General features: G+C 42.7%; 4 protein-coding genes and 1 pseudogene across 13 annotated transcripts; 2 read left to right on the top strand and 3 right to left on the bottom strand.

The window, feature by feature from the left end:
- Positions 1-13,229: 13,229 nt before the first annotated feature.
- Positions 13,230-14,497, top strand: LOC118356497 (protein ARMCX6-like). Its single transcript, XM_035725436.1, has 2 exons — positions 13,230-13,236; positions 13,334-14,497. The coding sequence occupies exons 1-2, from the start codon at positions 13,230-13,232 to the stop codon at positions 13,888-13,890; spliced, it is 564 nt and encodes a 187-aa protein (XP_035581329.1). The 3' UTR covers positions 13,891-14,497.
- A 4,656-nt stretch (positions 14,498-19,153) lies between these two features.
- Positions 19,154-20,808, bottom strand: LOC113930456 (annotated as a pseudogene).
- A 3,812-nt stretch (positions 20,809-24,620) lies between these two features.
- Positions 24,621-26,178, bottom strand: LOC113930871 (guanine nucleotide-binding protein G(I)/G(S)/G(T) subunit beta-2-like). The gene has a single exon (XM_035725619.1). It carries the CDS (start codon positions 26,012-26,014, stop codon positions 24,992-24,994), a length of 1,023 nt encoding a protein of 340 aa, XP_035581512.1. The 5' UTR covers positions 26,015-26,178; the 3' UTR covers positions 24,621-24,991.
- Positions 26,179-36,906: 10,728 nt separating this feature from the next.
- On the bottom strand, positions 36,907-39,816 carry ARMCX6 (armadillo repeat containing X-linked 6). 6 transcript variants are annotated; one of them, XM_035725589.1, is made up of 4 exons: positions 39,702-39,816; positions 39,310-39,400; positions 38,872-38,989; positions 36,907-38,562 (listed from the first exon to the last, which is right to left on the bottom strand). In XM_035725589.1, exon 4 carries the CDS (start codon positions 38,414-38,416, stop codon positions 37,514-37,516), a length of 903 nt encoding a protein of 300 aa, XP_035581482.1. In that variant the 5' UTR covers positions 38,417-38,562; positions 38,872-38,989; positions 39,310-39,400; positions 39,702-39,816; the 3' UTR covers positions 36,907-37,513. The 6 variants fall into 6 exon arrangements, with proteins under 6 accessions (XP_035581482.1, XP_035581486.1, XP_035581485.1 ...); XM_035725593.1 differs by having other exon boundaries at positions 38,878-38,989; XM_035725592.1 differs by having other exon boundaries at positions 39,322-39,400.
- A 5,144-nt stretch (positions 39,817-44,960) lies between these two features.
- Positions 44,961-50,256, top strand: ARMCX3 (armadillo repeat containing X-linked 3). Of its 5 annotated transcripts, none has more exons than XM_027607994.2 (6): positions 44,977-45,116; positions 45,220-45,269; positions 45,662-45,741; positions 46,048-46,106; positions 46,352-46,422; positions 46,700-50,256. In XM_027607994.2, the coding sequence occupies exon 6, from the start codon at positions 46,848-46,850 to the stop codon at positions 47,985-47,987; it is 1,140 nt and encodes a 379-aa protein (XP_027463795.1). In that variant the 5' UTR covers positions 44,977-45,116; positions 45,220-45,269; positions 45,662-45,741; positions 46,048-46,106; positions 46,352-46,422; positions 46,700-46,847; the 3' UTR covers positions 47,988-50,256. The 5 variants fall into 5 exon arrangements, with proteins under 5 accessions (XP_027463792.1, XP_027463796.1, XP_027463793.1 ...); XM_027607993.2 differs by having other exon boundaries at positions 45,620-45,741; XM_027607991.2 differs by lacking the exon at positions 45,220-45,269 and having other exon boundaries at positions 44,961-45,116; positions 45,620-45,741.
- Positions 50,257-70,428: the final 20,172 nt, after the last annotated feature.

Genomic DNA, 70,428 nt, shown 5'->3' with positions numbered 1-70,428 from the left:
TTTTTCCCTCTAATTACAGTAATGTGGCAAATTATATTGATTGATTTTTTAAAATGGGTTTTTATTTTATTTTTTTAAGAGCGAGATTATGCAAGTGGGGGGAGGGCAGGGGCAGAGGGAAAGAGAATCTTAAGCAGGCTCCATGCTCAGTGAGGAACCCCATGCAGGGCTCCATCTCACAAACCTAAGATCATGACTTGAGCCGAAATTAAGAGTTGGATGCTTAACTGACTGAGCCACCCAGGTGCCCCTATATTGATTGATTTTTAAATGTTGATTTAAGCTTGCATTTTTAGAAGAAACTCAACTTGATTATTATGTATTATCTGTTTTGTATATCACTCAATTTGGTTTGCTCTTATTTGGTTTGAATTTTTGCATCTATGTTCATAAGAAGGATTAGCCTGTAATTTTATTTTTTGTAATATTCTTTTTTTTAAAAATTTTATTTATTTGAGAGAGAGAGAGAGAGCACAAGTGGAGGGAGGTAGGGGAAGGGGCAAAGGGAGAGGGAGAAGCAGACTCCCTGCTAGGCAGGGAGCCCGATGCAGGGCTTGATCCCAGGACCCTGAGATCATGGCCTGAGCCAGAGGCAGCTGCTTTAACCCGCTGAGCCACCCATATTTTTTGTAATATTTTTCAGGTTTGGTATCATACATTTGTGTTTGAATCATAAAACAAGGTGGGTAGTAAGATAGATAATTTTATGTGTCAACTTGGCTAGGCCACAGTACCCAGATACTTGGCCAAACACCAGTCTGGATGTTGCTGTGAAATTATTTTTTAGATAAGATTATCATTTAAATCAGTAGACTTTGAATGAAGCAGATCATTCTCCATCATGTGAGTGGGCCTAATCCAATGAGTTGCAGGCTTTGAGAGAAAATGACTGAGGTGCTTTGAGGAAGAGGGAATTCTGTTTCCGGATTGTCTTCAGACTCATTCTGGGACATCAACTCTTTCCTGAGTCTCTAGCCTTCTGGCCCACACTATAGATTTTAGATTTGGCAACTTCCACAATTGCATGAGCCAATTCCTACGAGTAAACTCTCTCTCTTTCTCTGTATATATTTCTCTATTTCATCTATATCTATATCCATATCTATTTATCTATATATACCTCCTATTGATTTTGTTCTGAGGAGAATCCTGATTCTTTTTCTTTTCTTCAGAAGAGTTTCTATAAAATATGATTTTTTCTTTAAATATTTGGATAAATTTATCTGCTTGCTCCATAAATTACTAAGCTAGGTATATTAAATCCTCTATGATTGTGAATTTGTCTTTTTCACCTTTAAGTCTATTCATTTTGCTTCATATATTTGAATTTATGTTATGGTTACATCAAAATTTAGAATTGTTGTATCTCCTTGGTTGATTGACCCTTTTATCACTATAAAATTCTCTCCTCCATCCCAAGTAACTCCTCTTGTCTTTCTTTTGGTTAAAATTTGTATAGTGTGTTTGTTTCCATTTGTTTACTTTAGATATTTAAGTGTTCCTATACTTAAGTTGCATCTCTTATAAGCAGAATGCAATTGGATTTTGGTTTTTGTCCCGTGTGACACTCTTATTTTTCCAATTGGAGTATTTGTTTTATTTATATATATATATTTATTTACTCCTCACTTTATTTACTACATTTATGTTCAGTTTAATTACTGCAATGTTTGTGTTTAAGTCTACCAACTTAAAAAAATTTTGAATACAAGTTCCTTATAAGATATGTGTTTGGCAAATATTTTCTCCTAGTCTGTCTGTGGTCTGTCTTTTCATCCTCTTTTGCAGAGCAGAAGTTTTAATTTTAGTAAATAACTCCAACTTACCAATTTTTCTTTTGTGAGTCATGTTTTTGGTGTTGTCTCTAAAAATTCATCTTTGAACCCAAGGTTACCTGAATTTTCTCCTATGTTATCTTCTAGAAGTTTCATAGTTTTGCATTTTCATTTGCATATATGGTCCATTTGGGTTTAATTTTGTGAAAAGGGTAATAATATCTGTGTCTAGATTCTTTTTTCTTTTTGTCCTTGATCCATTTGAATATTCTGTCACAATACTATGCTGTGTTGATTACTGTACCTTCGTAGTAAATCTTGAGGTAAGGTAGTGTCAACCTCTGACTTTGTTCTTCTTCTTCAGTATTGTGTTGGCTACTCTTTTGCATTTCCATATAAATTTTAGAATCAGTTTCTTGATAACCACAAAATAACTTGCTAGGATTTTGATTGGGATTATATTGAATGTATAGGTCAAATTGGGAAGAACCAACATCTTAACAATTCTGAGTCTTCTTATCCACAATCATGGAATATCTCTTCGGTTACTTACATCTTGTTTGATTTCCTTCTACAAAGTTTTCTAGTTTTCCTCATATAGACCCTGTACAAATTTCATTAGATTTATGCCTAAATATTTCTTATTTTTGGTGTTAACGTAAACACTGTTGCATTTTTAATTTAGCTTTCTAATTGTCCATTGCCAGTATATAGGAAAACAGTTGAGTTATGTATATAAACTTTGTATCCTTCAACCTTGCTATAATTGCCTGTTAGTTTCAGTTTTTGGGTTGATTCCTAGGAATTTTTTTATATAGACAGTCCTATTAACTGCAAAACAAAGAGAAGGCATTTGCTTCTCTCCAATCTGTGTGCATTTTATTTCTTTTTCTTGTATTATTATAGTTCAAGTACAGTGTTGAATAGGAGTGGTGGTGGGGGGGGTGTCCTTGTTTTGCTCCCAATCAGGACGGAAGCATGTAGTTTTTTACCATTAAGTATAATGTTCAAGGTGTAGTTTTTCTGTAGATTTATAAAGTTGAAATTGTTTTCTATTCCTAGTTTTCTGAAAGTTTTTAAAATCACTAATGGGTGTTGGATTTTGTCAAATGCTCTTTCTACATCTATTGATATGATCATATGAATGTTCTTTAGCTTGTAGATGTGATGGATTACATTATTTTCTGATGTTGAATGAGCCTTCATACTTGTAATAAGTAACCACTTGTTTATTCTTTTTATATGTTGCTGCATTTGATTTGCTAATATCTTGTTGAAGATTTTTGCATCAATGTTTATGGAAAATATTGGTTTATAGATTTTCTTTTTTGTAATGCCGTTAGTTTTTACATTAGGGTAATGCTGGCTTCATAGAGTGAGTTAAGAAGTGTTCCCTCTGAAGGTGCCTGGGTGGCTCAGTTGGTTGACTCTTGATTTGGGCTCAGGTCATGATGTCAGTGTTGTGAGATCGAGCCCTGTGTTGGGCTCTGAGCTCAGTGCAGAATCTGCTTGAGAGTCTCTCTCCCCTTCTCCCTCTGTCCCTCTCCCCACTGGTGTGCTTTCTCTGAAATAAATAAATAAATAAATAAATAAATAAATAAATAAAATCTTTTTTTTTTTTAAATAAAGAAGTGTTCCATTTGCATCTATTTTCTGGAAGAGATTATAAAGAATTGGTATAATTTCTTTTTTAAATATTTGGTATAATTCACCAATGAAACCATTGATACCTAGTCCTTTCTTTTTTGGAAGGGTATTAATTATTGATTCTGTTACTTTAATATATAAATAGGCCTATTTAGATTATCTATTTTTCCTTGTGTGAATTTTTGGTAATTTGTGTCCTTTGAGGAATTAGTCCACTTTATTTATGTTATCCGATTTGTGGGTATAGAATTTTTCATAATATTCCTTTATTATCCATTTAATGTCTACAGAATCAATAGAGATGACCTGTCTTTCATTTCCAATATTAATAATTTGTATCTTCTCTCTTTTTTTCTTGGTTAGCCTGGCTAGAGGTTATTCAATTTCATTGATCATCTCAAAGAACCAGCTTTTGGTTTCAATGATTTACTCTATTGTTTTCTATTTTCCAATTTCATTAATTTCTACTCAAATTGTGATTATTTCTTCTCTTCTGCTTGCCTTATGCTCTTATTGCTCTTCTTTTCCTAGTTTTTGAAGGTGGTAGTTTATAGATTTTATATCTTTCTTGTTTTCTAAATAGATGCATGCATTAAATTCCACAAATTTCTTCTAAGCACTGTTTTCATTGCGTACCACAATTTTTGATAAATTGCATTTTCACTTTTATTTAGTTAAAAATATTTTAAAATTGGGTGTCTGGGTGGTTCATGTCCTGGGATCAAATCCCATGTCAGGCTCCCTGCTCAGCAGGGAAGTCTGCTTCTCCCTCTCCCTCTGCTGCTCTCTCTCTCTCTCTGTCAAATAGATAAATAAAATCTTTAAAAAATGTTTTAAAATTTCTCTTGAGACTTCTTCTTTGACCCAGGTTTATTTAGTAGTGTGTTGTTTTATCTCCAAATATTTTGAGATTTTGCAGCTATCTTTCTGTTATTGATTCTTAGTTTAATTCCAGATGATCTGAGAGGATACTTTGTATGTTTTCTACTCTTTTAAACTTGTTAAGATGTGTTTTATGGCCTAAAATGTGATCTATCTTGGTGAATATTTCATGTGAGCCTAAGAAATATGATCCGGTTGATTAATGGTACTTTTTCTCCGCCTTTACATGAAACAGGATGTCTAGAATGGGGCTGGAGCTGGCCTGTTGTTTGTCCCTTGGGTCAGATAAGAAAAAGTAGCTTCTCTTTCAGGACAGCCCTGTTATGAAAAACACTCTGGACATATTTCAGAATGATTACTTTTCCCCTGACCTCAATTTAAAATGGTTATTTTCTCCTTCCCCTGCCAGAAACAAGAGGGGATTTTTCTCTAATCTTTGTCGTGATAACTTGTTGGGGTTTCTTGAGGTAAAATCAGTGAAAGTGTGGCACTCCCCCTTTAAAACGCTCCCCCATGAATTTTCACTGTTAAGTTAGTACACACTCAGCCTCTAGCAATTCATCAAAGTTACCACTTACATGTTCTAACCAGTTATTTGCTCCAGAGGCTTCTGCTTCAAGTAAGCTCGTCTCACCTGTGATTCTGCCTATATCTCCAGATTTTGGGGGTGTTGGTTTGTCCTGTCACCTCAGTTCTCTGACAAATCTTACAAAAGTTGTTGATTTTCTATTTGTTCAGCATTTTTTCTTATTGTGGGGAGGGTGGTGAGGACTTCCAAGCTCTTTATATGTTGGAGCTGAAAGTAAAAGTCACTATTATATTTTTTAGTTTTAGAATTTCCATTTGATTCCCCCCGCTCCCATTTCAGTTCATTGATGAAATTGTCCATCTTGTCACCTATTTTCTTGAACATATTAATTATGATTATTTTAAAGTCTATGCCTGATATATCCAATAGCTTAATCTCGTATAGGCCCATTTCTTTTGTCTATTTTTTCTTCTCTTGTTTTCTTTTTCTCCTTTTAAAAATAATTTCCATTTGTCATGTCTCTCAGTGTGCTTTTGCTCCAATGTTGAACATTATGAGAGAAAAATTCTAGAAAATTGAGATGACATTTTCTTAATTTGTAGAGGATTTTATTTCGCTTTGCAAAGGCAGTATAGAAGTAAATTAGCTTAAGCGAACCAACAATTGAACTATTTTGAGGTTGGATTTCAATTTTTGTCAGAATTATTCTATTTCCAGTTCACCCTTACTTCTAGGGTGTAATCTTTCAGGGGTACTAACTGACAGCCTGGGGTATTTATCATTTTCTCCAACCTTGGAAGTCCCCAAACTCCAATTTTTATATTTCCCCTGTACTTTGAAGGTGCCAATAACTCTGTTTATCTTCCCAGCCTCTTAACTGCCTATTTCTACTTGGCTTCTTGGCTTCTAGCTCTACACCTATTAAGAATTGGTGAATGCATCAAGGAGAAAATTAACTCAGATGGCCCATTTCATTTCTTTGTAATTTCCTTTTCTCCAGGATATTAACCCATCAAACCCTGGCTGTCTAGCTGGCTTTGAGTTCTAGATTTTGAATCTACATTTAGCTCTGTGTAACTGCTGAAAGCTCTATTCAGGTTTCTGCCTCTTCACAGCTCCTTTTCAGCCTCTTCACCTATGTTGATAATGAACTGATCAATGCCTCAAGGGGAAAATAGATGTAAAATGTCAGTTTTGCCTCATTAAGTTTCCCTTCTCTCCAGGATTTTGATACCTCAATCCTGGCTGCTTTGGAAGCTCTCTGATGTCTTTCAATAATTTGATCTGTTTAAATACCATAACTATTTTTCAGCTTTTTTTGTCCTAAGTGGGAGGATTAGTCTTCTATTAGTAGGTCATTATAGACAGGAGCAGAGTATCTTTCACAACTTCAAGCATAATATTTTCATTACCATCCCATGCAAAATGTTTTCTAATTTTAATTATAATTTCTTCTTTGACCCATGGGTTATTTAGAAATGTATTTCCTAATCCCAAAAAATATGTGGACTTTTAGTTGCATTTTTATTATTGATTTCTAGTTTACTGCGCCATGGTTGAAGAACATACTCTGTATGATTTTAATCTTTTTGAAATGTTAAAACTTGATGTATGGCCCAGGATATGGTCAATTTTTATATATGTTCCATATGTTTTTTAGTTGTTGAGTGTAGCTTTATACCAACCAAAGTTTGAACTAACTAGGTCAAGTTTGCTAATCATGTTCAAGTCTTGTATAGCTCTGCTATTTTTATTTGCTTATTCTGTCAGCTATGAAAAGAGATATGTTAAAATTTCCCACTCTATTATTTTTTGTAGTTCTTTCCATTTCTGTTTTATATATTTTGAAACTATGTTATTAGCTGCATACAAATTTAGATTTGTTACATCTTTCTGGCGAATTATACATTTTTTTCCTCATGAAGTATCCCTTTTTATCTGTAGTAATGCTTTTTGATGTAAAGCACATTTTATTTGATGTTAGCATATCTTTACTTACTTTTAGTTAGTGTTTTCATAGTATATATTTTCCATTTTTACACTTTCAAACTTTCTGTATGTTAAAGTTTTTTTTTTCTAAAGATTTTATTTATTTATTTGTCAGAAAGAGAAGAAGCACGAGCAGGGCGTCGGCAGGCAGAGGGAGAAGCAGGCTCCCTGCTGAGCAAGGAGCCTGATGCTGGACTCCATCCCAGGACCCCGGGATCATGACCTGAGCCAAAGGCAGACACTTAACTGACTGAGTCACCCAAGTGTCCCTCTGTATGTTAAAGTTTTTAGGTGTATCTTTTGTGAACACCTAGCTGGGTTTTGTTATTTTTATCCAATATTAAATATTTGTGTTTGAATGGAAGCATTTAGTCTGTTTTTATTTAATGTAATTTCTGATACATTTAGGGTTTAATTTCTCATTTTATTCAGTGATTTCTATTTGACCTGCCTACTCTATGTCCCAATTTCTTTCTTATCTTCTTTTCGAATTATTGAATTTTTTTATTATTCTTTTTTCCTCTATTACCTTGATAGTTGCACTAATTTACTATTATTTAGTAATTACTCTATGTATTACAGAATACATTCTTGTATTAAAGTATTCAGCAATTGCACTACTGAGCATAATCCCCTCCAGTTCCATCCATGTATAAAGTTTACTATGAATTGGCCCTTTTACCTTTTTCCTAGACAACTCACAGGATTTAAAATGCTAACTCCACTTACCCTCATCTCAATATTTATGCCATTGTTGTCATGCATTCCAACTTTCTATATGTTTTCAACCTAATTCTCTTTATATTTCAAAATTTTAAGAATTCTTACAATTGTTTCACATAGTCAAGACTCACATATTTACACTTTCCTTTGTGCTTGTTTTCCTGCTTTGAAGGAAGAAGTTTTCATTATACCTGAAGAACAACTTTTAGTATTTCTTCTAGTATGAATTTGCTACTGATATATATATGTTTTTGTCTGAGAATGCCTTTATTTCACTGATACAGGTAAAGGATATTGTCTATGGGAATATAAATCTGAGTTGGCATTAATTTACTTTCAGCACTTTAATAATATTCTTCCATTGTCTGGCTGTATTTTTCCTGTTGAGAAGTTAGCTATCAGTCTAATTGTTGCTCCTTTGAAGGTAATCTAAGGTTTTTATTTTATGGCTACTTTATTTATGTATTTATGTATGTATTTATTTATTTTTATTATGTTCAGTTAGCCAGCATATGGTACATCATAAGTTTTTGATGTAGTGTTCAACAATTCATTAGTTTCATATAACATCCAGTGCTCATCACAATGCGTGCCCTCCTTAATACTCATCACGTGGCTACCCCATCCCCTTCCCCTCTGTAACCCTCAGTTTGTTTCCCAGAGTCCAGAGTCTCTCATGGTTTGTCTCCCACTCTGATTTCTTCCCATTCAGTTTTCCTTCCCTTCCCCTGTGGTCCTCCTCTCTCTTCTTTATATTTCACATATGAGTGAAACCATATGATAATTGTCTTTCTCTGCTTGACTCATTTCACTTAGCATAATCCCCTCCAGTTCCATCCATGTCGATGCAAATGGTAGGTATTCATACTTTCTGATGGCTGAGTAATATTCCATTGTATATATGGACCACATCTTCTTTTTTTTAATAAAGATTTTATTTATTTGACACAGAGACAGAGAGATCACAAGTAGGCTAAGAGGCAGGCAGAGGGAGAGGGAGAAGCAGACTCCCCACTGAGCAAGGAGCCCGATGTGGGGCTCAATCCCAGGACCCTGGGATCATGACCTGAGCTGAAGGCAGATGCTTAACCGACTGAGCCACCCAGGTGCCCCTGTACCTGTACCATCTTCTTTATCCATTCATCTGTTGAAAAACATCTCAGCTCGTTCCACAGTTTGGCTATTGTGGACATCGCTGATATGAACATTGGGGTGCATGTGCCCCTTCTTTTTACTACATCTGTATCTTTGGGGTAAATACCTAGTAGTGCAATTGCTGAATACTTTAAGGTATTTTCCTTGTCTTTGGTTTTCAGGAGTTTAACTATAATATGAATAGGTGTGATTCTCTAAAATTTATCTTGTTTCAGATTTGAAGGACTTCTTATATGTGGCTTCATGTTTTGCAAAGTTCAGAAAATTCTCAACCATTATTTCTTCAGATATTACTTCTGTCTCATTCATTCTCTCCTCTCTTCTTAAATTTCTTTTTTCCTCTTTTCCTAAATTTCAAGTACACATATGTTAAACCTACTCTCTGTATTCTCTGTCTCTTACCCATTCTTAATTTTTTCATTCTTTTGTTACTCTGGGGTTTATTCTAGATCATTTCTTTCAACCTACCTTCTTGTTCAATAATTTTCTTTTCGTCTATATGTACTTTGTTGTTAAATCCATCTATTCAGGTTTTTTCCCCACTTGGTCATGGAGCCCAACGCAGGGCTTGAACTCATGACCCTGAGATTAAGACCTGAGATGAGATCAAGGATTGGATGCTTAACGGACTGAGCCATCCAGGTGCCCCCCATCTATTCAGTTCTTAATTAAGATTTTTTAATTTTTCATTTCTAGAATTTCTGTTCTATACTTTTTTATAGTTCTCATTTATCTGCAGAAATCCTCTATATCTCCTTAAACATACTAAGCATATTTATTTAAAGTCTATGTCTGAAAACTCTAATATCTGAGGCCCCAATGAGTCTTTCTCTATTGTCTATCATTTCTGATGATTCCTGTTAATTTTGTCTTGTTTTCTTGTGTACATGGTTGTTTTCTATTTTGTGTCATATACTGTATTTTATAAAACTTCAGAAATAATTTGAGGATGACACTCTTTCCCTCCAAAGAAAATTTATATTTGTGCTGCTAGGCACCTAGGAGCATTAGAACTCTGGGATTACCTTATTCTACTTTCCAGTGATTGAGATTATTAAAAATTAAACTGATATCCTTGTGACAGTCTGTCTACCTCTTCTTATTCTGACTCTGAGGTGCAGCTTTTTCAGCATCATGATCTGAAAGACATTGAACTTCATCAGGTACATTTTTTGGCAAGATTTTGATCTTGATCTTGATCAATATCTGAACTTTGATCTTGATCAATATCTGTCTTCCTAGCCTCCATAGGCCATCCAAAATTCTGCATAACCTCTCAGCAGTCCCCTCAATAACTGTATATGCTCCATTGGGAAAAGTGGCCTAACATTAAGCTCAACTTCCCCCAATCCTGTTCTGAGCCAGTTAGTCTTAACTATCTTGTTAGCCCTCTAGTGCCCTCAGGGAAGTTAAAAACTATGTTTGGTCCTATTTACCCAGATTAGCAGAAGGCTTGGTTTCATTCACTCATCTCCCATTTTTGTAATTCACCATTAAGGACTTTTGGTAAATTTTTGTTAAAGTATACCATATATACAACAAAGTGTACAAATCCTAAGTGTTCATCTCAATAAATTTTCATGAAATGAGCAAGAAACAAAACATTAACAGCATAGTGGAAGGTTCCTCCATCCCCCTACCTAGTCAATAATGCATCCCAAGGGTAACCACTATTCAGATTTCTAACACCATAAATTAATTTTGTGTGTGTTCTTTAAACTTTATGTAAATACAATCACATGATACATATTCTTTTGTATTTTTTTGTTAACATAGTCTGTGAGATTAGTCCATATTGTTGCATGTATGATATTCATTGCCATTTATGAATATAAACTCCATTTGTGAATATACTATATTTTATTTATCCATTCTACTGTTGATGGATATTTAGAATGTTTCCAGTTTGGGGTATTATGAATAGTGTTACTATAAACATCCTTATATGTGTCTTTTGGTGAACATATGCATGCATTTCTGTTGTGTGTAAGATCATCAGTTGTGCATATTTTTGGACTGAAGCCAAAATTAAGATTTGGAGCCTGGAGTGTAGCAAACTAAGCAAGGTAAATGCTGCCTTGTGTGGGCCTGTCTGGAAAGCCAGATGACCTTGCTCAAGAGGCAGATTTGTTCATCTCCTTGTCCCATTGACCTTAACAGTTGGTGCTGCAGCTAGAATGTGTTTTGTCTTAAATCCTATCCTCAGAAATAACATTTTAGCAAAAGCTACTGCAGAAAACTCCCTAAACACATAAAATCATGCACTTTTTTAAATCTAGTATTTCCAAGACACAGGAGCAGAAACATTAAATAAATATTTAAAATTTCCCTTTCATGCCTTATTTCATGAAATCTGCTTTCTCCTGGATTCAAGAGAGAAGATGGATATTAGTGGCTGAGCAGAGGGGGAGTGAAGAGATGGGCTATTGCCCCCAGGATTCTAGAAGACAAAAAGTATAAAGAGAAATAGTTGCTCCATGAGAAGATAAATTCCTTCCCTGGAAATTAGAGAAGGACAAATTTTAACAAATAGAAATTAATTTTCTATTAATTTATAAAATTAATTAAATTTTCTTTTGGCTTTTAAGAGTGGCAAATAAATGGGTGACAGGTCTGGTGTGCTAGGGGAAGGGAGAGAAGTGGGCACACTCTTGAATCACTGCTGGTGGAAGGGGGAACTTGGGGACCATGGCTCATTGGTGATATGTATCTCAGGTGACCAAGAATTGTGAAGAGGTGATCTTCTTGGTCTTGCTATCAGCTTCCTGTTGAACTTAGAGAGATGTGTTTGTATCTGAGTGAGGAAGGAAGAAAACTTCCCTGGTTGGGTGCAGGTTGGTGTGAAAGTGAGCATTACCTGGGGAGACTTGGGGTCAGGGTAGGGTTGGGGGCAGAGACATGAAGGGGTAGAGTCAGATTTCCCTACACCTCCAGGCTACCCACCAGCTCATTTTAGTTCTCTAAATGATGAATGGGGTCAGGGGAAGAGTTGTTGCTGGGAAACAGGAGTGAAAGGTGAGAATCATTTGACAGAGTCCTGAATCAGTGAAGGGTAAGAATTGTGGTTTATGGGGCGCCTGGGTGGCTTAGTCGTTAAGCATCTGCCTTCGGCTCAGGTCATGATCCCGGGGTCCTGGGATCGAGCTCCACATCGGGCTCCCTGCTCCGCCGGAAGCCTGCTTCTCCCTCTCCCACTCCCCCTGCTTGTGTTCCTTCTCTCACTGTGTCTCTCTGTCAAATAAATAAATAAAATCTTAAAAAAAAAAGAATTGTGGTTTATCACCCAGACCTTAAATCTTCAACGACGATCTTTTGGTTTCCTTGTTTGTCTGTAGGGGGCGGCACAACTCAAGGGAAAGGAAGAGAAACAGTATATGATATTTAGTAGAAACTGAAGTGTTTCTTCAAGGAAATGTGGGGCTTGAACTGGCCACAGGGGGGTGGTAGGAGCAAACTTGAAACCAGAGCCCACTCTGACACTCCCATCCTGTCTGTCTTCAAAAAAGAAAGAAAAAAGCAGTACTTAATCCCAATCCTTTTTGGCTCTGGGGGAAGCAGCGACAAAAATCAATGGGGCAGAATTGAGGGTAGGTGGGTGTTTGAGGGGAGAAAGTGAGGTCAAGAGAGTACCTGGAGGGCAAGGAAATGGAAAAAGTAAGCATTTGGTGGTGCTGGTTGGGGGGTGATGAAAGTGTTTGGAGCACAGGGTGGAGGTTGTGCCTGAGACCTATATGGGAGAGATTTGAAAGCTAGATTTCTCACTCTGGAGAGAGGGCATTTATGTGCCAGTACATCTACCAATCCCCATTCTTTCTTGCCTACCTGTAGACATAAATTTAGGCAAGGAAGGAAGGAAATTGCTCCAAACAGTATGATATCCTGGAGATAAGGGGTGGGGATAGAGATGTCAGCGTCAGAATACAGGGTCCAGAGGCAACTTAGATTCTTCCTCTCCCAAACTTTGGTCTCCTTCCTTTTTACTTTGATGCCGGAAAAGTCAAATGTTGTACCACTGAGGAAATAGGGGAATGAGTTTAAAAGAGGTAAAAGCCAGAGAAGAAACATTTGAAAATTAAGACCCTCAGTGAAGAAAGAAAGATATTGATATCCTTGTGTCCTGAGTGTTGACATGTCCATCCGATGAAACTCAGATAAAATATCTATGTATTTGCATTGCCCCTAGTCCCAGGTTGGATGGCAGTTAGTGCAATTTGTGTCCAGGAAAAGAATGTCCAGCAATCACCACAACTAGGTAGCTTTTAGAAGAGGGTGAACCTTCTGTGACCTGTGTAAGTGTAGAATGTACTCAAATAGGTGCTTTAGTGAAAACAGGACTGGAGGTCAGGGGTAGAATTTACTACAGTGTTTACCCACTAATCAGAGGAGGTTGCAACCACATTAAGCTTCAGACAAGGTGAGGACAGTTAAGGGTTCTGAACTTTAGTCAAAGATCTAAAAAGAACACACACACACACACACACACAAAGATCTAAGAAAAGCAAAGTCCATAGTATGAGGCTGAATGAACCATGAGCAGTAAGAACACAGGGACTCCCAAAGAGGACACTGTCCTAATAATAAAAGAAAATCACCCTTTCCCCAAATAAAATCACATTTTTTTGTGATGCTTAAGGTATTACAACTTTCAGGTGTGTACTTGACCTCTCTAAGTGTCCTTTCATTCAGGGAAAAATGGGGTTTGCTCAGCCCAAGGATGCTGGTTTTTCATTTAGCCATGGTATCAATCGTCATTCGACCAGCCTCTGCGTTGTTGGAAGCACAATCCCCACTCCCGACCCCGCTATTAAGGAGAAGGCTTTCTGTGCTCTGGATAACTTAAATGCAAGGGTTGAAAACCAGGGCCAGATTAAGATGTCCATCAGTGGAGTGTGTCGGGAGACTGTGTCACATTGCTGCAACTCATTTCTGCAGCGGGCCGGATTGAATTTGTTAATAAGCATGACAGTTATTAATCACATGCTTGCCGAGTCCGTTTCAGACTTGAAGTTCCCTTTGATATCCGAGGGAAGTGGATGTGCCAAGGTTCAGGTCTTGAAACTGTCGATGGGTTTGTCTGAAAAGCCAGTCTTGGCAGGGGAATCGCTGGGTGCCCAAACGCTGCTCTCATTCGTGTCCCTCTTGATCAGGAACGGAAACACACAGGCTCTCCCCGACACCCTGGCCTCTTAGATGGCCGCCTCGAGCGGAGCGGAACGGAACGGGACGGAATCCACCCAAAAGCCTGCTGGTGAACACACCCTCGTGTTCTCATTCAAAGAGTCTGCAGTGGGTGCTGTTGGAGATCCAGCCTTAGCCAGTCACCGCATCACGGGGTGCAAGTTACACTTGCTACGTGGAGGACCACACTCTTCTGGGCCAGGCAGGGGTCCCCCCAGAGCTCGGAGTAACTTCTTGGTTTTGCAGTCTGCAGGCCGTGTGCGCTGTCGGTTACTCCCTTGCGGCCTTCCTCCTGCGGCAAAGGGATCCTTTCAGCCGCCAGCCGTGGCTACGGAACATCCTCTAAGAGCATGGCGAGGGAGGCCTTGCCCGTGGCGGTCTCCCTGTCCAAGCTGGGCCGCTTTGTGGAGACCAGGCACGTGTCGGGGCTCGTGCTGGAAACGCATCTGTTGCCGCTTAGGTCGAATTCTTTCCCATTTACTCCTTCTTCTATGCGAGCTGATGGATGGAGAACCTGTGCGTCCACGAAGGACACGCCCCTTGTCTGTGCTGTACTGACTTAACCTCATCCACCCAGGCCTACGTTTGTATGTATCATCAATAAAGTTGTGCGCTTTGATTGGCGAAAACGAGACGTGGAACTTGTCCCTGAGTTTACAGTCTGCATGCAGAGGAAGACGGAAGTAGGCGACCAACGCTGACTCCCTGGGGCCTATGCTCCCTGACAGGGGCGCGCTTATGGGCGCTCACAGGAGGCGGGGGTGGAGGTGGGCGGGAGTGCTCAGGATCAGCCTAGAGAAGGGGCTGGGGGCCAGGGGCGGAAGCCAGGGAGCAGAGGTGGGGCTGGTGGCATCAGGACTGCAGGACACAGCACCCGGGAAGCCGGCGGCACAGTGCCTGGCACCTGGAGCAGGGAAATCCCTCGAGGAAGGGGTTTCTCCTGGACTGCTAGCCTGGGCAGGAAGGGCAGTATCCTTGGGGTCTGCCTACACATCCCCGGGGACCACCTGGCAACCCATCGCCGGGCATTCAGTGCCCAAGTCTAGCAACGATGGCTGCCGCTCGCTGTGTGGCCCCTTGGTGTCCTTCTCTCTCTCTCTCTCCTGTGAAGCGGCTGTTAAACCCACTTCTGGGCCCACTCCCTTCCTTGGGACCCCAAACCCCAATTCCTGGCAGAAGGAGAAAGGTTGGCCCCCACTTCCTTCGGAGGAACCTCCTTTTGGCCCTCTCCCCGGTCCCTTCGGTGACCTCCGAGAAGGGGCCCGTGGAGCCCTCCGTGAACTCCCGGTCAGGGTGGTAGGGCAGACGCTGGGGTGCCTGGCAGGGCTATGGCCGGTCCATCGGGAGAGACGTCTCCGTCACCCCCATCCAAGCTCCCGGCCCCCCTGGGAGGAAAGGAGGAACCCAGCCCTGTGCACGGAACCACTCCGTGGACCTGGGGGACTCAGGCAGCCTCCCCGCTGAGCGCTGCCAGAGCCCTCCCAGCAGCCCTTGGCCCCTGCATCACCAAAGCCAGCTTCCCTGAGTGGTTGTGACGTGTCAAGCGATGGTCCTCTTCCCCTAAGCCCTGGCCCACAACACAGGCCACAAGAAGCTTCCCTTGGGCAGGGCTGCCTCTGTGCCTGGTTCCCTCTCCTGGTCTCCCTGGGATGCTGCTCCGGGCCACGGTGCCCTGGGCATCAGCACTCTGCCTTCTGCATGCTCTCCTCCACACACACCATAGTCGTATTTGTTCCTCCCTCCTCCCGGGCTTTGGGTGGCAGGTGGATTACAACTCTTCAGCTTGTACCCGACCCCTCACCCTTCGGGCTGACTAGCAGGTACGGGAGCTGGCCGGGTCCCAGGACCATCTCTGGGGAATCTTCCAACCTGCAACGGGGACACCGCCTCTCCCCAGGCACTGGCACCTTGGATGGCCAGCATGTGACTTGTGGTTACTGTGACAACACACCCCCAGCAGGGCTCACACACACACACACACACACACACACACACACACACACAGCACCCCCGCCCCCCCACCCCCGGGGGCTTCCTCTGCTGGCTGCAGGGCCCTGTCATGTTTCCTAAGAGTTGCTAATGTGACCAACACTTTCTCCCAAGCCAGCCTCACGGGGACTGGGCAATGTTTCCCAAGTAGGGGTGCCCTGCAGACAGCTCCCACACCCACTTGTCCCAGGGGAGCCTGTTTGGCCAATGCTGTCTTCAGCGACACCCCTTCACGCTCAGCCTCCTGAAGCACAGCACAAAGTCAGAAGATCTCCTTCCTCCTGGCTCGGGGTCCCAAATTAACAGGCACCTCCCCACTCCTCTGCGCTCTGCCAAATCCCCATTCGAGTGCTGCCACAGGCAGTTGTCCCCCCTCTCCAAGGCAGGCCTTTGGCCCTTTGGGGCCACAGCTGACTTCTAACACAGGGAGGACCGTGGAGACTGTCTGCTCATCTCCTGAGCAACTGTCTGTCACAGGGAAGCCCATTGGCGTCCAAGGGTCTCCAGGGTGGGACCCTGGCCCAAGGCAAGAGCTTCCGGTGCCTCTGCTGGCACTGCCCTCCCCCAAACACTCCCCCCGTGTCATGTAGCTCAGGCCCCTGGTCTGCCCTTTATGCCTTGGTTGCTTGCTGTGCCAGGCAGGAGCCCTAGGGGCGGCGGAGGGGGTTCGGGAGCATGCCTGCCAGTCAGGGCCCAATGGAGACATTCAGAGGCTGTCAGCCCCAGGAAGACTGTGGTGCATCGCTCCCACACACACACCTAATCCAGAATGGAACGGCGTGGGGCCACCAACACTGAACGTGCCCACCTGCCTGGTACAGTGAACAGATTCTTTCTGGGCTTCCCCGTGGTAAATGTTCGACAAGGGCATCAAAGCTGCAGCTTGTCACACTCCATGGGGAAGTGCCCCGCCTTGAGGGGGCCCACCCCAGCCTAGCCTGCCTCTTGGGTAAATCTGGGGGGCCCGTCCCCGTGGACTGCCTTCCAGCTCCACAAAAGGCTTGGTCTTGCTTCTTACGCATCTCCTGAGGACGTCCACTTTGGGTACCTGTAGGTACCGGCTGCACACCAACTCCCGGTGCCCTCCCCAGCTTGCTACCTCTCCTGGGGGTCTTGGGATTTGCCCTCCCCGCTCCCCGCCCCCATGAAGGGCACACACAGGAGGTTGCACACACCTGGCTTCCAGGCCCATACAGCCAGTCTCAGACTCTGCCTCCTCACCGGGACCCCATGCGCCGGTCTCAAAGCCGTTTCCACCACCAACCCCTCACTTTGAAGTGCCACCCACGGACAGGCACGGCCCTCACCAGGTCAATCTCTCAGCTGCCACAGCGCCATTCCGCTTCGAGTTTGACAACTGTGGCCAGGGCTGGCCCCAGGCTCCCTTAGGGACCCCCCACCCCCAGTTGTTCTAAGATGCAGATGGGCGCGTCACCACAGTCCAGCACAGTCCCGCAGAGGGTTGGCCAATTCCTTGTCTGCTACACATGCCGCAGGCGTCACCTCACACTCTGTCACTTGCCTCCTCTCTTTGCTCAGGGCCTCCAGTTCCCCCTGAGGGCAGGCTCCTTCTCCCTTAGAGACTCTTGTTTCTATGTGTGGCTTAGGCTGCCCTCCCTCATGCCCTGATTACAGAGAGAGTCTCCTGTATGGTTTCCTAATTCCTTCACACTCTTCCCCTGAAAGGGTTGTCTCACAGATCTCCTTGGAGTTTACCTTTGTGCAAGGTGGGAAGGGTGACCCAACCTCACTTCTTTCCCCCAGCGGGGAACAGGGTAACCCAGCACCACTTATCACTCCGTTCTCCTGCTGCAGTGTGGCACATCTGGGAACCTCATGCACCCTGCGGAGCATCCCCTCTGTGGCTCCCTGGTGTCAAGTCTCCCCGGGACACACCTTTCTCCCAGGAAGCTCTAACTGACTCGGGGACCCTCAGCTCACTGGGGGGCCCTATGGCAAGGGGTGTGTGTGTTAGCAGGGAGGTGGGTGTTGGTGCTTGTGAGCAGGCCTCTGCCCCAGGTTCCTTCTCAGGACATATTCTGGCCCAGAGGAAACTTAGGAACGCTGTCCCCTGACTTACTTTAACAACATGGGAAAGTGGGGACTGGTTTCTTCCCTCACCAAAGTAAGTTGATTTGTGTGAGAGTAGAGCAAGTTCATTTTCTATGTATAGAGTTGCTCTCCTTGGCTCATCGTTGTTATTAGCTGCACTTGAAATATGGCTGTTGGCACATGTTGAACTCATGTGTTGCGATCGTTTCCCTCAGCCCTTTCCTTGATTTTTTTTTTTTTTTTTTTTTTGGTGTGGTACTTTCAATCAATCTGGAATTTAAGTTTTCTGTTTTTGTCAATGTTTTCTATTGAACTTTTGTGTTTTCATTTATTTAGGACAGTCTTCACATCCCACGTTTACTAGAATACTTTTGCCTATATTTCCTTCTAATAGAAATACAGTTTTCTTTTTAGAATTAGCTCCTTTTTTAACCTACTAGTGGTGTGTATGTGTAATGTGTGTGTGTTCGTGTACCTTTGCTTTGAGGTAGACTTTGTATCTTAATTTTCTCTAAAGGTATAATTAGTTAATACTAATGCCATTTACTACAGAACCCAATTTTTCCCCATAATTAGGCTCCCAGTTTCCATGTCTAGAACAGGAACACAGATTTACATGCATTTTCTCATTTAGTGGATCCAACATGCATGTAGTCTTCAGTCACTGAGCTTTTTTTTTTTTTTAAGATTTTATTTATTTATTTGACAGAGAGAGAGAGAGACAGCGAGAGCAGAAACACAAGCAGGAGGAGTGGGAGAGGGAGAAGCAGGCCTCCCACAGAGCAGGGAGCCCAATGTGGGGCTCGATCCCAGGACCCTGGGATCACGACCTGAGCCGAAGGCAGACGCTTAACGACTGAGCCACCCAGGTGCCCAGTCACTGAGCTTTTGATTCTACTTATCAGTAATTTACAGTTAGCTTAATGTGAGAAAATGACAAACACAGACTGATACGTAAGCCATAGTAATAAATCCCACCCAATACCATTTACTTTTTTTCCAAAATCTTAGCTCAACTCTCTCTTGTAAAAAATAAATTTCAAAACAAACATTTAATTCACTTTAATGAGGAAAATAAAGAAGATTTTATCATTTTGGAGCAATGAACGTCCAACTATGGCTGAAAGGTACACCCTGAGAATTAAGTGATTTTAATGAACCCATTGAGGTTTATTAAAACTGTGTTAACCTAACATCAGGAAGGGACACAAGATACAGGCACAAATGTCCCTGTTCATTTTGCAGTGTAATTGTCCCGGGATGCTGCGTTATAAACATTCTCATCGTCTTCAATGCTTGAAGCATCTGTGGAATTGGGATTGCTCATCCCAGTTCCCACAGAAGATAGACTGTGGTGAAGACATGCATCCGGTGTGCACAAATATCTCTAATGTTAAAGCAAGATAGCTCATGACACTTCCCTGGTGGGTCCTCACTGCGCTGGTCCACATCAGTGTCTTTCTGCTTCTGGAAAACTTGTTGGAGATAATGTGGAGACACCCATCCAGTCACCAAGATGCTGCAGATGATGCATGTGCTGGTAATTAGCTTCCCGACCAAGGTGACCGAGTGGGTGTCCCCATAGTCCACAGTAGTCGAGCTGATGGTGGCCCACCACTAGCAGATAGGGATGCTGGTGAGGCTGGGCATGTGGTCGTCTTTCTCCACAGAGTAGATAAGCACAGAAAAGATGGAAATGCCCACAAACAGAAAGAGAAGGAGCAGCCCAACCTCATGGTAGCTGTGTCTCAGTGTGGCACCTAGAGACCAAAGTCCTACATAGTGCCAGGCAAGCCTGAGAATTTGGAAAATCCTCATAAGCCTGAGGATCTCAACCACCTTGCCCGTGTTCTCAATGTCTTCACTCTCTTCCTCCTTGGTGTCTACAGCCAAAGTGGCATAGAAGGGAATAATGAAGGCAAGGTCAATTTATGTTCAGAGCATTCTTCCAGAATTTCTTTTGACAGGGAGCAGCACCCAACAGGCTGGCAAAGTCGCAGGCGAACCAGGTGCTGCACGCAGTCTCCAAACCTTCCAGCATGGCATCATCCACTTCTCCATCTTCCTTCTGGAACTCTGATATACTCTGGACACACACGGCCACAATGGAGGCCAGCATCACGCTCACGGAGGAGATGGCAATGAGCTTGGTGGACAGGCAGGCAGTAGGATGGGTTTTCCATTCGAATCCAGATCTTCTTCAGGAACTGACCAAATCACCCCTTGTCAAACTTCTCCAGCTCCTTCTCAGAGAAGACTCTTCAGAGGAGGAACTGGTATTCGCGCCATTGCTCTCCTGGTCCCAGTCCTCCTCCGTGGTTTTCTTCCTTGCGTTCCTGGTAACACTTACTGCAGCCGAAACTGATGAAGAGCTCTTCAATGCCCTGGTACTCCATCTCCTGGCAGAACAAAAACACGCACAGTTCCTCCAATGACACTGCAGATTTCCTGTGTAATAAAAATGCAAAACACATCTGAATAAGTTCCGATCAAAATAGCACACTCTTTATTGGCCTCATTGTGGTAATTGCCCGGCTCCAGAATGGCCTCTTTTGAGTGGCAGGTGAGCAGCTTTCTGAGTCTGGTGTGAGGAAACTGCACAAGGGTGCTTTGGTCAACGCACTGCTTAAAGCTCCCCCCCCCCCCCCGCCCCACGTTAAAATTGACAAGTTCCTCCTCTTGTCCAGGGCAACGGAAAAAACTCACCAAACACCGCGGTGGATAGAGGTGGCAGGGAGCTGGACGGGAAGGGAGATGAGGAAGTTCACACTGCACCCTTGTGGTGTAGATATCACACTCTCTGCCCTCATTCTGTCCAGTGGAATGTCCATCATCATCCAAGAAGCTCCGCCCTTCTTCCCTCATGGAATGTGTGGTGCACGTAGGCATTTCGTGGCCAAAAAGAAGAGAAGAATCCTGTTCTTTTGTTGTATCACCCAGAGCAGTTGCTGGGAAATCGCTCTCCCAGATTTGGGTGAGATAAGATCCTCCACCGACGGGCTCCTTTGTCATCTGTAGAACATCTGTAGAACCCTAAGCTTCTCCTGTTGACTGCGTATGCTTTGTGGCACGCACTCTGCCAGGAACTGCAAGAGTCCGGGCGACTCAGGCTCGCTGAGCTCTACGATGCCGTCTGCCCACCTGCCCGCTCTGCAGGGATCAGGCCTCGCCACGCAGCCCCGCGCCCGCCAAGGTGGCGGCGTCAGAGCCAGGTGGCCCGCCCGGGGTCTGTCTGTCCGCCTGTCCTTGCAGAATCCAATATGTAATGTTTTCATTGTAATTGACCTGAGTTTATGGGTTAATTGGCAAGCATTGGCATCTTTATAATTTTCCCATCTAGGCACCCTTATCTAAATCCTTCTTTCATTTAGTGAAGCTTGCTTTTTAATGATCTTCCCCATTTCTTTTGTGGTTTTATTCCCATGTATTTGTCTGGGTTTGTTCGCTTATGAATAGGCACGGTCTTTATACCTTCCCTTGCAATGCTATTCTACTTCGATTCCACTGTACCTAGGCATATGTCAACACACTAGGCGTATCTGTGGTTTCTGCTGCTTTTGGAACAGCAATAAAAAAAAGGTGGGGGGAATGATCAAGTGCTTCACCATAGTCACTCCTAAAGAGGAGGGAAAAGGAAAATGACAAGAATTAAGTCCTATTGTTCCACAAATGCTTTCCCCGCCCCCAACTGTCCCTATAGACCCTTTCTTTCTTTTTTTTTTTCATTTTACTTTTATATTCTCTTGCTCCCTCTCCCCTAGCAGTGGAGTAGCTCAAACTGGTTCTTCTGGTTTATTCGATCATGTTTTTTTTAACCCTGGCAAGGTCTCCATTAAGTTTAGCCGTTAGTATTCTATTGTTCTTTGTTCTTGGATGTATGGATATTGGGTGATTTTGAAGGTACTTTGATGGCTCAAGTTATGACCACAAATAAGTACTTCAAATAAGGGGCGCCAGGGTGGCTCAGTTGTTAAGCATCTGCCTTCAGCTCAGGTCATGATCCCAGGGTCCTGGGATGGAGCCCTGCCTGCTCAGCGGGAAGCCTGCTTTTCCTTCTCCCACTCCCCCTGCTTGTGTTCCCTCTCTCGCTGTCTCTCTGTCAGATAAATAAATAAAATCTTAAAAAAAAGTACTTCAAATAACCATGTCATGTATCTCCCTTTGAATAAATATTTGCATCTCACAAGGACTAATTGTCAATGTGTAAATATGTATCTAGAGTTCTATATTTTTCACTCTCCAGACTTTTAAACTGGGTAGTAGATGGATTTGGTGACTTTCTAAACAGGATGGGGGGCCGGGGGGGGGTGGAGGTAAAGGAAGTGATGGGGGGGTATGTTCCCACCAACCTTCTCTCTCAGCCTTTTCTAACCTCCCACTTGGGCTGCCCCATGCCAGACCCCACACTTTTTGAAGCTTGTGCCTGGGGAAGTGAGAAACTCACCCTAATGCTTTGAGATTTTCTGATATCAGATCTGGTCATTTCTAATCCCCACCCCCTCTAGGGTTTCGATATAGGGATTGATTTGAGCCAGGAGACGGGGCTGGTTGTGATTCCTTCTTCTCTCTCCCTCCACAAAATTCCTCTCCAATGGATACTTCCTTTAGGTCCCAAGTTCTCACTACCTATAGCATCTAGCAAAGATCTATAGTCAGTCTTCCAGGCCTGCTTCCTGATATGTAATGAGAGCTTTTGGAATTTAGCAAAACTCTAAATTGATGGCTATGAGGTTTTTTTTCTTTTTTTTAATTTAAATTCAATTAGCCAACATGTAGTACATCATTAGTCCCAGATGTGGTGTTCAACAATTTATCAATTGCACATAACACCCAGTGTTCATCACATCATGTACCCTTCTTTTTTTTTTAAAGATTTTATTTATTTATTTGACAGAGAGCGACAGCGAGAGAGGGAACCCAAGCAGGGGGAGTGGGAGAGGGAGAAGCAGACTTTCTGCTGAACAGGAAGCCTGATGCAGGGCTCGATCCCAGGATCGTGGGATCATGACCTGAGCCAATGCAGACGCTTAATGACTGAGCCACCCAGGCGCCCCTCACGTGCCCTTCTTAATGCCCATCACCCAACTACCCCACCCACCTCCCCTCCAGAAACCCTCAGTTTGTTTTCTATAGTTAAAAGTCTCTCATGGTTTTTCTCCCTCTTTCATGACTTCCCACTCAGTTTTCCCTCCCTTTCCCTATGATCCTCTGTGCTGTTTCTTATATTCTACAGATGAGTGAAACCATACGATAGTTGTCTTTCTCTGATTGGCTTATTTCACTCAGCATAAGCCCCTCCAGTATCCACATTGATACAAATGGTAAATATTCATCCTTTCTGATGGCTAATATCCGATGGCTATGAGTTTTAAAAATTAGCTTTGAGAACTCTAAGTTTCTTGAGCAAGGTACAGGCAGTAGCTTGCTTCTCTTTGTGTAAGGCTATAATCCTAAGTAGTTTTTTTTTAAATTTTTAATTGTTATGTTAATCACCATACATTACATCATTAGTTTTTGATGTAGTGTTCCATGATTCATTGTTTGCCTATAACACCCAGTGCTCCATGCAGTACGTGCCCTCTTTAATACCCATCACCAGGCTAACCCATCCCCCTACCCCCACCCCTCTAGAACACTCAGTTTGTTTCACAGAATCCATAGTCTCTCATGGTTCATCTCCCCCTCCGATTTTCCCCCCTTCATTCTTCCCCTCCTGCTATCTTCTTCTTCTTCTTCTTCTTTTTTTTTTTTTTTTAACATATCTGTACCTCTGAAACAAATAATCCTAAGTAGTTTTAATGGTGAATGGGCTACATGAGAACATTATACAGGGGGAATTATATTTAGTTTAGTTAAATATTTTTATAACATTATCATTTTTACTTGCTGAAGGGACTGCACCAGACCAAGGTTAAGAATGGGCAGGGACACAGGGGGCCAAGTGGGCAACCAGGACACTGCCCTCCCATATGTTTGCCTCAGTCCTTGGGGGTTAGAACAAGAAACATTGTATGAAGAGTTAGGAAGCTCTACAAAGCATGTATCAGGCATCTCACATAAAATGATATCCACAAGGCTGTGCAAAGACAGATCAACCAATTCTTTACATTTCATCTTAAATTTATTTTAAAAAATTAGTTACATCCTAATGGTTCAAAGTTCAAAAGATAACAAAGGGTATACGTTAAAAATCTCCTTCCCACCTTTCTGTCACCACTACCCAATACTCCCCCACCACAGGCAATGTTACCAGTTTCTTGTGCACAATTCTAGAGAATTATATATATATGTATATATTCACACACATATAATAATCTTGTCAATCATTTGATATCACTACATAAAAATGTTTTTTAGTTTATAGCCGAATAGTATTTTGTTGCATGAATATGTCATAATTATTTAGTCAGTCCCTTATGTGTGGATATTTAGCTTTTTATTCCCCATTTTTTTCTTGATATTGCAAATAATTATTCAATGCTTATACATATTTCCTTTTCTTCCCTTCTCCTTTTCCTCTTTTTATACACCCAATTTTCATTGATCAAGTTATATTTTTTAGTGTTTCCCTTTGTGCTACTGAATATACTTAGACCCTTATTGCTACGTTTGCCTGCTTTAGATGGTATCTTTTTTTTTAATTTTTATTTTTTTATTGTTATGTTAATCACTGTATATTACATCATTAGTTTTTTTTTTTTACAGAGTTGAAATTGGTTCCTTTATGGAAAAACTGAAAATATAATAAAAATTAAAATAAAACCAGTTTTAAAAAAGCCATCCCCTGGAGTTTCTACCTCCTGCTTCTGGCCCTCCAGAGGGACAAGGCCCCAACCCCAGGGCAGCAAAAGGATGAGGGCTTTCTGCCCCTCCTCTTCCCCCATTCTATCCCCATCTTTATCTCCACAGTGGGGGCCCCCGGGAGGAACCAAACCTGGGTAGGGGAGCAGGGACCCAAGGCCCCGTGGCCCAGGGAGGGAGGCTTGGTGTGCACCCAGCCCCAAAGCTCCCGGCCTGTAGTGTGGGCATGGGCAGGGCCCCTCTTGGCCTGGGCCCAGCGGGGTGGTAGCTGTTAGTTCCAGATCTTGAGGAAGGAGTCCCAGGAGCCTGTGGCCACAGCCATGCCATCATCAGTGACCCCGAGGCAGCTCACACGGTTGTCATGGCCAGCGAGGACACCTGCGCGGTCGCCCTTCATGGCGTCCCAGATACTGCAGTTGAAGTCGTCGTAGCCGGCAAGCAGCAGCCGGCCGCTGCGGGAGAAGGCCACGGAGGTGATGCCGCAGATGATGTTGTCGTGGGAGTACATAAGCAGCTCCTGGTCAGCCCGCAGGTCGAAGAGGCGGCACGTGGCGTCGTCCGAGCCAGTGGTGAAGGCGTAGCCATTGGGGAAGAACGCCACGGCATTGATGTCTGACTCGTGGCCAATGAAGGTCTGTCGGCACATGGAATCCCGCACGTCCCACAGCTTGATGGAGGCGTCACAGGCCCCAGACACAAAGGTGCGGCCATCAGGGGCCAGTGACAGGGACATCACATCGCCACTGTGCCCAGCAAAACCCACCGTCTGCTGGCCTGTCTCAATGTCCCACAGGGCACAGGTGGTGCCCCCGGAGCTGGTGATAATTTGGTTGTCATCCAGGAAGCGGCAGCACGACAGGTACCCGGTGTGGCCGGGCAGCTCCCGGCTGACCCGGACATTGCCCTCGCGGGTCTTGAGGCTGTAGATGGAGCAGATGTTGTCCAGCCCTCCACAGGCCACAAAGTTCCCTGAGGGCGCATAGGCACAGGTCATGACCCAGGAGGAGCGCAGAGGGATGGCATGGACCTTGTTGGTGGTATAGCTGTCCCAAATGATGAGCTTCCCATCCTGGGAGGCGCTGACCAGCAGCCTGGAGTCTGTCCCCCAGTGCATGGCATAGATTTTTGCCAGGTGCCCACGGAGGGTCCTCCGTGTCCTCATCTGGATTCTCCCCACTGGGTCCAGCCCAGCTGTGATCTGGGTCAGTGTTGAATCCCCACATGCTTTTCCAGCATCCCGGATCTGGTTCCGGAGCTGCTCAGCCTCCTGTCTCAGTTGCTCCAGCTCACTCATGGCGCCGGGCCCGTGGGGCGGGGTTGGGGGCGGCTGGGGGCCGCGGGACGGGGGCTGGGGGAGACAGCTCCTCGCCGCTGGCCCGAGGCCTGTGGCGGTGGGATTCTGCGAAGGGTCGCTAGAGGAGCGCGAGAGGTCCTGTCTTCCTCCGCGGCGGAGGCGGCAGCGGCCTACATCATTAGTTTTTGATGAAGTGTTCCATGTTCATTGTTTGTGCATAACACCCAGTGCTCCATGCAGAACGTGCCCTCCTTGAATACCCATCACCAGGCTAACCCATCCCCCCACCCTCCTCCCCTCTAGAACCCTCAGTTTGTTTTTCAGAGTCCATCTTCTCTCATGGTTCGTCTCCCCCTATGACTTGCTCCCCCTCATTCTTCCCCTCCTGCTATTTTCTTCTTTTTCTTTTTTCTTAACATATGTTGCATTATTTGTCGCAGAAGTACAGATCTGTGACTCAACAGTCTTGCACAATTCACAGCGCTCACCTTAGCACATACCCTCCCCAATGTCTATCACCCAGCCACCCCATCCCTCCCACCCCCCACCACTCCAGCAACACTCAGTTTGTTTCCTGAGATTAAGAATTCCTCATATCAGTGAGGTCATAGGATACATGTCTTTCTCTGATTGACTTATTTCACTCAGCATAACACCCTCCAGTTCCATCCACGTCGTTGCAAATGGCAAGATCTCATTCCTTTTGTTGGCTGCATAATATTCCATTGTGTATATATACCACTAGATGGTATCTTTTGACTGCAGCTACTAAGGATAAGAAAATCAACATATTTATATTACCTCCCACCTTTTTCTTTCCTCTCCCAATTGCTGTTAATTATATCATTTCTATTTCATCTGGGTTATCACCATTACATTTGTTCCATAACCATAATTACCACATTTGCTTTGGTCTTTGTCCTAAATTTACATAGACTTGACATCAGTTGCTAGAGTTTTGCTACAGTTTCTTTCTTCCCTGTGTTTCTGTCACTTCTGCTTTCTTCTTTGTGATTCTCTTACATTTTCCCTGAGGCCTGACAGCTCATATTGTAGTTCATTCTTATCTTGCCATCCCTTTCTTGAGCTCTTGCTTAATTGCTTCATTAAAACTTTCTAATTCGTGGTGAAATATTTGGTGACAATTTTCATCTACTTTTTTTCAGATGAGTTTCCTTTATCTGCCATGCATTTTTCAGGTCCTTTATCTCTCTCTGTCTCTCTCACCTGTCTTTACCATTTTGATTCCCCATCTTTGAGGGATATCAGGTTTTATTGAACCAGTTTTTTTTTTTTTTTTTTTAGAAAATCCATCAAAGACAAGGGTCAGAGTTGTTTTCCCTGATACCAAGAATTTTCCTTATGTCCCAAGTCATTAGACAGAGGTAGCTAAGGGTTCAGTCTCTCCTCTTCCTTGCTGCTTGGGGGAAGACTTATCTCCAATGCTACCTTGGGGACAGATTACTTCTTGCAAATTGACTTGTCTCTGTTATTCCTTATTTTGCCCATTTGTCTATGCTTCTTATTATGAATCTTCTGCTCTGTGGTGGCTCTTGTTGTCAATTTGTTCATGCTTCTTACCTTTAAGAAATATACAAATTCATTAACAGGATATTTCTCACATTAAATGTTTTTACTACAATACAAAAAGAAAGAAATACACAAACCATCTCTCCCCTTTCTGAAATTCAGTATTATCTAGCGGCTGACTTGAGGATGTAGAAATGCAACTAGAGAGTTCCTGGAAAATTAACTGAACAGACTGTCAAGCATAAAACCAATTTAAATTAATGGAGATGCTGTCTGTGAAGGAGTTAGAGCTCAGTGTACTCCCAGGCTTGGTTTTGACAGAGTCTCTAGTCAGGCCAAGAAAGGCAAACAACTCCATGTTTTCTGCCAGCCTTTCTGAGCTTTCTTACTACACGGCACAGGGGGCAAAGAAACATACAACACAGTTTCTTCCTGTCCTGGCAACTGAGCTCATGCCTATTAAGAGAAAAATGGGTAACACAAAAGATGCTTAAATCACATCCTATTGCATCTTTAGTTGAAGTGGCTTTTCATCACTAATTTTCCAGGCATTCATCACTCTCCATTGTATTTTCTGTTTTCTTTGCCTGTATTCCCCAGTACATGGTAAGCTCTATGAACACAAGAATGGTGACTGTTTTGTTTACTATTGAATCTCCATCTGCCTCACACATAATTCGTGCTCAGTGCCCACTCAATTTGATTGTCTAGCATTAAAGATGCCATTCTGATTCTGGACAGGAGTTTGTGCTTATCTATTTATTTTTGAAATATTTTCAATAAATATGCATTATGTTTGCAAAGAGAAATTTGTTTTAAAAATGAATTAAACTACATTTACAGTACGGTCCTAATTAATTTTTAAAATGCAGAAGCATGAAAAAAACACCAGGATGTAACACACTCTATCTTGAGGTCTTGCTCTCAGGTCTCTTCTCTTTTCATGAAACTCATCCACTGCTATGGCTTCAGTTATCATCTATATGTTAATGACTCAAAAGTCAATATATCTTGAGTTTCGAGATGAATTTATTTAGTGCCTACAGATTGCATATCCTGCAGCTTTTTCATGTTCAACATGTTCGAAATTGGAGCCATCATTCTCCAGTCCCACACCCAAATGTTTCCCCCTCTGGTCTTCCCTGTCTCCGTGGACACAACCACCAACTACCCAGTTGTCCCTGCCAGAAACCTAGTTATTACTGACTTCTTCCTTCTCCCTCATCCTATATTGCTAGCTTGTCTCAAAGTCTCATTGATTCCACTTCATTACTGTTTTTCTATAAACATTAATATTTCTCAGACCAATACATATATATGATAACAGTGCAATTAGAGAATTTATGATGAAAGTGAATAATTTCCCTTCCTGCTCTTCCCTAGACATAGTACCACTCTCTAGAGTCCAGTGGCAACCTTTCTTAATTTTTCTGATTTTAGCTCCTTCTGTCACTCTGGTTTTCAACCAGGGTAATTTTGCACCCCCCCCCCCAGGGGAAATTTGTCAGTGTCTGGAGACATTTTTTGTTGTCACAACGGAGGACAAGGGCACTACTGACATCTTATGGATAAAGGCTAGGGATCCTGCAATGCACAGGACAGTCTCCAGCCCAAAATGTTAGTAGTGCCAAGGCTGAGAACTATTCCTGTGGTTATCTTTAAAATGCCAAAAATACACTTGTACCTCTAATGACCTTCTGCTATGAAAATAGGACACTGAAGCTCATTTATTTCATAATTCGTCCTCCCCCTCTCTTACTCCTAATGTTTATAGTATTATTAGTAATCATAGTTTAATCACACAATCAACAACTATTTATTGAGCACTACATGTGCCAGGCACTATTCAAAACATTTGGAATTTGGTAGCAAGCAAGACAGAGATAGCCTTTATGAAGCTTGCTTTCTTAAGGAGGAAATAGGCCATGAAATCAATTAAAATAAAGAAAGTAGCTAAATGTAACTTTAAATGATATACATAAGCATTTATTTTTTCCTAAACTTTCACCAGGATTTGTTTACTTCTCGCTTTATAGAATGAGGATACCAGCTCTACTGGTATCTACTCTCTTTTCTTCTTTTATCATCTTTTTTTTTAAAGATTTTATTTATTTATTCATGAGAGACAGGGGGAGAGAGAGAGCGAGAGAGAGGCAGAGGGAGAAGCAGGCTCCCAAGGAGCAGGGAGCCGGATGCGGGACTCGATCCCAGGACTCTGGGATTACAACCTGAGCCGAAGGCAGACGCTCAACCATCTGAGCCACCCAGGCGCCCTTATCATCTTCTACATAGCAAGTTCTGCCAGCTGTATTTTATTAAGTCTTTTGCCAACTTGAAATATCATCCCCAAAGTGATATGTGAGTCATTTTCCAAAACTATACCAAATAGATTTGAGTATTAGGACACAGCATGGCTCAGCAACTAGCATCATTTTATATAGTTATAATCATCTAAATTCTGTTCATGATTTTCAACTTCCAGAGTTGAAAGCAGAAAACTTTACTGGGAGACTCAGTTGTTACAGAATATAATATAAAAGTAAACTGGCACTTTCTATATAGATATGGATGATATAGATGTAGATGTAGATATAGATATGGTATATAAAGAAGAAATATCAGCAGCATTCTCTCCATTAGAAGCTGAAGCTCCTTTTGCTTTCAAGACTCCATGAAGGCATCATAGCTTTGATGATGACACCAACTGACTCCTTCAGCTGCTTTCACAAGTTCAACCTAGGTCTTTTGTGGGATGTTGGAGTGTTGCCTTTATATCCATTTGGTCACTTCAGATGGTTCTGAGAGCCATGCAGCCATGGTCTACTTATCGCCTGTCTTCTGGTGTGGTAGAGCTAGGTGTTAAGTTTTATCAGGCTACGAATGCATCTTACCCTGGGGATATTTACTTAATAACTTAGGCGCTAGTTCAAACATGCCCCATCTTATCTGGAATGGTCACATCCCAGAGACATCTGGGATTAGCTTCCGATTTAATGTAGCCCACTATAGTTTCTTAGAAATGTTCTGGAATCCAAGGTCAAGGCTCTTGAGTCATTTGAGTGATACTGTTCTTAGACTCGAGATTCCATAGGTTCTTTTTCCTTATACATCATCAAATGCTGAACTCTGTCTTAATTTGTTGCCTATTTGAAGCAAGTACACATTTTCTTTTGTTTGTATATCTATCGTTATGTAAAAAACCACTCCAAAATTCAGTAGCTTAAAACAGCCATTTTATGTGCTCCTTGTTTTGTGGATCAGGAATTTGCACTGGACTTGACTGGTTGGTTCTTCTGCTATTCTTGCCTGAGGTTATTCATGTGGCTGAAGCCAGCTGGCAGATTAGCTGGGGGCTGATTTTCCTGTAGCTAAGGTAGCTAGATAGAGCAATAAAAATAGAAGATGCCCAGTTCAATTTGAATTTCAAAAAAATAATTAATAATTGTTTTAGTATAAGTTTGTCCCATGCAAAGTTTGGGGCACACTTATATCGAAAAATGTTTTGTGTTCATCTGAAATTCAAATTTAACTGGGAGTCCTATATTTTATCTCTTTCTAGGGGTTATCAGTCGGAACGGTTCATGTCTATTCTACGTTTTTTTCCTTCAGCAGGTTAGCTTGGGCTCCCACACATGGTGGTTTCAGATTAGGAAGGGTGCAAGCCCCATGGAAAATGCACTGTTCAAGCCTCTTCATGGGTTATGTTTGTTTATGTTGAAACTGCCCCCAAAATTTCAAATGGCTGGGTCCAGAGTCAATGTGGGAAGGGACTACACAATGGTATAGATACAAGAAGGCATGGTTCATTAGGAACCATCACTGTAATATTTTCTTAGAGGTTCTGCTAATTGCTTTTCCTCCCTTATTTGCCTCTAATTTTTCTAACCTCTCAACTGATTTTACAAGTCCCCTTTTATTCATGAGTTCACCCACTACTTCAAATCCTCTGCCATTTTGTTCCACTTTGGTCTGGTCAACCAAGTGTGCTGTTTAGCTATTATCTTAACACTAACCTTTATTGCTTTCCCAAGTTTGGATCACCATTTCCTTGATTCTGTATTTCCTTTTGACTTGAGTACTACCTTGTTTAGTTGGAGGACATGTTCAAATGACTCCTAAGAGAAGGTCCACAGGAGATAAATTTTCTGAGTACTTTCAGTCTTAAAAACATCTTTATTGTCACCACATAACTACTTGATAGTGTGTTTAGAGATAGAATAATAGAGAAAAGCATATTTTCTAAGTATTTAAAGGCATTTATTCATTGACATTGACCATCCAGTGTTATGAATAAGAAGTCTGATGTCAATATGATCTGTAGATGACTTTTCCCCTACCCTCGAAAGATTTTAGGGTCTCCTTTTAATCTTTATTATTCTAAAACTTACTTCAGAATGTGTCTAGGTGAGGGTCTTTTTTTAAGATTTTACTTATTTATTTGAGAGGAGAGAGCATGAATGGGGGAAGGGCAGAGGAAGAGGGAGAAGCAGACTCCCAGTTGAGCAGGGAACCCCACATAGGGCTCCACCGGGGGCTTGATCCCAGTACCCTGGGATCATGACCTGAGCCAAAGGCAGATGCTTGACCTAAAGAGCCACCCAGGCGCCCCGTGAAGGTCTTTTTTTATTGGTTGTATTGGGTGAACAACGCATCTTTCTTTGTAATTAAAAAAAGAGACATACAAACAAAAATGAGATTATATGTATATATCATCCATAATTAATAAACATTAACACTTTCTTGTATTTGTTTAATATCTTTGTATTAACAGATCAAATTAAACTACATATACTGTTAGAGTCACACTTTCTTCCATCCCTTCCCAGAGGTAATTGATATTGTAAAATTGATGTGCAACTTTCAGTACCCATTTTAAATTGTTCTAGAAATATATCTATCCAAAATAATATATAGCATTGTTTTGTATGCTTAAAATTATATAAATGGCATTATCCATATCTTTCTACAAATTGCTTATTTCACACATCATTAGGTTTCTGAGAATTGTCTAGACTGATATATAGAGATCTAGCTCACTCAATTTTACTGCTTTATAAATTCTATTATATAAATATATGATAGATTACCTATTCAAAAACCTACACAGCAAACATCAACCTTACTGCAGAAACATCGACCATTAAAATGGGAAACAAGACAAGTATGCACTGTATCATCAATACTGTTGTTCTGGAGGTCTTTGACAGCGCAATGAGATAAGAAAAAGAAATGAGCTATAAAATATTGAACAAGAAGAGATAAAACTGTCATAATTTGTAAACTATGTATATCTACTTAAAAGTCAGAAAGTAAAAAGCAGCAAAATAATAAAACTAATAATAGAGTTCACAAAAATGTAGAATGACAATGCTACATCAAGAACTTTTATACAAATCAACAGTAATTGTTTTTTTTCAAAGATTTTATTCAAATATTTGACAGAGAGAGAGAGATAGCGAGAAAGGGAACACAAGCAGGGGGAGTGGGAGAGGAAGAAGCAGGCTTCCCGTGGAGCAGGAAGCCTGATGCGGGGCTCGATCCCAGGACCCCGGGATCATGACCTGACCTGAAGGCAGATGCTTAATGACTGAGCCACCCAGGCACCCCACAGTAATTGTTATTTTAGAATGAAAAAATATATATGTACAAAATTATGAGTCTCTTACTGACTTTTCCCATACAAGCCCAATATATCTGTCAGGAGGTAGAAACTGCTATGCCATTCTTTGTGTATCATTAAAAGAAAATTTATACAATCTTAGAAAATGTAAAATTACATATATGATGCAATAACATAGATAATATTTATGAAAATATACACAGCACTGTTTATTCAACTTGCTTTTCTCTCACACAAATAAAGTAATTTTGGTGAGGGAAGAAACCAGTCCCCACTTTCCCATGTTGTTAAAGTAAGTCAGGGGACAGCGTTCCTAAGTTTCCTCTGGGCCAGAATATGTCCTGAGAAGGAACCTGGGGCAGAGGCCTGCTCACAAGCACCAACACCCACCTCCCTGCTAACACACACACCCCTTGCCATAGGGCCCCCCAGTGAGCTGAGGGTCCCCGAGTCAGTTAGAGCTTCCTGGGAGAAAGGTGTGTCCCGGGGAGACTTGACACCAGGGAGCCACAGAGGGGATGCTCCGCAGGGTGCATGAGGTTCCCAGATGTGCCACACTGCAGCAGGAGAACGGAGTGATAAGTGGTGCTGGGTTACCCTGTTCCCCGCTGGGGGAAAGAAGTGAGGTTGGGTCACCCTTCCCACCTTGCACAAAGGTAAACTCCAAGGAGATCTGTGAGACAACCCTTTCAGGGGAAGAGTGTGAAGGAATTAGGAAACCATACAGGAGACTCTCTCTGTAATCAGGGCATGAGGGAGGGCAGCCTAAGCCACACATAGAAACAAGAGTCTCTAAGGGAGAAGGAGCCTGCCCTCAGGGGGAACTGGAGGCCCTGAGCAAAGAGAGGAGGCAAGTGACAGAGTGTGAGGTGACGCCTGCGGCATGTGTAGCAGACAAGGAATTGGCCAACCCTCTGCGGGACTGTGCTGGACTGTGGTGACGCGCCCATCTGCATCTTAGAACAACTGGGGGTGGGGGGTCCCTAAGGGAGCCTGGGGCCAGCCCTGGCCACAGTTGTCAAACTCGAAGCGGAATGGCGCTGTGGCAGCTGAGAGATTGACCTGGTGAGGGCCGTGCCTGTCCGTGGGTGGCACTTCAAAGTGAGGGGTTGGTGGTGGAAACGGCTTTGAGACCGGCGCATGGGGTCCCGGTGAGGAGGCAGAGTCTGAGACTGGCTGTATGGGCCTGGAAGCCAGGTGTGTGCAACCTCCTGTGTGTGCCCTTCATGGGGGCGGGGAGCGGGGAGGGCAAATCCCAAGACCCCCAGGAGAGGTAGCAAGCTGGGGAGGGCACCGGGAGTTGGTGTGCAGCCGGTACCTACAGGTACCCAAAGTGGACGTCCTCAGGAGATGCGTAAGAAGCAAGACCAAGCCTTTTGTGGAGCTGGAAGGCAGTCCACGGGGACGGGCCCCCCAGATTTACCCAAGAGGCAGGCTAGGCTGGGGTGGGCCCCCTCAAGGCGGGGCACTTCCCCATGGAGTGTGACAAGCTGCAGCTTTGATGCCCTTGTCGAACATTTACCACGGGGAAGCCCAGAAAGAATCTGTTCACTGTACCAGGCAGGTGGGCACGTTCAGTGTTGGTGGCCCCACGCCGTTCCATTCTGGATTAGGTGTGTGTGTGGGAGCGATGCACCACAGTCTTCCTGGGGCTGACAGCCTCTGAATGTCTCCATTGGGCCCTGACTGGCAGGCATGCTCCCGAACCCCCTCCGCCGCCCCTAGGGCTCCTGCCTGGCACAGCAAGCAACCAAGGCATAAAGGGCAGACCAGGGGCCTGAGCTACATGACACGGGGGGAGTGTTTGGGGGAGGGCAGTGCCAGCAGAGGCACCGGAAGCTCTTGCCTTGGGCCAGGGTCCCACCCTGGAGACCCTTGGACGCCAATGGGCTTCCCTGTGACAGACAGTTGCTCAGGAGATGAGCAGACAGTCTCCACGGTCCTCCCTGTGTTAGAAGTCAGCTGTGGCCCCAAAGGGCCAAAGGCCTGCCTTGGAGAGGGGGGACAACTGCCTGTGGCAGCACTCGAATGGGGATTTGGCAGAGCGCAGAGGAGTGGGGAGGTGCCTGTTAATTTGGGACCCCGAGCCAGGAGGAAGGAGATCTTCTGACTTTGTGCTGTGCTTCAGGAGGCTGAGCGTGAAGGGGTGTCGCTGAAGACAGCATTGGCCAAACAGGCTCCCCTGGGACAAGTGGGTGTGGGAGCTGTCTGCAGGGCACCCCTACTTGGGAAACATTGCCCAGTCCCCGTGAGGCTGGCTTGGGAGAAAGTGTTGGTCACATTAGCAACTCTTAGGAAACATGACAGGGCCCTGCAGCCAGCAGAGGAAGCCCCCGGGGGTGGGGGGGCGGGGGTGCTGTGTGTGTGTGTGTGTGTGTGTGTGTGTGTGTGTGTGTGAGCCCTGCTGGGGGTGTGTTGTCACAGTAACCACAAGTCACATGCTGGCCATCCAAGGTGCCAGTGCCTGGGGAGAGGCGGTGTCCCCGTTGCAGGTTGGAAGATTCCCCAGAGATGGTCCTGGGACCCGGCCAGCTCCCGTACCTGCTAGTCAGCCCGAAGGGTGAGGGGTCGGGTACAAGCTGAAGAGTTGTAATCCACCTGCCACCCAAAGCCCGGGAGGAGGGAGGAACAAATACGACTATGGTGTGTGTGGAGGAGAGCATGCAGAAGGCAGAGTGCTGATGCCCAGGGCACCGTGGCCCGGAGCAGCATCCCAGGGAGACCAGGAGAGGGAACCAGGCACAGAGGCAGCCCTGCCCAAGGGAAGCTTCTTGTGGCCTGTGTTGTGGGCCAGGGCTTAGGGGAAGAGGACCATCGCTTGACACGTCACAACCACTCAGGGAAGCTGGCTTTGGTGATGCAGGGGCCAAGGGCTGCTGGGAGGGCTCTGGCAGCGCTCAGCGGGGAGGCTGCCTGAGTCCCCCAGGTCCACGGAGTGGTTCCGTGCACAGGGCTGGGTTCCTCCTTTCCTCCCAGGGGGGCCGGGAGCTTGGATGGGGGTGACGGAGACGTCTCTCCCGATGGACCGGCCATAGCCCTGCCAGGCACCCCAGCGTCTGCCCTACCACCCTGACCGGGAGTTCACGGAGGGCTCCACGGGCCCCTTCTCGGAGGTCACCGAAGGGACCGGGGAGAGGGCCAAAAGGAGGTTCCTCCGAAGGAAGTGGGGGCCAACCTTTCTCCTTCTGCCAGGAATTGGGGTTTGGGGTCCCAAGGAAGGGAGTGGGCCCAGAAGTGGGTTTAACAGCCGCTTCACAGGAGAGAGAGAGAGAGAAGGACACCAAGGGGCCACACAGCGAGCGGCAGCCATCGTTGCTAGACTTGGGCACTGAATGCCCGGCGATGGGTTGCCAGGTGGTCCCCGGGGATGTGTAGGCAGACCCCAAGGATACTGCCCTTCCTGCCCAGGCTAGCAGTCCAGGAGAAACCCCTTCCTCGAGGGATTTCCCTGCTCCAGGTGCCAGGCACTGTGCCGCCGGCTTCCCGGGTGCTGTGTCCTGCAGTCCTGATGCCACCAGCCCCACCTCTGCTCCCTGGCTTCCGCCCCTGGCCCCCAGCCCCTTCTCTAGGCTGATCCTGAGCACTCCCGCCCACCTCCACCCCCGCCTCCTGTGAGCGCCCATAAGCGCGCCCCTGTCAGGGAGCATAGGCCCCAGGGAGTCAGCGTTGGTCGCCTACTTCCGTCTTCCTCTGCATGCAGACTGTAAACTCAGGGACAAGTTCCACGTCTCGTTTTCGCCAATCAAAGCGCACAACTTTATTGATGATACATACAAACGTAGGCCTGGGTGGATGAGGTTAAGTCAGTACAGCACAGACAAGGGGCGTGTCCTTCGTGGACGCACAGGTTCTCCATCCATCAGCTCGCATAGAAGAAGGAGTAAATGGGAAAGAATTCGACCTAAGCGGCAACAGATGCGTTTCCAGCACGAGCCCCGACACGTGCCTGGTCTCCACAAAGCGGCCCAGCTTGGACAGGGAGACCGCCACGGGCAAGGCCTCCCTCGCCATGCTCTTAGAGGATGTTCCGTAGCCACGGCTGGCGGCTGAAAGGATCCCTTTGCCGCAGGAGGAAGGCCGCAAGGGAGTAACCGACAGCGCACACGGCCTGCAGACTGCAAAACCAAGAAGTTACTCCGAGCTCTGGGGGGACCCCTGCCTGGCCCAGAAGAGTGTGGTCCTCCACGTAGCAAGTGTAACTTGCACCCCGTGATGCGGTGACTGGCTAAGGCTGGATCTCCAACAGCACCCACTGCAGACTCTTTGAATGAGAACACGAGGGTGTGTTCACCAGCAGGCTTTTGGGTGGATTCCGTCCCGTTCCGTTCCGCTCCGCTCGAGGCGGCCATCTAAGAGGCCAGGGTGTCGGGGAGAGCCTGTGTGTTTCCGTTCCTGATCAAGAGGGACACGAATGAGAGCAGCGTTTGGGCACCCAGCGATTCCCCTGCCAAGACTGGCTTTTCAGACAAACCCATCGACAGTTTCAAGACCTGAACCTTGGCACATCCACTTCCCTCGGATATCAAAGGGAACTTCAAGTCTGAAACGGACTCGGCAAGCATGTGATTAATAACTGTCATGCTTATTAACAAATTCAATCCGGCCCGCTGCAGAAATGAGTTGCAGCAATGTGACACAGTCTCCCGACACACTCCACTGATGGACATCTTAATCTGGCCCTGGTTTTCAACCCTTGCATTTAAGTTATCCAGAGCACAGAAAGCCTTCTCCTTAATAGCGGGGTCGGGAGTGGGGATTGTGCTTCCAACAACGCAGAGGCTGGTCGAATGACGATTGATATCATGGCTAAATGAAAAACCAGCATCCTTGGGCTGAGCAAACCACATTTTCCCCTGAATGAAAGGACACTTAGAGAGGTCAAGTACACACCTGAAATTTTTAAAGCTTTGAGTGCTCCAAGAATTTTTATGTTCATAGGGGAATAGGCGCTGTTTTACTGGGTGTGTTCGGTTGGCCTTGCCCCCACCTGAGGGCCTGTCCTCAGTGCCACCAGGGGCCCCAGGTTCAGTCCAATCCCCATCCTCACTCCAGGGCCGAGCCATAGTTGTGAAATCAAACCAAAGCTCAGGTTCTTCCTCATCCAGCTCCTGGTCATCGTCCCATTCCTCTTCCTCCTCCTCCAACTTGTCACTGTCATCTCTTCCTATGGTTAGTTTGTAAACACAGTAGCAGGCACCAGCCCCAATCATCAGTCCTGCTGCCATCCAACCCACTTCCCGAGCCCGGCCCATGCTCAAGTCCGTGCCAGCCTTTGGACAGGACAGGAGAGGGCCTTGTTCCACCTGATTGAGGAGGATTCTTAGGGCCAGGGTGAGTAATGGTGGAGCGTAGTCCTCTTCAGCCTCTCCAGGGCTCCTGTAGCTCCCTTGTGATGAATCTATGGGTGCAAAATCGTATTAGGGCCTTGTGCTGAGTCTCAGTTTGTGCCTCACTACACAAATAGAGTGGAGTTTGAGTTCTGGTTGAGAGAGGTGGATTATTAGGAAACTACTTCTTTGTTCCTTTTTGTCAACCTCTATCTACCCTCAGGACCCACCATTTCTCCCCCAGGCCCTACAGAAAAGGGCAGGGGATGGGGCTGGGCTATGACAGCCAGGAGGGTGACATGGAGAGGCACACGCTCAGGTAGTTTCCTCCACTACCACCCCCTCCCCCAAAGATTCACAGGCAGGTCTCTCCCACCAACCTCTACCAATGTCAGGTAAATTTCTTCTTCTTCCCTCGTCTTCTGTTGTCAGTACTCCTTCCACGGAGATTGATGGGCAGTCTGGCAGAAGGTCGGAAAGACAGCTGGCTTTGGAGAACTGAAAGTGTGGTGGATGGATCAGCACTGAGAACACGGGTCCTAATACCCACTTTTCTGCATTTTCAGCCTTTGACTTTAAAATATTTCTCACACCTTCCCGACTTTCCAAACGAGGGCTCCCCCCTCCTTCCCCAGTTATCGTCCGCCATTTCCCCAGCAAAGGCCGCCACACCCCTTTCCCTGCACTGAAATGGGAGGGGGTGTGGAGAAAGAAGGGGCCAGGAGAGGGCGACTCGGACCCGGCCCGCGCAGATCCCAGCCCTTCCTCCTCCGCCACCCCCAACGCCACCCCCAGCCAGGGTCCAGGGCTCATCCCACCTTCACACGGACCTGCACGGTCCCAAGGCAGTTGGCTCCTTTCCTCGGCACGACTTTTGAGGCGACCTATGGGCCAACAGACCCTACAAACCTGCAAACAGGCAGGGAACCGAGGGGACGGAGTGCTTGGTGGACGGAGCAGGACTCGGGACACGAGTACCCTGAGTGTGGCACCTTGCTTCGGAGTCTCTGTCAACCGCCATCCACTCGCCTCACCCCCACCCAAAGTCCGCCGGTTCTCTCCGCTAAATGGGCACAAGGGGGGGGCGGTGGTATTTAGAAAGTAGGCGGGAAGGGAACCCAGCCCGAATCAGCCCGAACCTGGATCCGGGGCGCCCTTGGCCCTCTCCTCTCCCCACCCGCCTCTAAGCAGAGCCCAGGCTGCTACCGACCTCGCGGTCCGGGGCTAGTTTCCTTCTTCCTTCACACGCCTGCGGAGTAATGGGGGGCTGGTACCCAGACGGAGGCGACTAGCAGGACTTCTGCTCCAGGCAGCTCTTGGTCACGTGACGACCACGTCACCGGTGAGCTCTGGCCCCCAGTTTCCACTCCCACAAGCAGTGCGGCAGGCGCCAGCCTGCCCCGTACCTCCCCCCTTCGCATTGGGCCCTGTCATTCTTTTCCTCTATAACAATACCATTAAACCAGAAGTGGCCGTGGCTCTCTGGTGTTTGAATTTGCCTTTCTCTAAGTATACGAAGGGGCCGCATCTTCTCTTGGGTCTGCCATTCCTTATACTTCTTCTGGGGGGAAATTTCTTATCCTTTCCTTGGCTCTGAAACGCCTGCCCCCCAGTCCTTAATTTCTACCCCTTTGCACATCCAGTCTCTGCACCAAAATTGGGGGTGGGAGGTGGCATAAAAGGAAGCTCAAGTCGTGAGGTTTTTATTAATAGTTTTCATACATTTACGTTCTATTTCTTCCTTTCTTTTTTATTGACTCAAGCTAGATTATTTTGTAACCAGAAAACATAATAAATCTATTTCACTTGGAGAAAAAAAATTTCAAGTTATGTACATTTGTGTGTGTGTTATACATATATATATGTAATAAACAAAATTTTCCAGTTAATAGAGAGGCTTCATTGATTTGGTTAAATTAATTTCTACCCTGTTGAAAATGTTTTCTACTGACTGCACAGGAAATAGCAGTTTTCAAACAGCATATTAAAATTTAAAAATATATCCTTACAAACAAAACCAGTGTGCTTTCAGATGATTTATAAATTGGTGGATAAAATGAATCTATAGTGAGGTGGTCAGTGTTTTACTTGTGGCCATTTTCAATAAGTGAATCACTATCCCTTTCTTACTCCTGGCTTAACTCATAGTATTAAGTGTCAGATGGCTGAGAACTTCATAGAATATTGCTGGATAGCTTTCACTCTGGCTTCAAAGGACAGACTTTATGCAGACCCTAAATTCAGTTGAATCTTACCGTTCAGATGAACTTTAGAAATCAGTAACTTCACAGGTTAGCCTGTCTTTTGTTCAAAAGTCTTTATTTAAAGTCTATTCTGAAGTTTCATGGTGTAACTCAGAAATTATCCATAAATTAGAGTTGTCCCTGCTCTCCCACCGATGGAAATGAGGCTTAGCGGGTGGAATTTTCATTTAATCGTGACACTCATGAGATATCTCCGGGATCTGTTGTTCATGTACTATATGTCTGTCATCCCCAGCAGCCCCTAGTGCTCAGCATCTTCCAGTGGAGACAGCGGTGAGGGTCTGTGGGTGACTGTGAATCACTGCAACACCCCTGAAATCGGTATCATTTTTCCCTCACGAAAAGCATAGTTTACAGGCTGCCAAGCAGTCACCACCAGCTGAAAAGAGGCCTTTTCACTCCCTGCCTTCTGTTACAAGTTCACTGCACCACCCATACAAGCCCCTCAGAATAATCCCAGAACTCAGGGACAAAGTATGCAGAAGTTAGTCCCCAGACATTCAGCTGTCCCTGATAGGGAGTCATACTCTAAATATAGACCTTTCAGGCAGCCTCTTTCTTAGAACGTTGAAATATGACACCCCAGCAGGAAGCTCCCCCTGTGAGGGGCCCCTGTGTGGGGGAGGCCCTTTCAGGAGGTGAGCCAGGGAGCCCAGAGTGCCTTGCTGGTGAATATTCAGAAGTCAAGAACACATCACAACTTTCCGTCTTCCTCAAAACGTTTATAGTCCAAACTCCTTCACCAGTGTCACACCCCTTTTCTCTAAAAATGCTTACCACATTCGTTCTGCATCATCTGCTTCTACTGTTCTTTTTGTCTCCCTTTACTTTCTTCTCCTAGACAAGCGAATTCTATTTATGAAGCTTTACTAACAAATCTAACTGTCCATCATTCAATTTTTGGCTGCTAAGTAATTATATAAGTGGCTTTTGCTTGTTTTGAATGTATACATTAGAAAGAACTAAGGAGTTTGTAAAGCTTAACAAAGCCTCAAGGATAAAAGCGCCACTCTTCCCTCTCCTTACTAGTATAAAGTATCTCCCTCCCCCACTTTGGTATGTTTTCCGGTTATTCCAATGTGTAACTCCCCAACCACCATTTTCCCAGTCCGTCAGACTTTTCCCTGTCAGACCTTTCCCGTTTGAATCCACTCCCTCTCTAAAACGTCCCATACTCCATGGAAATGATAACCCTTTCAATTTCTCTCACTTCTTTGTCATTTAGATCCATAATTTCTACCGGGGAACCTAGAAGCTAGCATTTAAAATCTACTTTGCTCTCCATTATACATCCATCAACAACTATTTAAGGGCATGCTATTTGCCTGACATACCGTTTCAAAAGCAAAAAAGGAAAATCCTTAAGCAGTTCCTCAGACAAGCCTGTTAAAAGTTCCTGAGCCTGCAGAAGGCTCTGTGAAGCCACCGCTGAAAGGAACCTTTTGGCTCAAACTGGTATGTGGTCCCAGGTGATAGTTGTCTTAGACAGTGCTGCCAAACAAAAAAGGATCAGCAGATGCTAACATTAATGGGATTATAGAGAGTGAGAAAAAAATACAGAGAGAAGATCTTTATTTTAAAAAGCTATATTACTTTTTGTATTGTGTTATTTGTTTTTGTGTTGTGTATTAGTTAATTTTGTTTGGTTGCAAGGCAACAGAACCCAAACCTGGTTTAACTGAAACAATGAGGGAGTGTTGCGGACCAGGGTCAGCTCTGAGGCGGATAGGTAGGAGGAATTCACAGACAGTCTCTTCAGGATGCCATTGTTCTGCTCTTTTTTTAAATCTGCATTCTAGATTTAAATTTTAGTAAGAGAGTATTGAGTTGGTCTCTTTTGGGCACAATGCCCACCCTTTTGCTGGGGGGAAAGAGGGGGGATGTAAAATGTAAAATTCACTTCCTTTCTTTTCCCAGAGAGGAATGTAAGTTGTTTCAGACAGTTGATTTGCTGGAGCCTTTTCTTTTATTTTTTTATTTGAGAGTGAGAGAGCACAGAGAGAGAGGGAGAGGGAGAAGCAGACTCCCCGCTGAGCACAGAGCTGGTCGCGAGGCTCAATCCCAGGATCCTGAGATCGTGACCTGAGCCAAAGGTTCAACCAACTGAGCCACCCGGGCGCCCCTTGCTGGAGCCTTTTAACGACTTTGGATGTTAACCCATTGTCCAGGCGTGAATGAGATGCTGGGGGCCTGCGTGCCACAAAATGCCTTAGTTGTGGTTTTCACATTCACTAAACATCAGAGAGGTACAGTTCAGAAATGGTGATGCACAGGATCGTATTCTAAGCCAGAGTGACCTGGCTTTCCTGACAGGATTCCTTAGGGTTGTATTTATATATCAGCGTCTTGCCCTCATTGTTGCATAATCAATGAAAGCAGAGGTCTCTATCAAGAAAAGACCCCCATTCATAGAGACTCGAATATAAATCTAGATCTGAACACCGGAACCCATGCATCTCTGCATCCCCCCCCCCCTTTAAGTGGGCCAAAAGGGAAACTAAGTACCGATAGGAGTGACAAGTGAATAATTTACCCTGAGAAATACAACTGTCAGAGGGTACTGAATGTTTTTGTCAGTTTTAACAGTCCATTCTCTCTGTAAGCAAGCTACTACTTAAGAAGCTGCAACCTCAGAAGTTGCTTGGTGAGCCTGCAATCAGAGCAAGGGTACTGGTTCACCTTAAGAAGTGGCTTTCAGTTAAGGAAGCTCGAAGTACTCTTACACATTATGGGGATGGCTCTGCCAAGGAAAGCTGAATGTTCCATTCATCTTAGCCAGGACTCCCTCTCCCCAGACAGCGCTTGGGTGGGAAACTACCAACCCTTAGTCCTCTGACTCTTCTTTTCACACACTCCCATGCTTGAATAAGCCCCATGCTGCACATGATCTTTCTCTGAACACAGTATCACCGTAGTTGATTTGGTTTTCTGTTTGCTAAATTTCAGTCATATCCTAGTACTGCCTCCTAGAAGTTACACAGAACTTCTCCGGAGTTCTGCCTATACCCAAACTCTCCAGTCTCTGGATTGACTCCCGTATTGTCTGTGGATTGTACAAGTTATACTTAGATAATAGCCTTATATCTGAACTATTAAGGACTATCCACTGTAGATCCCAACGTTCTGACATTATTTTTATCACTTTTCCCAATATGAAAAAAAATGGTTCAGTCATTGCTGACAGGTGAATCATTGAGCTCACTAAACCAGTCAGTGAAATGGCTCCACACTAATGACTAGAAGCCAGAGGCCAAGTTCAGCCAATTTTATCTTCGTCTCAGGGTTTCTCTAATACTTATTTATTTCAAGGTGATATTCTCTCTTTGTATCCAAGTATTTTTGTAATATTCTTTTATGCTACCTACTTTGTCAGTGTGCATGCCTTTTTGGACAGGTACCCACTATGTAGCTGTGACTTCTACTCAACCTTTTCTGTTACTGCCTTCTGAGGGCTCCATGCCTCTTTCTTGCTAACCGATGCAAGTGAAAGTCTGTCGCTCTCCTGTTTAGAACCCTGGCCTAGTCAGAAGATTTATGCAATCTCAGACACTCTAATGAGCTCATTCAGGATGGTGTTACATGCTAGGCCTCAAGACATTAAGATTGTTTGGAGTGAGGTGTGTAGCACTCCCCATGAGTTAGAAAATGTGGGGCTTTTGGAGGCCATCACCCAACATCACTCTCCCAACTCCCACTCTTCCCCCCTCCAAATGAGAATAGCTATACAGTAATTTTTTTCTCACAAAAGAATGCTGGCTGGGGGCAGGAGAGGGCAGGACAAAAAGAACAAAAAAAGTATTAAGAAAGTAAAACAAAACAAAACAAAACAAACAAACCACACTCTCACTCCAGGTCTCCTTTTTTGATGGCTATTTCGTTTCAGATCTGGGACTAGATTTCAGAGGAAATGGTAGACATTAATAGCTGGGAGGAGGGGAGGTTGAAGGAGAGGTTGCTGTCCCAGGAGCTTAGGGAAGGAAGAGGCAATTTTTCAAAAAAGTACAAGTGGCCAGTAGCCCCTGGGGAAGATGCTGTCCCTTCCTGGTAATCCGAGGAAGGCAAACACAACTACGGGGAGATGGGATTAGCAAAGAAGAAAGAGTAACCAGGCCTGGTGTGGGGGAGGGAATGGAGGGGGGCGGGCCCTCTTCTGCCGCACTGCTGGTGGGAGGGGAAATTAGGGACCCGAGTTGGTGGATGACGTAGCTCTCACGTGACCAAGAGCTGACGTGTGCAGAAGTCCTTCTTGTTCTGGTCCTTGTTCCCGTCTGAGTACCAGCTCCCCATTGCCCTGAGGGCCAGCGGGCCTGCGGCAGAGGGAAGGAGGAGGAGAAGAAGGAAATTGTCCCGGATTCTTGCAGGTCAGTGCCAGGGAGATTCCATAAGGTGGGGGGGCCAAGGGCGTAGGGCGGAGACCGTCGCGGGTCCTGAGGCGCCTCCGCCGTCTCTTCCCCTCGCCGCCAGCTTTCCAAGACATCTGTCCCGCCCGCAGCCCATTTCGATGCTGCGAAATGGTGAGCAGGGGGCTGGTTAGGGAGGAGCCCAGAGAACGGGTGTTGGGAATCTGCTGGGAGCCGAGGCCGTAATCCGGAAAGGGAGCTGTGGCCTGGGTGTTGGCCCCCCAGTCCTTCAGGACGGCGCTGGCGGGGAAAGGCTGGACATTTGGGGAGGAGGAAGGTGCAATGTGATGTCGGCAGAACCCTGAGGGGGGTTAATAGGGGTGGGAAACCTTTGACAACCAGGCCTCTGAATTAGGAAAGAGTTTCGTGCTCTGGGGACTGGTCGTCCACCAAGCGCTCAGTAGCGGCCGTTTCCCGTCTTTCTGACTGTGGCTGTGCCTTCCTGACCATGGCTCTGTGTCTAGGGGGTCCGAGCCTCTCCTGGGTTGCCTCTCCTGGGTTGCCAGTCTTTCCGTAGGTTGCGGCACTACGCCAGGCAAGAGAAGAGGAAGGAAATTAACCCCAATCGGTGAAGGTCGATTTGAGGGTAAGGCTATCTGGGGACCCTAAGAGGGGCGGTGGTGGGGGCTAGGGAGAAGCCAGAGATGGCAATAATCTAGGTTAGGGCTGAGGCTGAGTGTGTTTCTTACACTCTCGGGACTGTGGTGAAATGGCGTTCGGTGTGTGTGTGTGTGTGTGTGTGTGTGTGTGTGTGTGTGTGTGTGTGGCGGGGGGGGGGGTGGGGGTGGGGGTTGGGGAGAATGACAGAAGGAAAACCTATCAGAGAGTTTGTTCATAATCCTCCTCTCTCAACACCACTTAGTCCCCATGTTTTCGATCTGTCATCCTGCAGGTCTGCTGTAGCAGGTGGTACCTTGAAGCGAGGGAGGAAGTTTCCTCGGATCAGTAGAGGTCGGTGTAGGCGTGGGGGCTGCCCGGAATGGGGGAGGGGCTAGAAATCAGCCACAGTTGGACAAGCTCACCCCATCCTACCTTATTTCCCTAATATCCCTCCCGTTTCGGGTTAGGGAAGGGGCAGGCGTATGCATGTTTTGGATGGCATAGAGGTTACAAAAATCTGACAGCCTGGAGGGTGAATCAGGAAAGCCCATCAATCCATCAAGTTCTCAGTTCTCCCTGGCTCTGGTCTCTTGCAGATCGCAAGGGTTGTTGGGCGTGGCACACCTCCAGGGGAGGGAAAAAGGGACCGACCGCCTGTCTGGAGGAGGTTAGTGCAACAGTGCCACTCCCTGGGGACACCCGAGGTTGGGGTGGCTGAGGCCCCAACAGAGACTAAGGGCTCCATTGCGTTTCTCTAGGCTCAGGGTGAGAGTGGGCTGGGGAGGGTAGAGGGAGGCTGAAAGGAGGAGGATATAGAGGGTTTGTTAACAGTCTACATTTCCTACCAACTACTCATTTATGACTCTCCTGTCCTTCTGTGCAACTCTCTGCATGGGGCAACACAGAAGAGAAACTCAAACCCCATTTCCTTCCTCCACCCCCAGGTCCACCTCCAGTGTCAGCTACTGTGGCCTTGAAGTGGCTGAAGACAATCACCTTCCACAGGCCTGCACCCAGGCCCATAGCCCTCCTCTCTCCCAGCCTGAGTGAATACTCTGTTCCTTGGTCCCTGCTATTGTCAGGGACGATTGCATGGGCTACGCCAGGAAAGTAGGCTGGGTGACTGCGGGACTGGTGATTGGGGCTGGAGCCTGCTATTGCATCTATAGACTGACCCGGGGAAGAAAACAGAACAAGGAGAAAATGGCTGAGGGTGGGTCTGGGGATGTGGATGATGTTGGGGACTGCCCTGGGGCCCGGTACAATGACTGGTCTGATGATGATGATGACAACAATGAGAACAAGGGCATAGTGTGGTACCCACCTTGGGCCCGGATTGGGACTGAGGCTGGAACCAGAGCAAGGGCCAGAGCAAGGGCCAGGGCTACCCGGGCTCGCCGGGCTGTTCAGAAACGGGCTTCCCCCAATTCAGATGATACTATTTTGTCCCCGCAAGAGCTGCAGAAAGTTCTTTGCTTGGTTGAGATGTCTGAAAAGCCTTATATTCTTGAAGCAGCTTTAATTGCTCTGGGTAACAATGCTGCTTATGCATTTAACAGAGATATTATTCGTGATCTGGGTGGCCTCCCAATTGTAGCAAAGATTCTCAATACTCGGGATCCCATAGTTAAGGAAAAGGCTTTAATTGTGCTGAATAACTTGAGTGTGAATGCTGAAAATCAGCGCAGGCTTAAGATATACATGAATCAAGTGTGTGATGACACAATCACTTCTCGCTTGAACTCATCGGTGCAGCTGGCTGGACTAAGATTGCTTACAAATATGACTGTTACTAATGAATATCAGCACATGCTTGCTAATTCCATTTCAGACTTTTTTCGCCTATTTTCAGCGGGAAACGAAGAAACCAAATTTCAGGTTTTGAAACTCCTTTTGAATTTGGCTGAAAATCCAGCCATGGCTAGAGAACTGCTCAGGGCCCAAGTGCCCTCTTCTCTTGGTTCCCTCTTTAATAAGAAGGAGAACAAAGAGGTTATTCTTAAACTTCTGGTCATATTTGAGAACATAAATGACAATTTTAAATGGGAAGAAAATGAACCTACTCAGAATCAATTCAGCGAAGGTTCACTGTTTTTCTTTTTAAAAGAATTTCAAGTGTGTGCTGACAAGATTCTGGGGATAGAAAGTCACCATGATTTTTTGGTGAAAGTAAAGGTTGGGAAATTCATGGCCAAACTGGCCGAGCGTATGTTCCCAAAGAGCCAGGAATAACTTCTTGATTTTGTAGTTTAGAAGCAACACACATTGTAAAACTATTCCTTTTTCTCCACCTTGTTTATATGGTAAAGGAACCCTTTCAGCTGCCAATTTTGAGTGATGAGTATCATTGTATCATCAAGGCTGATGTTTATCTGAGTTGGTTTTCAGGTCTAAGCTGGATGAATGAATATCACTACCTGTTCTGAAAACATGTTTGTTGCTTTTTATCTCGCTGCCTAGATTGAAATATTTTTACTATTTCTTTTGCGTGACAGTGAACCCGTTGGTCATAAGTAAGCTCCCTCCTGTCATTTGCATTAACTTTGTGTATCATCAATAAAGTTGTGTGTTAATGCTGAAAAGAAAAAAGAAAGAGACCATCCTTGTCCTTTGGTTTTATAATCTAGTTGGAGAGATAAGAAATATACAAACAAGAAGATAATAGAATATCTGGAGCATATACTCATTGTCAAATGTGTGCTCTCAGAGCATAGAGGAAGCAAAAGCTTCTGGGGGATATAATAGTCAGCTTCAGATTCCTAGAAGAAGTGGACCATCTAAAATGATTCCTGAATGGGGTAGGTCCTTAGGCTTTCCAAGAGCGGGAGTGAGGGGGCACTAGGCTGAGAAAGGCATGAAGGTAAGAACCCTTTTCCTATGACAGTGAGGAGACTAGTCTACTTAGAGTGGAGAGTGTGGGGAATGGAAAGTAAATAAATTTGGAAAGCTGAGCGAAGCCAGTTTGTGGAGAGCTGTTTGAATAGTATCCCACTGAACACCAAGAGCCATTAAATATTTTTGACCAGAAAGAATAATTGGAATTCATATAGAGGCCTCTCTCACCAGCTGTGCAGTGTTTATGAGGGTGTGGAAAAATGGATCCTACCAAACCCTGGTGGTAGGAATGAATTTACACTGAGTTTGTACAGGTTTGTGGAGGGCCATTTGGTAATACATATAAGCCTTAAAGTATGTAAACCCTTTGTCCTAAGGAAATAATTGAATAACTGGCTAAAGACTGTATGTACAAGGCTATCCATCTCAGTACTGTCCAAAACAGTAAGAATCAGAAGCAACCTAAGTGTCTAGCACACCGGATTGGTTCAATAAATTGAGGAATGTTCACATGGTATATATGTTAGCTATGTTGATTCAAATCCATATTGCCAGGAAAAGATATTCATTCTGCATTGTTATATGAAAAAAGTAGGTTAGATAGCAGTGTTCATAGAATGGTTCCATTTCTTTTTTGAATTAGTAAAACATATTTTAAAGTAGACACTACTATGGAATTATAGTTATCTAAACAGTAACTGGTATATTTGAGTGGAAGGATAATGAGTGATCTTTACCTTTTTACTTTTTATTCATCCACGTGTTCTTATTTATATAAAATGAATACTGGTTTTTTGGAAATTTTTGAAAAAGGAAGTGTTGGGAATGAAGCAGGTGGGTGGAGCATGTACTGAGTAGAAAACAGTTTAGATTAAAAATGAGATGGGTTAAAATTTCCTCTCTGAAATGCTAGATGAGTGATGAAGATGGGGTTTGTCATGAAGGTTAAATTAAATAATACATGCAAAATACTTAGAATGTTCTGGCACAGAGCAGTTAGCTAAGAAAAATGAGCACCCTTAGTTCCCTAGAATGCAGGGTTGATAGTTTTTTGTTTGTTTGTTTTTGTTTTTTTGGTTGACTTTTATTTTGCTGGGGGCATTCTGCCATGTGTCAGTGTCATTTAATAAATAATAGCAACAATAAAGGTTAGCATTTATTAAGTGACTAGTGTGTAGAGTTCTGTCATTCCTGCAAGACAACTGTTAAAATAATTTCTCAGAGGAATAAGGTTTTCTTATTTCACAGGACTCAGTGTTTCCTCATACATGATCTCACCAGCCTCCACAACATATTCCTAGTGAGATCAGGAAAGGGTAGAATCCTCTGTTCAGTGACCGTCTGCTTCCAGCCCCAGGCTTCCATATACTTACCTTAATGTTGTCTATATTAGATGAAAGGGTCAGGGACTAGTTGGCTTCAAGTTGTTGCATATGGTGACCCTATTGAATCACGTACAAGTGGAGACTCATTTGACACTAGTTTTATGGGTGGGCGTGGGAAAAGGCAGCTAACATTTTTCTTGCTCTGTTATTAGGTAGGAGAAAAAGATTTGGGAGGGGAAGGCTAATCCACTTAAAATAAATTGAGTTTGAGGAATCTATGTGATATCCAGATGGAGACAGCCTATTGTCATCTGAATGTATTCAGCTGGCACTCAGGGGGGGAAAAAAGATTTGGGAACCACCAGAGGATGAATGGTAATTGAGGACATGGGAGTGGATGTGATTCCCAGAGAGGAGGCACAGAGTGTAACTGTAAGGAACTGTGGCAGCTGAGGAGAGAAGCGCAGAATTGAAATTGAGTGTATGCCCTTTCAGACGCTTTTACTATCCATATTTCTATATATTCTCTACGTAAAATTAGATGATACTGTAACTAAATTTTTGGAGCCTGATTTAAAATTTTTTTAATTTTCTCCTAAAAAATATTCATTGGAGATACTTCAGAAAATAGAGACTTGTTTTCTAACCCAGATGTGTAGCTTGAACACCTAAAAAAATATTCACAGGGCACCTGGGTGGCTCAGTCGGTTAAGCATTTGCTTAGGTCATGACCCTGGGCTCCTGGAATCCAGCCCCTGCTTTGTTGGGCTCCCTGCTCAGAGGAGAGTCTGCTCTCCCTCTCCCCTCCCCCTGCTCCTATACACCCTCTCTCTCTCTCTCTCTCTCAAATGAATAAAAAAACTAAATCAATCATTTGGGGAAGGGTATGGCTCTAGGATTGTGGCCATGATTGTGGCAGATCACGGGGACAGGGAGGACCAAGTGTGCTCTCTTTAGAGATGATGGCAGCTCCCGGGAAACCGAGGAAATTAGAAACTGGGAGGATATTTGGTTTTGTTCTCATCTAAAGGTTTTAGGAATTTAAGTGGGTCTACCCCAGTCAAATGTGTTCAAAGGTAATTTTACAAAAATGGAGTGTAGTTCTCTTATAAATTGTCACCCAAAGCATAATATTTCAAGACTCAGAAAACTGGCTTTCTTTTTTTAAATTCATATTATAATTGCCTTGTCTCAATAAACATCCCAAGTGTGGGTTTAGCAAATTGCTGTGGTTCAGGCAAATTTTGTGTTTATACCTCTTTTTTGGTTAATTTCTCTGCTAAGTTCCCTTGAAAATGGCTTTTCTAAGAATGATTCTGACTATTTTCAGTGTTATCTTTGTACATTCGATTTACATCACATCCCAGGCTGAAGGTTTTTTCTGGTTTCTCCGAACTGTGGCTCTTCCTTGCCTTTAAACAAGAACTATCTTGCTACCATCCTAGGGTACAGAACTAGGATAATGGCCCCTGGTCTGCCCTGCTCTGAGCTGTGGTTTTAAGCAGGATGACAAATATTTATATTTCAGAATGGTGTACTTCCACACTTGATCTTGTCCATTGGGTCCCTCTCAGGCCTTGTGTTAAGGGTTTGGACAATGTGTATGTTTGCGGATAGGCCTGGGGGGAGGGAGAAGGGAGGTGGGGAGAGCAGGAAGCCCTACTGGAGGGATAAGTTCATCCTTACAGGTTCATGCACATATAATTCAGTCCACCATTGAGACTGGGCTTAGTGTAACTCTCTGGCCCTGTTGACCATTGAAAGGGTAAGTGTAATAATACAAGATCTTTGTTTGAGCACAGAGTCCCCTGTTTACTGAGCATTTCTAAGGTTGCAGAGTAAAGAACATATTATCAAGTGGGGCAGAATTTCTTTTTGGAAAAAAAAAGTGATAATTTCTGTTGAAAAATAATTTCCAAGTAGACCAGATTCTTAGTGGTTGCTGCTCAGAATGTTCTCTCCTTAATATCAATCTCTATCAGAAACCAAATTATCATCAGAAGATTATTTATTTAGTGCTCAGGGAATCAGGGCAAGCTGACTTAGCTGGATGTTGGTGCCATCAAAGGAGAACCTGGTGCATCCATTTCTGCTCTGGGGATTGACTTGTTGCTGAAATCAAATACTTGTATTCAACAGTTAGAGCATTTTTCTCCCTGGACACAAATAAAAATTTTGTCTGTTTGGATACCCCCTTGACAGGGGTAGAATATCTGTGCATGGCAGTTTTATGACTATAAAGATGTATTATCAATTACCTTTCATACGGAGTTTGAGAGATGTATACTTTTACAGCAGGAGGAAACTAGTATTTGCAATACATTCTTCCCTACATGTTGATTAGTCTCTCCCTTTTCTGGATTATTTTTGTTGTTGATGTGTTGATGAGTAATGAAATTTGTTATTAAATTTTTCTGAAACCCAAGCAAAATGAATTGTCACCTCTTTAAATTCTTTTTTTCCATTTCCATTTCAGTCTTCTGTTCACTGAAATGTGATTTAACTGTGTTCACACTAATTTTTGTGGCTTTCTTTTGATAAGCTGTAATGACAATCCAGACATAATGACATGGATTCATAAAGCAAAACTTTTAGTTTTTACTTTCTTTTATCATTTAAAATGAGTTAAATGGATTCTCTTTTTGATATTAGAAAAATGGAATTTAGGTAAGAACAAATAAAAGCAACAACATTTAAAATATTTTATAAATCAGAAATCCATTCAAACTGACTTGGACAGTGATTCCTTATAATCAGTTACTATTTAACATCATCAGTCTTCGCCTCTTGTTAAGCTGGTCCTTGTAATCTACAGCCGAAAATTGGAAGTATTAAATCATACCATGTAACCTATGAAAATTCAATAAATTCTGGTTGATTTTCTTCCAATATAAAGGTTAAATCTTTATGTTATGAATATCACAATTTGTGAATGTCTATAAATGTATATTACACACACATGATTATGTTTGTTTAGGTGGATATGGTTATAATCGGGGAAGAATTAAGATATCAGTAACACCCTGGAATTGTTTTTCAACTGTTTTTAAATTGCTGATAGATGTCACAGATATATTTGTTCAATGTAGAAAGAGGACAAATTAGTGTTTGGGGAAGAAGGCCATAATATAGGCTCTGCATTGGCAGGCCACATTATGCTTCCAGCTGGGCATTTGACTATGAGTTCAATTTTAATCTTCTTTACTGTGTTTTCTTAAACCACAGAAATGACTCATGCCTATTAAAAATTAAAACAGATAAACATATAAAGCAAAATACAAAACTGCCCCCCTTCTCACCCATGTTTACAGTTACCTTACTATTACCAGTCTAATGTGTTCTGTGCATATACAAACATAAATGATATACATATTCACATTTTTATCAGAAAATGAACTCAGTCCATTGTTCTGTTTTGCAACTTTTATTTCACTTAAAATATATCACGTGTATCTTTCCAGTGCACCTCTTTCCTCATTTAACTTTGTTCATGCTGTCTTTCTCTGTAGATGATCTATGCTTTTAGGTAGTCATATCACTCAGCCTTTCCCTTTAGGGCTTCTAGGTTTGGGCTCATGCTGAGGCAGACTTCCCACCCCAGGGTTTTAAAATAATTTTTGATATTTTCTTCAAGTTTTTAAAAATGGATGTGTGTGTGTGTGTGTGTGTGTGTGTGTGTGTGTGTTTAATCTTTCTGGTATATACTTTTGTGAATGGTATGAAGTAGAGAAGTAATTTTACTTCTTTTTCCCAGCCCCAGACATTGAATATACCATACTTTACTCCACTTTTTGGCAGAAATTTTCATACATTATTAGTCATATTATTTACAAAATGTTATTCTTCTCTGTAAATGGAAACATTATTGCTCTTTTTGCTATCTTTGAGGTATGGTACATTGAGGACTGTTGGTGAAGTCTTCTATCACAGAACCATCTTTATCAAAGATGAAATTAATAGTATTGGGTTGCGATAGTAGTAATTCATTGTGCTATGAGTCTATTATGAAGACATTTAAAACACCAGAAGAATAAATACAATACACTTTGGGCTATGAGAATGCCACAATTTTTAAAGGCAATCTAGAAGATGACTTCGTGAGTATGACAACGCTTCACTCAAAACAATCTTAACATTGTCCTGGGACACATGACAGTGAATGAACTAATCAGTGTATTTGAGAATTTGAAAATCTGCTAGCTAATTCAATCTTCCAAGCAGGAAAGTTATTATATATTGTTATATGTGCCTTGGAACCAAAGATAAGACACTGATCTTTTTGAAACATGGAATGAACTGTTAGATCTAGAGCGCTTGAGCACTATGAATTAAGACATTTCAGTGGACACTAACAAGATAAAGTGATATTCTTATAAAAAAACTGGAAGAGATAGAGATTTAAACTTACAAAACACACATGAGTACAAAATAAAAAATAATATAATAAAAAATGAAATAAATATCAGTGGGACATTGACATTGAGACAATATTAGGTCACAGTCCAGCTTTTTCTTGCCCAACTTCTGGGTTCTATTTGTTTATATGTTTTATAATTTGTTAGTATTTTGATTTTACATTTATTGTTAGTATTTGTTTATAATTCTCTTCAACTATCTTTAACAGCTTTTGGTTTTAGGGTTGCTAGCTTTATAAAATTCATTAGTGAACTTTCAATTTTTTTATTCTTTCTAAAAGGTAGAGCTTGAGTAACATGGGTTATTATCTCTTCTTTAAAGGTTAGATAGAACTGAACTGTGAAGTCATTTGATCCTGGTTCCTTGTTTAATGGTAGGTCTATAATCACATTTCCAATCCTATCTCTAGTAATTTGTCTGCTCAAATCCTCTATTTCTTCAGTTAATGTTGGTAACTTCTATTAGGAAATCATCCATTACCTCTAGAGTTTTTAATTTGATGTCATAGATTTGAATGTAAAATTATAATTCTTTCAATCACAACTATTTATGTAGTTAAACCCTTTATAATTCATAATTTGTATACTTTTGCTTTCCCTCTGTTTTCACTTAGTTGTACTCATGAAGAGTGTTTTATTGGTCTTTTCAAAGAAGCAGCTTTGAATTTATCACTTTTACAGTTGTTTATCTTGGTCATTATTTTTATCTTTAACTTTCCTAATTTCTTCTATTTTTGGATATGTTCTGTTGTATTCATCTTTATCTAATTCTTCAAGAAGAGTACTTATTTCCTTTATTTATGGTCTTCTTGAACAATAATGGTAATTAAAACCTTATTTTTCTCTGAGAACAGCTTTTGTCATGCTCCATAGGCTTTGATATGATGTATTCTCTTTTTCTTTGGTCTCCAGATAGCTTGCAACTTTAGTTTTAATTTTCTCTTTGACCCAGTGGTTATTTTAGAGAGAACAATACTATATTATCAGGTAGTTAGATTTTATGGTGATCTTTTATTATTTATTTCTAATTTTGTTAAGATAAGAGGGTGTGCCTATAAATTCTCTAATTTTTTTAAAATATATTTCCTTCTTCATTTACTGAGTTTTTAAATTTGAAAATTGTGTTTTTCAATCCCCAAAATTATTTTTCTTGCTTTAATTATAGGCCTTTCAGTGCTATCATTATTTATTTTGCTAAAGATTATATTTGAATCCTTCAGTAGTTCTATTTTGGTGGGAGATAATATAAAATTTTCGGTGCACAGACAATGGATATGAATAGTCACTTATGGAAGTGATACAAGGGATTGGGGAAATTTGGAGAATGAAAAACTCCAAGGAAGGTCTTCTGGGAGCTATCCCTTGGAGGCAAGACTGGGCTTTGACTGAAATTTGATTGAAATCAATTTTATGATTCTGTGTTTATTCTTCACCATATCCACATTTTCTTCAAACACTGCTTCTTAGACATACCTAGTGATGCCTATCTAATACTACATTAACGATTTTTCAAAAAGTGTCTTGAGATTGTTACCCATAATTTATCTGTTCTCTTACTCCGTCTCCCCAACCCCTTGCAGATCTGTAATGTATCAAATTAGCAGCATTTCAACTATTGTATTATGTGTTGATTACTTCAGTTGTAGTGCTCAGAATTTAGTGTCTAGGTGAAAGCAGAGTGCAAGCAAGTAAGTTGTGTAGAGACCGTGGCTTGACCAACAGCTGATACCATTTCCTAATGTGCTCACCCTGCTTATATCTCCAAGGGAAACCTCTAAAGAGTGAGAAAGAAGAAAACATACAATTATTTACTAAGGGATGGGGTGACAGACATCGAAAACTATTGAACATTTCCGAGTACTTTCTCACTGGAATCCTGGAAAGAGAGTGCCATTTCCTCCTTCCCTTGAAGATGGTTTCTTTTTTTTTTTTTTTTAAAGATTTTATTTATTTGTTTGAGAGAGAGAGAGAATGAGAGATAGAAAGCACGAGAGGGAAGAGGGTCAGAGGGAGAAGCAGACTCCCTGCTAAGCAGGAAGCCGGATGTGGGACTCGATCCCGGGACTCCAGGATCATGACCTGAGCCAAGGCAGTCGCTTAACCAACTGAGCCACCCAGGCGTCCTGAAGATGGTTTCTTATTTGTTCTCAAAGTAGAGATTTAATATTGCACTGGGGATTGTAAATATATACATATTGACATGTATGCATAAATGGTAGAATATTATATTTTAGATATAAATGTATGGTCTTGTTTTTCTCTTCCACAGTATTTCTTACTTTTCCATTTTCCTCATTCCTTTCTTCAGGAAAGATTTATGGAAGGGATTTGGCAGCCCAAACATACGAAAATATCATACTAGGTTTGGTTGGTGCTCTGCACTAGGATGTATCTGGTTACAGTTTTATTTCTATTCAGCGTGCTGAAGACTCAGTGTGTTCAATATAAATATTCATGTCTTCCTTCAGTTGTGCCACAATCTCCTCAAGTATTTGCCTTTTCCTCATTCGCTCTAGTTTCTCTTTATGGAAAAGCTTCCAGGCATATTTTAATATTTTCCACTCTTTCTGCCATGTAGTCTAACTTCTCATTCATATTTTGCACCACTTGATCTTTTTGGGCTCCATTCTCGGTAATTTTTTGAGATCTATGTTTGAATGTCTCAATTATCTCCTTGCTTTTGAGTTTACTTCTGCTAGGGCCATACACATTTCACCAGTTCCAGACTATTTTTATGTTAATTTATATCCTTTGGGTTATCAAACATGTAGGAAGTGTGAATTCAACCCCACACCTATGGGTGGAGTTGGCCTGGGTTCTGATTGCTCCCAGGGGGCTCTTTACCCACATCCTTACATAAAAGATAAGCAAAACAGTATTTTTGCTATGAGGAAAGGTTTCTAGTCATCATTTCATGTCCTGGTTGTGCTTCTGTGGGGCCTGGGTTTAGACAGGAGCTAAGTACCAGCTTCCCATCTTCCACTGCCTAGAAGCATTGCCTTCTGTCACTAGGTGGGATTAAAACCCTGGCCTCCAGCCCTTAAAACCAATATCCATCTGTTTGTCTTTATCTCCTGCTCATTGTTGTTAGTTCCTTCTTTGATTCTTGGGGATTTCCATTTCATGATTATGAGCTTGACTATATTACTACTTTTAGAGGGGGTGCATATTCTATCATTTCTGTGAGAGTTTCAAGTGGGAAGAGGAAAGCTTTCGAAGTCAGTTCAGTCTGCCACTGACTGGAAGCTCCTCAGAAGTTTTGTTAGATTAGATTGTGTAGGTGACTTATGGTCATGTCTCTTAAGAGACATTTGGGGATGGGGGATGGCTGCTTTATATTACTTCTAGCCAGGATAGTATAGGGTCTTACCAAGCTTTCTATATCCCAGCATAGCAATGGCAGGAAGCAGCAGAGAAAGTCTTGATTAATCAAGGATGACACAGAAGCAAGTAGAGAACCACCATGTCTGAAGGGGCCACAAGGAAGGAACGAGAATGGTGAATTTTGTAGATGATACCAGAACCATATGGACTCCTTCCTTCCAACACTCTAAGGCACTCAATAAGCATCCTCGAACTTAGACACAACCATGGAGAAAATAGTAGATCTTGAACTCATAGCATTTCGGTCACCCCCATGTAGTAAGACTACAAAATGGAAATTATGAGTATTGTTATAGAAAATAAAAGTTGGATGTCTTAAACACTTGAATTTGTGGACTGAGATTTATTCCAATTACATAAAAATATATATGCATATATATACATACAGATTTGTTTATGGATGGTAAAACAGTTGGAAGGATATACCACAGTGTGTTAGCTATGGCATTCTGTAGCAGTGAGATTACAAGATATTTATATTGTCCTTTTTGCCTAGTTAACTATATTCCTTATTTCAGCTCAAATTTCACTGCCTTAGGGAATTTTTCCTGTCCCTTATCTACTGCCTCAGAGTGTGTCTTGATCTTCTGGTATATACTCTTGTATGTCTGTGTTCTAGTCCTTCTCTGTACTTACATGAAATTTTAATTATACATACACTTGTGTGATTTCTTGGTTAATGTATATCCTCCCCTAGTCTGTGAGCTTCATGAGTGCAAAGACCTAGTCTGTTTTTCTCACCATTGTATTCTCATTAACTTGCATAAGCACTCAATAAAGACTTATAAAATGAATCGATGAATACATTTCTGCATTGTTTGAATATTTTTATAATGACTGTACGAATTTCATTATTAAAAGAAAATAAAAATCATCCTATTTAGAAAAAAATATAAACAGACCTATTTAGTCTGATTCCTAATATTTTTGAGGGTCATACTTACCATCAAGAATATGTTGGTAATTGTATCCCTGCTCTCCTGAAAAATCCACATACATCCTCCCTCCACTCCTAACACATAATCTTGCATATACTTTCCAGGTATTTTTTACTTGACTGGAGAACACTTGGTCTAGGTTAATCAGTATGGTCAGTGGTGAGAATTCCTTGGATACTGGCCTAAGCCTGGCTGAGGGGCCACCAGGGAGGTGGTGGAATGGCAGGCAGCAACCTTGCAGCAAGGTTAGGTTCCTCCTGGGTTCTCTGGAGTTTGGGGATGAGATACTCACCAAGCTGCACTCCTCAGGCCAGGTAAGAGGCAGGAGAAATGATTCAGGGCAGCTTCTACTCAGGCATTGTGAATAAAGAATGAGAACAAGTGGGTCTTGGGGGGCTCTCCCCACAGCAATCACTTCTCTGGGCTTCATGGAAACCCTCAGCAGCAGAGGTGTAGGAGGGATCTCATTCCGGTTTCCATTGGTAGGAACAAGGCTCCCATCTATGCTGGGACTGGAATTATCTCTATGGGAAACTGGGCCAAAGGTATTTACTCAGGTTACCACCTTGGTCACCTGTCCATATATATCCTTGGAGCGAGCAACAGAGTCAGGTGCCGGAATGCAAAGAAGGAGAGACTCTGGAAGGGGTCAGAAGACAGCACCTTCCCTCACTCTTGACAGAACAGGAAGGATCAGACCATCTCTGCATCCCTCACATTCCACACACTCCTCTGTCTCAGCCTCACAGCTCTTCCCTTTGCCCAGAGTTGAATCTCATTGTTCAGAAAGATTCAGTCTAAAAACGTATTAAATATCTTAGCATGTTTGGGGCACCTGGGTGGCTCAGTCGTTAAGCGTCTGCCTTCGGCTCAGGTCATGATCCCAGGATCCTGGGATCGAGCCCCACATCAGGCTCCCTGCTCCCCGGGAAGCCTGCTTCTCCTTCTCCGTCTGCCCCTGCTTGTGTTCCCTCTCTCACTGTGTCTCTCTCTATCAAATAAATAAATAAAATCTTAAAAAATATATCTTAGCATGTTTATTAACACTTCTTCCACAGAAAAATGATACAATTGTAAAACTTAATTGGACTAAGGCACTTGAAATGATGCCTCCCTCTTAGGTTGGAAAATTTTTTTGTGACGGATTTTTCCTCATATTGATTCCTTGTTAATTTTTCAGTGAAAATAATTTCATTGCCTTTTTTCTGATGGTGAAAATGATTGCATGCCGATGCTTATTTTTAAAGGCTGAAATAGTACTGGAAAATATGAGGAAGTAAGTAAAAATCTCATGTTCACTCCCTGCCTCTATTGTTGACCTCCTGCCCACTCTCTAGCCCCAATCCTTGCCCACTCCACCCCCATTTTGGTGGATGGACATGGTTACTAGGGAAATGGAAGATAGTACTGCTTGTGGGATTGAAGGTGGAGTGAGGGGCCTGAGGCCTGGGGATCAGGCCAACCCTGAGAACGGTATTAGTAAGTCTGAAGACATTTGAAAACTGTTACCCAGAGTCAGGAAAAGCAGGCACTGTGACCAGCATCCTGAATGATTAATATCTTTTAATAACATTATATAATTCCTTTTACAAAACTCTTGCACACTGCGGCAGAGGATGTTAGTGCTCTTCAATATCCACGCTGTCTGCTTCCTCCTGGGCACCCAGCTAGATGACAATGATCAGTGTCCCTTATGAATGAGTGTGGCCATAAGACTGAATTTAGTCCAATGAATTGCAAGAGTGATGTGTATCATTTCCAGATTTCCCTCATAAAACTCCATGCCTGATCTGCGCTCTTTTTTCCTATCTACCAGTTGAATGGAGAGAACTCTGAGTATCTAGTGGAGAGTGGAGTATAACATTGAATGAGCATGGGACCCTGAAGGGCCATGTGCAGCAGAACCTCTCTGCTGACCTGGAACATTAACCTGAGACTCTTTTGTGAGTGGGAAATAATTTTTTTTTAAAAAGTCATACTATTTTTTAGTCTTTTGCTACAACGGTTTTAGCTTTTTATGCTACTACGACACTAATAGATTTCTTTCCTTCCTTTTTTTTTGGACTTCAGATGAGGAGGATTATAACTCTATTCCTTTCTTCATATCATACCATCTGCATTGGTCTAATCAAAACCTTTCCCTCTTTTCTTTATTCATTCATTCACTACTTTGTTTCTTCTCATCTCTATTCCTCACTTCCATTCTTCTCCCCAGAGGCTACTGTTCTAATATATTTGATGTGTATATTTTTGTTTGAGTTCTTTTTCTTTTTCTTTTTATTTTTTTTTAAAGATTTTATTTATTTATTTGAGAGAGCGAGAATGAGAGAGAGAGAGCACATGAGAGGGGGGAGGGTCAGAGGGAGAAGCAGACTCCCTGCTAAGCAGGGAGCCCGATGTGGGACTCGATCCCGGGACTCCAGGATCATGACCTGAGCCGAAGGCAGTCGCTTAACCAACTGAGCCACCCAGGCGCCCTGTTTGAGTTCTTTTTAAACTTACATTATTTTGTATGCATGAATTTTTGTGTATTTTTATTTTGGGGGGCAAGCCCTGATATGCACCATACATTTATTAGTAAATATCCCTCTAAAATCAGCAACAATATTAAAAAAAATCATTGCACTACTTGGTCAAGCAGAACTAGCAACTTTCACTTTTAAAAAAGTACAAATCTGTTATAAATTTCGATCAGTATACACATATATAATACAACATACTAGTTATGTTAAATGCTACAAGTCACTGTGAATCCAGTGGAATGGGGGAAAAAAGCTACACATCTAAGCTTTAAGAACCATTTTTTTTCTCTCTATATTAACATTTTCTCAAATACATATATGGGAAAAATGAAGTAACTGTAAAATGTGCAAGGAACAGACACCCCCACCTCCAAATTACATCACAGAACACAGATGCTGGGCCCAGCTAGAGCTGGGGGCTGGGGGCTGGTGCCCACTGTCAGACCTGAGGCCAGAAGTTGGTAAATAAATGAGTAAACAATGACAAGCCCCCACCACAGGAAATCACTGGTAACATGATGGCATCTATAGCAAGGTCGGCAAATCACAAACATCCTAAATAATTGTTTCATAAATTTTTTTTGGATGATTTTTTAAAAACTGGTGTGTTTCCCTCCCCTCCCCACCCCCATAGCTGCTCATTGGAATCATTGCTGTAGCCAAGGCACAATCCGTGAGCCTGTTTCCGCCTGCCCCAGGAACTTTAAGGATTCTGAAAACCTTTTGTTGGGGGTGGGAAAAGGTCGGGGGTGGGAGAGGGTGCTTCCCTGTGCAAAACACGTGGGGTTTCAACACTGCTATAAATATAGAAACGTCGCCTGGAGTTATATACAGTAAGACTTTGGGTTCTCCACGGGGGTAGGGCCAGGCTGATGGGGCCCCATAGCAGGCTGAGGGGAGGCAGGGAGCCAGGGCCCCTTGGGGAGAAGAGGGTGGTTGGAGCATCCTTGAAGTTGCAGGCGCCAAGGGCTGCCTGCTAGGATGTGCCGGCCCCACACGTGGTTCATTCAGGGCAGCAACCCCAGCTGGGGGTTGGACAGGGACCAAGCAGGGAGAAGGTGGGAGCCCAGCCAGACCCTATGGTGGGCCTCCACCAGACCTTGGAGGGCAGGGCTCAGGCTGGGAGGGGGCTCCACGCCCTCCCTGGTCGCTGTCCTCCTGGGACTTCCTTGGAGGAGACTTGCCCAGTCAGATGCCAGACGGGCCCTGGCCGGAGGGAGAAATGCCCTGAAAAGCATATGGTCCCGGAAGGCTCTGGGGACGTGTGCAGTACAGTGCATGGAATTATCAATCAGCTGAGCACAGACCCAGCCCCCCCGAACTCCACCCGTGACCGCCAGCTGCCCAGTCCGGCCCCAGCCCCAGCCGCACAGGTGCATGCAGACCAGACGGGCACCACCAGACCATTCCCTCCTCCTGGGCACTTGGCCCTGGTTGGTCCCTATATCCCCCCCTTTAAACCAAAAGAAAACAAATTGTTGAAAAAATCCACACCCACAAATCCTACCCGCGATTTTGGGCCAAATGAATAAACAATAACAGCTGCTCCTCACGTTCATGCAAAACAACAGAGAGGAGAGATGGGCGTGGGTCTCGTCCCCATCACTGCCAGGGAGGCATGGCCACCAGGAACACAGGAGGTCACTCTCCCCCGCATGGCCCAGGCCCCCTCAGGATACATGCCACCCCAGCTCAGGGCCTGTCTCCCGTCTGTTCAGAAGGCTGGCTCTGATTTTTAATTTAGAAATGGTATGGTGCTATGGTTCTCATTGTCTTTTTTCCCCCCTGCTCAGCAGTATTTAAAAAAAATATGTTACATGTTACTCTGTGTATATCTAGGCTGTAGTTTCTAACTGTTGTATGATGTACCACAGTGTTCATCTACTTTAATTTACTTCCTCATTTTCCTAGAAACAAAATCTAGACTGCTTCCAACTGTAAAATACTACCTCAAATACTGTGATGAATATCATTATACATGTCCCCTTATATGCCTATGTGAAATGTGTTCTGGAATATATATAAAATAAATGGAATTGTTGGGCCACCGAGAATATGTATAGTTAATTTGATTAAGTACTGTCAGATTGTTTTTTGGAATAGCAGCTCCAGTCTAAAATCTAATCGGCTGTGTGTGTTGAAGTTCTTATATCTCTGGATCCTTGCTAACAATTGGCTTGTCCCAGCTTTCTAATTGTTGGCCAAATAGGTGTAAATATGTTTGTAATTGTATTTTAATTGATAATTATCTGACTAATAATAAGTTTGAACATCTCTTCATGTATTTCTAAGCATTTTAGTTTTCCTCTTCTCTGAGTATACTTTTTACATATTTTGCAAATTTAGGGTGGTGTGTTCCTGTCCTTTTTGATTTGCAGGAGTACTTTATGTATGCTAGACATTAATTCTTTGTTAGTTTAACATATTGCAAATATGTTTTTTCTATCTGTTATCAATTACCTTTGTTCCTGGTGTCCTTTATTGAATAGAAATTCTCATTTTTTATGTAATCAAATCTATTAATCTTTTTTGCTTTATGGTATGTAGTTCTGAGGTTTTGTTTAAGCCATTGTTATCCAATTGTAGGCCACAAAGATGTTCTTCTCTATTATGTTCTAGTAACTTCATAATTTTAACTTTGATATTTAGGTCTTTCATCCTCTGGTGTCCAGATTTATATTTGGTGCTAGGCAGGGGTCCAGTTTTATTTTTCCCCAGTGAGCCAGTCTTCCTGATACTTTATACTAAACTGTGCATCCTTTCTCCACTGATTTGTGGTGCCAATTTTATAGTATATTAGGTTTCTGTATTATATCTGTCTCTAGGTCTTTCCATTTATCTATTTATCTCTTCCATATTGTTTTTATTACTAAGGTATGGCAGGGATAGCTAATACTCACCAAATGATCTTTGTACTTCCTTACTTTCCCTGCCTGTCTTGCATTTGGATTGGGGCCACATGACTAGACCTGGACAGGGTACTATAAGCAAAAGTAATGTGAATGACTTCTGGGCCAAGGTAGTTTAAACACCTGTAAAAAAAAGACCATGTATTAATATGAAGGAGCCACAAGATGGACCAAGGCTTGGATCAGTGAGTAAGTATATGGAAGACTGCAGAGCTGCCCAAACCTTATTAAATTTTATACAAACAAGACAAAACCTGTGTTTATTTCACTGAGATTTTGGGGTTCATTTGTTAATGCAGCATAGCTTATCGTTACCCTGACTAATACATATGGTTTTGTAGTATATCCTACTAACTGGTAGAATAAGTATCTCCTCTTTATCCTTATTTCTCAAAATTGACATAACATTTTCGAAGTTTAAGACTTCCATATAATGTGTCAATTAAGCTTTGGCAGATTTTCTTTTTGATGTTAAGCCAATTTTGCTTTCCAGTATTGGTTGTGACATATTTTACTACATTGCTGGATTCTACTTGCTGGTATTTTGTTCTAAATTTCCACATATACGTTTATAAGTGCAACATCTATAATTTTCCTTTTTCATACTGACTTTTTCTGGTTCTGATAAAAAGGTTAGTACTAGTCTTGTAAAATGCATTGGATAGTAATACTTCTTTCTGTTCTCTGGAAGAGTTTGTATAAAATTTGAATTATCTATTCCATCTGGGCTTTTTTGGGGAGGTAGAGGGACTTTTAAACTACTTTTTATTTCCTCAGTGGTTATAGGACACTTTGGGTTTTTCTTTATGAGTAAGTTTTGGTAAGTTCTATTTTTCAAGGAATTCATCAATTTCATCCATGTTTTCAAATTTATTATCATAAAGTTAGCCATAGTATTTTCTTTAAAAATCTCTGCTTATGCATTATTATTGTTTATTTATACTTTTTTTCTTGATTAGTCTCACCAAAGGTTTGCCTTTTTTATTATACCATACAAAGGAACAACTTTTGTCTCTGTTAATAGTGCCTAATGTATTTTTGCTTTCTATTTCATCTATCTTTTGCTCTTGTCTTTTTCATCTGTTTTTAAGTTTATTCTCTTAGTCTTTTTCTAGCTTAATTTGGATGCTTAGCTTATTGATGTTTAGTCTTTTTTTTAGTCTAACATAAGATTTTAAAATAATAATAGCTCTTTTGAGAGATAATTTATATACAAAACAATTCACTATTTAATATGTATGATTCAACATTTTTTAGTAAATTCACAGGGTTGTGCAACCATCACCATGATAAATTTTAGAACATTTTTGTCACCCCCCAAAAAACCCTGTACCCATTAGCTGTCACTCTCCATTTCTCCTCCACTGCCCCTCCAGCCCTCATCAACCACAATTCTACTTTCTGTCTTTATAGATTTGCCTACGCTAAACATCTCCTATAACATAAAATTTTAAGACCATAAATTTCCCTTGATATACTGTTTTTAGTGAATTCCACAAATTTGATCTTCTGTACTTAATTATTTTTCAGTTCTCAGTATTTAAACATTTACATTATGTTTCCTTTTTTAACTCATGAATTATTTAGAAGCATGTTTTAAAATTTCCAAACACATGGGTTTTTTAAATGTTATCTTGTTGTTATTGATTTCTATCCTAATTGCATTTGGTCAGATAAGATAGTGCTTATGATACTGATTCTTAGAAATTTGTTGAAACTTGCTTTATGGCCAAGTACATGATTAATTATTATAAATGTTCTATGTAGCTTAAGAAGAAAGTGTATTCTCCTATTATTGGGTGCAGGATTCTGTATGTCCATTAAATCAGCTTGTTGATTGCATTGCTCACTATTCTATATCTACAATTTTTTTCTCCTTGTCCTTTGAATACTTTAGAGAAGTATGTTGAATTTTCCCATGTGATTGTTGCTTTGTTCATTTCTTTTTATAGTTCTGTAACATTTTTATTTACATATTTTGAGGTTATTTTATTAAATGCTCATACATTTAGAATTACTTTTTTGGTGAATTGAACATTTTGGCATCATTCAAAAACCTTTTATCTTGAAATAATAATAGATTTACAGGGAGTTGCAAAGATAGTACAGAGAGGTCTTCCATACCTTTCACACGGTTTCCCCAACCCCAATGGTTACACCTTACATAACTATAGTGTGAAAACAAAATTAGGAAACTGACATCAGTACAATATGTGTGCACAGTTTTACACTACTTTATCACACCACTGCAATCAAGATACAGAATTATTCCATCACCGCAAAGATCTCTTTTGTGTTACCTCTTTCTAGTCACACACACTCTTCACCCCACCAGACCTTAATGCCTGGCAACCACTAATCTGTTCTCCATCTCTATAATTTTTTCATTTCAAGACTGTTATATAAATGGAATCATATGGTATGTGACCTTTTGAGATTGGCTTTTTTTTCCCACTCAGTACAATGCCCTTGAGATTCATTCAAGTTGTGTTGTATGAATAGTTCTTTCCTTTTTATTATTAAGTAGTATTTCATGATGTACAGTTTATTTAACCATTCACCAATTTTTATCTTTAATAATGCTTTTTGTCTTAAAATCTATTTTATCTCATATTAATTTGGCTATGCCAACTTCCTTTTGGTTAGTGCTTGTATAGTATATTTTTGTATCCTTTTACTTTCTAAGTTTCTGTATACTTATTCTTTAGCATGTGGCTGGATTTAAAAAACCTGACAGTATCTTTTAACTACTAAGTTTAGCTCATTTTCATTTATTATGATTACTAATACATGAGAACTATTGAGCTTTCTATTTGTCTTGCTTTTTTGAAGCTCCACTTTTCTCATTTCTTACCTTCTTTTGGATTTTTTGTTAGTGCATTTTTTTTCTTTACCGCCTTAGACATTATACACTCTCTATTATTTTAGTGGTCACTTCTGAAACTTTATCATTCATATCTAATTTAAGTCTAGAGTTTATCAGTATATAAATAATAGGTGACAGTCCCAATTGCAATTAATATGGACTGGTATAAACTTATGTTCTTAGGCAACCTCAAAATCTATAATTCTCTTTTTGTTCTGATATTGCAGCATCACCATCAGACCTAAGGTGTTTTCATATTTCAAGGTGTGAGCCTCAATGAGAAATATGAGACAAATTGCTATTTATTTTCTTATAAGCAGGGCTTAGTGGGAACTATTTTTTAAAGGCCTAGAAAGACTCAGGATTTTCCAGGTCACCTATTTTGGTTACCAATGTTCCCAGTTTTGCTCAGGAAATGTGGTAAAATGGTGAATTCAACTGATATTACATTTAAGTAATAGACTAATTTCTGAACTCTTTCTTTCTTTCTTTCTTTCTTTCTTTCTTCCTTCCTTCCTTCCTTCCTTCCTTCCTTCCTTCCTTCCTTCCTTCCTTCCTTCCTTCCTTCCTTCCTTTCTTTCTTTCTTTTCTCTGACAGAGAGAGACATAGCGAGAGAGGGAACATAAGCAGGGTGAGCGGGAGAGGGAGAAGCAGGCTTCCTGCTGAACAGGGAGCCCGACGCGGGGCTGGATCCTAGGACCCTGGGATCATGACCTGAGCCGGAGGCAGACACTTAACGACTGAGCCACCCAGGCGCCCCCTAAACTCATTCTTCAAGTTTTCTTGGTCCAACAGCTTTAAGTGGAAGGAAATTCTTGTAGTAGAATTCTGTAATGGCTCTATTTTGTCTTTTACACTGAATCAGGTATTCCATAATTTAGTCTACTCATTGTTTTCACTGAAAGTTGCTCAGCATCCTTAGAAACAAATATCTGATTCCACTTAATTCCTTTTTTCTATGACGTCATTCTATAGGAACAACTACCTTGTCATGTAGAACTTATCGTAAAAGGGAAAGCACTCAGTTAATTGTAGGCTATTAGTTTTCAACCCCAGATTGTGGAAGGAAGTCTCATTTGTACTATTCTCATCTCAACCCAAATATCCCATGTTTTCTTGAGACTCTGTTGTTTACTACCCTATTTCTGGCTTACTTTTAGTCTGTAGCCACTTGCTTAAGCACCCAAAAGGAATATAAGGAAAGATACTCTGATATATCTTACAAGTAGTGGAAAAATTGAATAACCTGAGCTGATAAAAGGTGGAAACAAGTGCAGTTCTAGGGATTCCAAAAGCAGCAGTTGGTATCACTTCATCCTTGTGCTCTACCATTAAATAACAGCAATGTATTCTCGATCCTTGCATTTATCAGTTCGTATTATTAAAGAAAAGGAACATGATCACTTCACTTCACGATCCAATTGTTTACCCAAACCAATTAATTAGAGCAAGGAAGGCAGGACTATTCAATGCTTGTGAGGATTGTCCCACTTCACCCATGCTCTGGACATACAATGTAAAAGGTAAAAACTACAGTACAGAATGTATAAGGAATGTTTCACCAGTCACATTTAGGAATAATAGAACAGTATATAGTTGGTACTTAATTCCTAGTACCTGTTATTATTTTGTGACTATTAGTTATTATAAATTAAATCTTTTCAAATAACTACTCTTCAGATTCAGCCACACCTGGATGGACCATGCTGTTGATCTTTCACATGGAATGTGATTTAAGATCCAAAACCTCGGACTTCAGGAAATGAAATATTTGCCTATTGTGTGATTCTTAGCTCATTCATAATCCAGATTTACATGTCTCTGTGCAGGAATAGGTTTCATCTGAAGTGGATGTAAGTTTCTACTGTTAAGAAGAGCAAAGGAAGCTGGGTAGTTTACCCTAATAGCTGGGATTGAGCCAAGAGATACTGATGCATCCATCTTCAGTATATGAGCTCAGACACCACCTCTACCTCACCCAGAAGAAGACATTACTGTTCCAGGACTGACATCTTTTCAGATTCTCCTTACTAAGTGTTCAAACAATCTTGGGTCTAGCCTTACCCAGGGTCACCTTATTACTACAGCAATGATATTCTTTATTAAATGGCCATGGGTTTGATGTCATATGAATTACACTGGTCATAGTAAAACCAAGGAAGATCAACCAAGTAAAAACCTGGAGTCCTCCATCATTTCTCTTCTAAAGGGAGAAAAAAAGCCGTTCACCCATTATCATTATCACCACTGATTTCTTCAGAAAATCCTTGAAGATTCTGATTTTGCTTGAAAGCCCAGGTTTTATTGTTGGTGACAAATACAGTCAGTTGTTTTCCTTGAAGGTCCACACATTGATTTTTTAAAAAGATTTATTTATTTATTTGAGAGAGAGCGAGAGAGAGAGAGAGAGGAGGGGGAGGAGCAGAGGGAGAGGGAGAAAAGAGAATCTCAAGCAGACTCCTTGCTGAGTGTAGAGCCCCATGTGGGCGTTGATCCCACAACCCTGAGATCATGACCTGAGCTGAAATCAAGAGTCAGACGCTTAACCGACCAAGCCACCTAGGTGCCCCTCACACATTCATTTTTAAGAAAATGTCTGCCCAATATCCAAGTCTGAAAAAATGGAGTTTTTCTGCCATTCTTTCAAGTAAAAAAGCAGCTCATTCAGGGTATAACTCAAATGACCATGCAAGTATATTTTTTGGAACAACCACTGTTTTAAGCTATGCAACAGAAGTGCTTTGTGCACACTTCCCGTTTTATCACACAGAATATTAAAAAGCATGCACTCGGGCGCCTGGGTGGCTCAGTTGGTTGGGCGGCTGCCTTCGGCTCAGGTCATGATCCTGGACTTGCTGGATCGAGTCCCGCATCGGGCTCCCTGCTCAGCGGGGAGTCTGCTTCTCACTCTGACTCTCCCCGCCTCTCATGTGCTTTCTCTCTCTCAAATAAATAAATAAAATCTTAAAAAAAAAGCATGCACTCAAGAATTGAGATTTAATAAAATTAATACTTTTAATATAAATAAGGACTCCTTTCACATTTTAAAATGAAACTAGATTTAAAATTTTTTTTGCATGTGTGGCTGTAAAAAAAGTCAATCACTACTAGTACAGTTTGGCTATGCTAAGGCTCCAGCAGTTTTACCCACCATTGCTTTTGCAGCATTAATGTAAATGTCAACCTAGTGAAAAATAGCAAATACCATGTTAGATTGTTTTGAAAATAATTTTGACCTTACTGTTTCAGGGATCTGCAGTGGTTTGTGGATACACTGAGAACCAGTGATGTATAATATGATTCTGATTCTGTGTAAAAAATACACAGAGATGACGTGAACATCTGAAAGAATTTACCTTTTAGTTGCAGGAGCCTTTTTAGACTGATGCTACGGACTCTTATATATGGTGAATTTTTTTTTTATGCCAATAAAATAGAAGCACATCACAGATTTTAATAGTTTTGTAATATTTTACTG

This window comes from Zalophus californianus, chromosome X (assembly GCF_009762305.2).
Source record: "Zalophus californianus isolate mZalCal1 chromosome X, mZalCal1.pri.v2, whole genome shotgun sequence".
In the NCBI taxonomy this organism is placed as follows: Eukaryota; Metazoa; Chordata; class Mammalia; order Carnivora; family Otariidae; genus Zalophus; species Zalophus californianus.
This window is presented reverse-complemented; position numbering and strand designations above follow the sequence as displayed.

Coding starts and splice junctions, on each gene's coding strand:
- LOC113930871 (XM_035725619.1), bottom strand. CDS start 26,014: ATGAGTGAGCTGGAGCAACTGAGACAGGAGGCTGAGCAGCTCCGGAAC.
- ARMCX6 (XM_035725589.1), bottom strand. CDS start 38,416: ATGGGCCGGGCTCGGGAAGTGGGTTGGATGGCAGCAGGACTGATGATT.
- ARMCX3 (XM_027607995.2), top strand. CDS start 46,848: ATGGGCTACGCCAGGAAAGTAGGCTGGGTGACTGCGGGACTGGTGATT.